The 72,089-nt window shown below is 40.0% G+C and overlaps 1 protein-coding gene across 1 annotated transcript; it reads right to left on the reverse strand.

Annotated features, from left to right (window-relative positions):
- Positions 1 to 3,972: 3,972 nt before the first annotated feature.
- Positions 3,973 to 30,659, reverse strand: LOC124123273 (pancreas/duodenum homeobox protein 1-like). Its single transcript, XM_046486590.2, has 2 exons — positions 29,311 to 30,659; positions 3,973 to 5,203 (listed from the first exon to the last, which is right to left on the reverse strand). The coding sequence occupies exons 1-2, from the start codon at positions 29,762 to 29,764 to the stop codon at positions 4,788 to 4,790; spliced, it is 870 nt and encodes a 289-aa protein (XP_046342546.1). The 5' UTR covers positions 29,765 to 30,659; the 3' UTR covers positions 3,973 to 4,787.
- Positions 30,660 to 72,089: the final 41,430 nt, after the last annotated feature.

Here is a 72,089-nt window from a genome sequence, read left to right on the forward strand (position 1 = left end):
GGTTGCGTATAGTCGTAATTAAAGTAAACTATTCAGTTGGTTTTATTTCATTAGGGTATTACTTTTAATTTAGCTTCATGAACATCACAGCCCACGTAGGTTTGTGAACAAACACTAACAAAATTATTACTTTTCATGTATTCATAAAGGTATTTTCGATACGGAAAATATATATTCGATACATTCGGCTGAATTAGATATACAGCCTCGCAGTATGGTGTACCGGATGCTCTCCGTACCTCATACACAGTTTTGTATTTGAATGTAGGACATAAACACAATATATCAGTTGGATTAATGTTGTCACAATAGCCAAGTTTCCTCGAACTGAGCGTTGATAATGTTCCCAGCAACAAGCACACGGCAATTTGACAGAAACCAGTACGCATTGTATACGTTTATAATGCGTCTATGCGCGACAATAATGTCCAATATCCATTGTACGATTCCAAACATATCATAAGAGTATTTTAATCAGTCACTATTAAATTACAAGAAGTTCAACAAATGTAGCTATATTCCCGTTTTATAACACCTCAGCGAATTATAATTTTTCATAAAAACAAAATTAGTGTACATTTCATTATTAAAATCCCAAGAACCATCTTCTGCCACATTGATTTCATATCATCATCACCTTCTATGGAATATCAATAATAATACTCACATATATCTTTTGTAAATCAGGGTGTTCATTCCAGGCCCAACTATAACTCTATCATGTCAACGTTTATCCTGATATTAATTTTTTTATTTTTTTTTATTCTTGATACGAGATTTGATTTCTTGGGTAAATGTGACAACTAACAAATTAATGATAATAAAAGCAACATCCATAATCATAAGAAACCTCTTCCCAAAACAGTCGATTGTACGATTCCGACTTTATGACGAGCATTTGTTTATGAATCACTATCATCTATAAATCATTTATGTCAACAGTAGTTTCTGTTTTTTGTTTATTGTTTTTAGACACCGAGGACCTAAAAGTGTATCACGTCACTACGATGTGTATGAAGACGCCAGTATTGATATCATAGTAGCCAAAACTCTGGTTGTAGTAGACATGGGAAAGACAGTGGAAGGAAAGAATCAATGGAATATTTACGCGACAAAAAAACAATTCCACACAGTTCACCGGGACACAAGACATATGATACAAGTCAAAAAGAAATTGCATAGGACATCATTTTCGTCACTGATGTATTAAATTTGGAAATGTCCACCACATGTCCACCACAAAACATTTTAAAAGCTTTATGAGGCCTTGAATGTGGCAACCCTGATCATACAACTTTTAAGCAAGAGTTTTTTGACGCTCTTTAAAATCTTCTTAGAAAGAGCTTGCTCGATTGTACCTCAAAAGTGTTCAAATGTAGACACCTCGGACTGGAGCTGCTAGAAAGATGCTAGACATAAAGGGAAAGTTGACGACTTGACAGTAGAAGTGAGCCCTGTTGTCATACAGTCTTGTGGAGTGTGTTTGTCAGAATCTTTATGAATAGATCTGAATAAGAAAAAGATGAGGTGGTTTCACTGGTCTCTGTTACTTCTGGTTCTGGTGGGTAAATCACGGGAAGGGAACTGAGCAGAAATTCCGTTTCCGGAGTAATGTTAGCAGTGGAATAAGGAGTAGTGGTAATAGTAGTAGAGGTAGTAGTGGGCGAGGTAGTAGTAGCAGCAGCGGAGTACGTCATAGTAGTAGTAGTTGGATTAGTAGCGGTGGTACTTGTAGTTGTAGTAGTACTCGGATTAGTAGCGGACAGTGGCAGTGGTATTATTATTATTATTATTATTAGTAGTAGTAGTAGTAGTAGTAGTAGTAGTAGTAGTAGTAGTAGTTGGATCAGTAATTGTGGTTGTTGTAGTTGTGGTAGTATTAGCAGCAGCAGTAGTGGTAGCAGTAGTGGTCGTAGTGGTAGCAGTAGTGGTTGTAGTTGTAGCAGTAGTGGTCGCAGTGGTAGCAGTAGTGGTTGTAGAAGTATATGTAGTTGAATTAGTAGTGGTGGTACTTGGAGTTGTAGTAGTAGTCGGATTAGTAGCAGACAGTGGCAGTGGTAGTAGTAGTAGTTGGATTAGTAATTGTGGATGTTGTAGTTGTGGTAGTATTAGTAGCAGCAGTAATGGTAGCAGTAGTGGTTGTAGTGGTAGCAGTAGTGGTTGTAGAAGTACATGTAGTTGGATTAGTAACAGGCAGTGGCAGTGGTATTATTATTATTATTATTATTATTATTAGTAGTAGTAGTAGTAGTAGTAGTAGTAGTAGTAGTAGTAGTAGTAGTAATTGTGGTGGTTGTAGTTGTGGTAGTCGGATTAGCAGTAGCAGTAATGGTAGCGGTCGTAGTAGTAGCGATGGTGGTGGTGGTGGTTGTAGATAGATTACTGAAGTACTTTATACTGGGTGGGTTGGTGGGTGGGTTGGTAGAAGTGGACGGCGAGGTTTAAAGAGGATACACGAATAAGCAGAAACAACCCGAAAGGTGTTTTGGTCAAATACATTTGTAACACAAAACGCATCCTTGGTATCGTTCTACATTTTCGGTTCATCAATGACGGTTATAGCATATATCCTACTCTGCCAAAGATGCTGCTTATAGAGATGTTTTCAACTCTGCCATGCATCCCTCGAAGAACAAAGGATTAGGCCCACGGAGAGTGTCAACTGAGTCTACAATGCGGGAGACACATCCATGCCTCCAAGCCGTTAGCCTTACAACACTGATTGTATCAAGCCATATGTCCGGAATATTGTAAGTCTACATTTTTCAGGCAAATCAAACTCTTCTTCAGTATACTCTTCTTCGGTCCATCGTTTGGTCTAAATAGGGGAGCGGACATATGCTTTGAACAGCCTAAGTTATGTCTAAGTAAATGTCCGTTCTTGAGTTATACATTGTAGCTTACGGGATAAGAGTTGCTAGATGGCCTTTTACAACTTATTCAAATTATGATGTTGGAGATATTAACTGGGATTTAATTGTGCGAACTATCCCATTCCAAGCTGGTTTTGGACATGTCTGGATTTACGAAGATGTCGGAAATAAAGATCGATTCTTGTGTCTATTTAAACCGAGATCTAAAGACATTTACCAACAATAGTGGTACGACGATATCAAAGAGTCGACTTCCGTAACTTACTATTCACATTTCAAATTTCACATTACGTCTTAGAGATATCTGGTAGCTATAAAAGCATTAAAAATGCGCCGTGTATTAATTTTTTTAGATGTAATTGTTATGATTTGCATATCAGAGCCCCCAGATGTTCCAAAACTCCTGAAACGCCAAATACTACATGTTTTCTACTGCTACCATGGTACTGAAGATTGATATCACGTGGTAATGATTTGCCCGGAATACTATAACATAAGAATGACATATTTACCCAGTATTTTGTAATAAGGCCCTCTTATACTAATACAGACTAATGATGATAATCTCCTATTTAAGCGATCTCTATTATTTTATCATATATTTCGAAAGAGAACAGTCCGCTTGTGAACTAATGTCTTTTGTGACTTGTAAAGCCTATATTAAGGTGCGCTCATTGTAACATTTAAGCCTTCATTTAAACATGATGTACTATTGGTCTTTTGGACACATATACCAATAAACTGCCTGTCTGTCTGTCTGTCTGTCTGTCTGTCTGTCTGCCTGCCTGCCTGCCTGTCTGTCTGTCTGTCTGTTATGTCACGGCGTGTCAGCGTAGCACACATTGTTTAGATAGAGACGTTTACAACTTTGGTGAAACCCACGAACACAGGGGCTAATTTGAACTAATGAAATGCGAAATATATTGATTTGACGTTTGTAGTGAGGATTTAGAAACAACAGAAATAATATTTGCCCATCTTTGCACCTGCCAACATTCAACAGACCAATGCTCAACACCAACTCGTCCCCTTAGCCGTTCCATAATTGATTCCTAAATCATACTGAGATACTATGTGTAATTATGACGACACAACTGTAGGTATTGTATCTAGTTTACTCAATAATTGTTTATTATGAAACACAACAAGGTAGAAATCATACGTCTATGCCTAAACTCAGCCTTGCCCGCCAGATGCATGTCCTGGTGGTGAGAACCGCCATGTGTAAATGTCCACCATACAAAGTATCTCAGCTGACTTGGTTTCAGTCTACGTTGCTGTATAGAAACCCACAATGAATCAGTTTGCTGCACCACGGTACACACATTTATATGTCAAACTATCAGTGTTTATATCGTCCATTGAATCGAAAGAGCAATTCTCAGCTTTACGATGGCCTTCCTGCTAGTGGTGAGCGTGTTCAAATGCTCGTCTCCTGACCATCTGAGATTTGCATAGCTTTCACCTTTCATGTTCCACAGTTGGGCAGTTTGACTAGAGGCTGCCACCGTAACTGCACCCACACCAGAGTGTGTGACAACAACAGACACACGACGGGCTGTACCACGCAGGGTGGGAGAAGACATCTACAGTCGAATGTCCCGCCCCAGAACCTGGCAAACCAAAACACAAATTGAAATTCGATATTAATAATAGTTTTATCTAATATTCCTTCTCGTGGATATCAATGCCACTCCTTCGTAAACGAAGTCAGTTTGGGCAGGTAGTTTCCGTGGATAATATAGTTCGTCTCAAGAAGATATCACGAACGATATCCAACACACAATCTGTTAACGTTTTCTTCTCCAAACGGTAGGTTTATCTCCAACCCTCTGAACACAGCACTTTTCGATTCACTAGTCTGACTGGTGACGTAGTCTTAAGTCAATCTCTAGATCACAACTACACTGATCATCAAGTGGCTGAATGGTAATCCTTGCTCGTTTCGCCATCACCATTCATATGTTCTTTTTGTATTACTTTGGTTTCAGGGGAGAACTCATCGGGCAGGTGACCCTCGGGGGAGTCCGTCATGTCCCCCGGGCTACCCTCCCCGCTGTCGAGGGTGGGGGACATGGGACTGGAGGGTTTCCCCGTGGAGCGGGGCGCCGGGCGTCGCTTTGCTTCATCCTTCTTCCATTTCATCCTTCTATTCTGGAACCATATTTTTATATGTCTCTCTGTAAGGTTCAACATGGCGGCTAGCTCTATCCGGCGTGGTCGGGAAATGTATTTATTGAAATGGAATTCTTTCTCCAGCTCTAACAACTGGCCTCGAGTGTAGGCGGTACGCGTTCGCTTGTTCTCGTCTTCAATTGGGTACTGGGCCCCTGCAAAAATAAACACAATTGCCATCAATGAAGACAAACAAAAAAATGGTCAATTGTTACAGAACAGACATCGATAACATCATCATCATCATCATCATCATCATCATCATCATTTTCATCGATAACATTATCATCATCACCATCATCATCATCATCATCATCATCATCATCATTCGGAGGCGAAATCTATTACCAGCTTTATAGATTAAAGCATACGTTTATTGATAAAGTCAGCAGGATTGGACACAAATTAATCACTTACACGGTTCTCTCCTGAGTTTTAAGTTCAACAATATCGGTAAATACCGTATCCTGTCATAGGATTTTCTGGTCCATCATCTGGTTTGTTTACAGACGGCCGTCCCATAGTAGGAGTATTACTGTGTGGCGTTGGGCAACACACATTTCCATTTTTTGTGAGAGGCGGAGAGGCTACCGTTATGGAAGGATAAGCTTACACATTTCTCGAAAATGGTGTCATCGCTGATTTTCAGTGATTCATTCATTATGATATAATTTTCAACACTATTTTGACTTTTAAGCCCAATGGAATCTGTTTCAGTGGATAATCGTGTCCGTGATAATTGTGTTGAGGTTTTGTATTTACAATCATACTCATGGTTACAGGGTAAATTTCATGTTGATGTTATACAGGGAAAGGGTGTATATGTACAAGACATTTAACATGTCGTATTAAACCGACCTAAACCGTTTCGATGTCATTACGAATGTATATCCATGATCAAATATTTCCCGAAATATTTTTCTCTTAATTCAGAATAGTTTTCAAGTTAGAATGCAACAACTAGCTATTTTCATTTCATAATATACCTACAATTTCGGTTCAAGCCAATTTATTACCAATAATGTGTATAATTATATAACAGTATAACTATCTCATTATCGCTATGGTTGAGCGGGTATCCTCCTGAACCCTTAAATCTCATTACCTCTGCAGTTGATAACAACATAGTTTACAGTTGAGTGTCCCGTGAAAGTGTCCGCGAAAATACATGTTGACATTTGCAAAAATATGTTTCGTGTGATTGACAGTATCTGTCATGTACAATATTATAGGGAGAATATGCAGTTATGGTGATGTCGTGCTTCCATAATGTACAGGATATAAACTAATAACAATAATTAAAATAACCACACATATTAGAACGCAGGAGACTAAACGTTAACATGATAACAAGAGGTGGTGACTTTTTCAAAACAATTTAGCTGATCACGTATACGCTTAACACGTGGGATCTTATAAATATCATTTTTCTAAAATTATGTATGCATTTAATTCTAAAGGTTTACTAAATGAAGCAACTCCCGTTGAATTACAAAGCCGAATTGCCAAATTTCAGCAACATAATCTATTGAACTAAATGATATTTTTTGCCTGATTTCAGGAAATAAATAATTTCACCGTGAGTGACTAGCATGTATGTGTTTTTGCTAAAAAACGTTGACAAAGGTAGTGTTGAATTGTTCATAGTTGTAAGGGAATTATGCCTGAATTTATGAATTTCTGAGTCCCATGTACTGCATTTATTTATTATTTGGGATAAGAATTTATCTTTATAATATACCAGTATATCAGCTAGATATCTGTCAAGTAGACCCACTTTAGCTAGATAACAGAGTATTATTTGTTGACTAGAACTCAAAACATATTCTTCTCAAGCACAATGACATTCGGGATATAAAACACCTTTTCAAAGATTTATCTCTTATCACTTTGCATTTCTTTGGCATGGAATTTAATCAATTATTTGCATATATTTAAATTCGAACGTTTCAGATAAAGAACTATCATGAATATGATTACAATTTGACGGCCTCTCGTTTTCCCTTCTTCCATGGGACACCAAACGGAATCTGCAGGAACGTATTTCTTAGCACCCTTTGGTGGCGAGATCGTTGGTTGTTCGCAGAATAGAAGGGAAAACGTGAATACTTAAGGTAGGTTATGAGAACTATTTAGATAAATATCCACAGTTGTCAAAGTGTCTCTTGAAATGAAAACAAGTATATTCTTCTATATGTTTTCAAATCTACGAAAATATTTCAAACTATTTAGAAAGACGAGCAAAGATGTTTTGTTGGATTTTTTTAGTTGATAAGTAAATATGCATTTTTTTCTATCTAGCAGAATGTGGTTGGGTAGTTTTGAGTTTTAGTGTCAAAGCCTCAGAGTGGAGTACTGACACATATTTCAAAATAAGTCTCATGTAAATGAACAAAGAAATCCGTTTCGATAATCATAAGAAATCTCATAAGAAAAATTATATATATCGAAGGCTAATTTTGGCTCTCTGGATCATAGGAAATTCAAAATTGGGGAGATTCAACACCTATTTCATTTAAACTAGGCTTTTCTTTCTTTCTATCAGTCACACGTTTTTACAACATGCGTTTTTATAACATAGCTACAACAGTTTGTGAAATACTTGCTCATACTGAAAAAATGGAAAACAAAACATTACCATTGACCTTTTTCGCATATGTTTACAATTACTCCATATAAATGTTTATATGCGTTCTTACGCAGGAAATAGATTCTCCAGTTCTCAGTCAAGCCACCACTTCCAAAAAGCTTCAAATATTATTTCAAAATCCCCCACATTTCTTAGTTATGGAAATTGTAACAGTCTACGTGTGTCATTTCTGTACCTTCTTTAGGCTCTCGATTACAACATTGTTGCTCAAGCCTAATCCTGTTTAGACTTGAAACAAAAAAATCATACTTAAAAAGATAAATTTGATCACACCACAGGGGGGCAAGTGAAGGATAGTTTTATCAAACATCAGTGAGTAGCTAAAGTTGACAGACATAAAAAAACAACCGTATCGTTTAAAAATGAAAAATAAAATAATAATATTCCATAATAAATATAATATGCGATCGTGTTCATACAAATTAGTCTATTTCACACAACATTACCTATGTTAAACTATGTTCAGTAAATGTTTTCGATCTTAGGTTGAAAATATTCTTTTATCAACCATATGCCTTCTTGTTACTCATTGTCACTGTATGTTCGGTTTCCCTACAAGGTATTTCATGAAGTGTCAGTCCCGACCTCTGTCAGGTTGAGAGCGCCCCTGGCGGCCGTCGCAGCACGTGTTTCCTAGTAGCAATGGTGGCGGCCGTGTCCGAGTGAGTCCTCGTGATTACAGTGTATTCGCTCAGCCAATCAAAGGCGGATCAATCAAACCAAGCTATTGTTGCTTATCTTACAGTCTGTCAGATGACCGAGTTAGGTTTAGTGCTTGCCTCCTTGGAAGAAATATTTGGTTAAATATTTGGATACCGAATTAATATTAGAAATTGTAGTGGTATGAATATCTCTTAGTGAGTGGAATGACCAGGGTTTTACACTCCTTTGAGCAAAATCCTTGCTATATTCATGACTGTATAATAGTTTATAATTATATAATTACATGTATAATTATATTTTGCTGTTATCTTTTTAAAAGTTTTCAAAATTTATTATAGCTGAAAGCATATTTATTAAAAACAACAAATAAGGAATATCTTTCTGTAACGGTAATGTATCTATTTTGAATAATGCTTTCGATAAATTCAAATGTTTTAATTCAAAATGGGTTATATACCTTTGTTTCTTTAACATAAAGAGAACAGCTTATTACGATAATTATGAAATATCTGTATATCCAATAGACAGGGTAATATAGTGCCATTGTATACAAGCATTCGGATTCCAAGGTTTATTGGTGTATCTTGAGTCGTATGACCTGATGTTAATTGTCATACACAATACCATTATCCAACCACGCAATACTTAACACACCGCCGTGCACAGTAAATACAATCTCTCGCGTCTAAACGTTTAAGGAATGATAGCGATTTAAATGCACTGGGTTGGCAGTTGTTTTTAACTCAGAAATATAACAGTACGTCTTTTCACTCTGCAACACGTTATATAAGTCGGGCAATGGACGACGTTGAAAAATACTTACAGGTCACAGGTCGTATTTAATATTATCCTCGCATATACAAAAAACGTAAGATGTCATCAAAATAGGTTCACAATCATAGCTTGAAAGGGGCACGGGTGGTATAAAGCGACGACATTCGGTGTATAGAGTTGCGTCCCTTTTCTGTTTGAGGATCCATAGTCGTCAGTTCGAATCCCAAATCCGCCCTCATTATGATAAGTAATCGACCAGCACAATATCCGTGCTCATGTGTGTCACAAAAGTGGTACACGCGTATGACCTGCATCACTACAGACATTCCTTCAATATAAAGCTGACACGCAGTGATATAACTTGAATACTGGGGTTTAACGTCACGTTCAAGATTAGTGTACGTATAATGTTTTGGGCTGCTTGTCCTAGTCCTAGTCAATTTTATGCTGTTAGCCAACTGAGATACCATGCTGACAACCCACGCAAAAAACGATCCGACCTCGTTTAAGCCCTTTAACGCCGAGCGCAGCCAGAGTAACAACAAGTACCATCTTTTAACCTCTTTTGGTACGGGGATTGAACCACCGACCATTCCAATCTCCGGGCAGACGATCCATCCACTAGATCATGGAGGCGGTCTATAAAACTTTTCAAAGCTGCCATAAACCCTTATCAGTCACTCACTCACTCACTCACTCTCTCTTAACTCGAACTGAGATTATCTATGGAACAGGATTGAAAACTCCTAATGTTTCATTTGCACAAGTCTCTTTCTGTGAGTGAGCATTGTTAGGCATATATGATTGCATGACTTCAGATTGTCGTAAGAGGCGACTAACGGTATATGGTGGTCAGGCTCGATGTCTTGGTTGACGCATGTCATCGTATCCCAATTGCGTGGATCGATGCTCATGATATCCATCATTGGATTGTCTGGTCCAGACTCGATTATTTACAAACCGCCGCCATATACCTGGAATATTAGAGTGCGGCGTTAAATAACAAAGAAAAAAAGAAAGATTGCGTGAATGGGAAATGACATTAAAAGCCTCCATGTGTTTCTGCATATAACTTGACGAAACGCTTGTGGACTGGTTAACAAACATATTATTTTTTTCAACTTTATCGCCTTGATATCAGATTATTATCCTCATAAGATTCTGGGAAATCTCACGTGAAAAACATCACACAGTTATATGACTCTCTGAACTCATCAACCCAGCCATTTAAATCTATTTAATTTGACAGCCATTTAAATCTATTTAATTTGATAATATAATATTACACCCATGGTAACGCTATTTTTTAAAAGAAAAAGATCCCTCAAAAGTCTGTTTACTATTAGAGGAAGCCTCGTAGACCTTTGGCATTTTCTGCTAATGCCACTGGTTTACGTGCACGCATCAGCTATTCTACACCTGGACAGGTAATCTTACTGAATATTCTACAAGCATTATGCAAACACCACCATTATTGATTATTGGCGATACGATTGCGAAAAACATTTTTTATTTATTTCATTTTTATTTTTTTGGCACAGTGACTTTAAGTCCCAGCGGTGATGGCGACAGGGTGACACCTGTGAAGGAGAGTGAGTCAGGGCCAGTAATCAGAACCCAGTACGACATGGGCAGTTTGGGAGCCCTCGAATCACGGGCGTCGATAGATGTGATTTTGTTTGCAGGGCCTGCCTTTGATTCTGGCGACCGTCACATGCCGGTGTCGTTGATTCCCAGCAACCCCGTGCGGGGAGACGCTGTTATGGACAGGCCTCAAGTCCGACAGTTATAATACCACTAAGACAGACACTAGCGGGGATAAGGCAAGGCTTTACAATACGTCCTTTGCTGTCAGTTATGAAATGCTCGGTTTCAGTCTGCACCTGTTTAATATCTGCGAACTTCAGACAGGTTCAGTCAGATTATCCTACAAACAATTACAAATACACCAGGAAAGCTGGTATATTCAGATCTCAGAGTGTTATTGCAGTTGATATTACTTTGTAAACTGCTTAAATCATGAAATATAAACTTGGTTGAGGTTTGTAAGGAGCGAAACAAGAATTACAGTTTGTACAGTGTTAACGCTGCAGAATGATTATCCATCCAAGCCAGTGTGTATAGTAACTCACCGACAGTTGAAGCATGCACTGGGGAACTTGTACAAGTATCCATTCATTGAACAATGTCAACCCTATCGCTTATGTACCATGCTACACATGCAAACAAGTGACACATTTGCATGCTGTAAATTTATCACCACCCACATTTATCCAATGTAAAATCTAAAAGTGATTTTCGGTAACAAGCACACAATGTCGTATTATGACAAATGCTAAACATATTGAAATATTTATATTTCATACAATTTAAGATAGTTCAATTTAATAAATATCATGATGAGAAGAATTGATCGTTACGGATAACATATTTTTATGATTTCTAAGGACGATTCGAGACTATTTCTAGCTCCTATCGTTAGTCACTAGATAAAAAGAGGGAGCCCCTGCAGCGTTTAAAAAATGAAAAAGAAATTGTCCTTAAAGTTTCACATATCCCCTTTTCACCTTCTTCTCCAAACCGCTCAAAGGCTTTAATATCAAGGTTATTTATAGTTGCACGGGACCGGTGGGTTAGCCTAGAGGTTAAACCGTTCGCTCGTCACGCCGAAGACCCGGGTTCCATTCCCCACATGGGTATAATGTGTAAAGCCGATTTCTGGTGTCCCCCGCCGTGATATTGCTTTAATATTGTTTACAACAGCGTAAACCCATACTTACACACAATGTTTTAATCTATCATAATGATGTCATCACATATAAAGTTCACCAATGAGTTAACAAGATAACAATAACCCATTGAACGCCTTGAAGTTGTACAGTGTCTGCATCTCCTAAGAGTAACAGACCAGCATACACAGAGGATCCGTCATGTTCCACATTGAAGCACATGCGTGAAGCATTTGGCAAGTGGTGAATCAGCCAACAGTTGAATCAGACAATCGAATTCATTTGCGGTTCTCGCATGTAATAACAATAACCATCCAAATAATATAATGATTATCTGAAGTTTTGAGATAGTGTATAGTGTTGCATGTCCGATATCTCCTTACAAGAACAAACTTTATCCAGTGAACTAATATATCTGCCTGTACCTCGTATCTACTGCATTTACATGTTATCCACTACTCTTTCACAAAACATAATATTTAAGTAAAGTATATGTAAGATAGTCAGTGGTACAAAGCTATTCAATCTCGCATCTGTAACAACTGTATGGGTTTACTATCTGGCCACCGGTGGGGCAGCTTACGCTTGACTTTTAGCGAACACCTGGTGTCATCACTATGTGGGTTTGGTCGTTTTATATATATCTCAGATTCGCCCTGATTGTGATTTTTGGTTTGGCAGCACAATACCCGTACTAAATTGGTGTTTTCGAAAAGGGAGAGTATGTCAGACATATTTATGAGCACCATATATCACCATTTCTCACAAGACCAGCATCAGCAAACTATTATGCCAGGAAAATGCCCTCATTTCTCATCCAGAATATTGTGCATGTTACTGTCAAGCCTGACCAGTTTGTTTAGATGTATGCTCAAATCAGAAGTTGGTTTATCATAATTGTATCAAAACAATAAAACAAGTTTCCCTGCCTTGGGAAGGAATATATAAAACTAGTGAATATAAAACATCAGAGATAAACCAGTCTCTTTTATTTGCCGAAACAGATTCCATTGAGCGTCAAAGGCAAACGAGTGGGTATAATGGATCACAAGAAATCAGTGATGACACCAGGTGTTCACGACAAGGGTAAACGTGTCCTGCTCTCTGCCTACCTCATTTCTGTTAGCAAGCGGTGGGAAACATGAATTGTTTCTGAGGCATTGCGTGAAACTTTCACCAGACATCTTTGCTTCCTTACTGTTATGTGCAATATGTTATGTGCATGAAATGGGAAAATGCCCGAATGAGCCAAAATGCAATAATCTTGAACGCGACGTTAAATCATCTCGCTCTGTCTCACAAACACCATCAGTTGCTTCAGTATAGATCTAAATATGATAAAGACCTCAAATCAACTGGAATATTGATATTGGAATATAAGTGGTCAGATAACAGTGGTTGTCCGAAATACATTCATGAAAGTCATTTAGGATACGATAGGTATAGTTCTTTGACTTCCTTCTGCGAAAGAAAACATTGAATTTGTAAAGCACCTTTTTTTCTTCTTATTTTTTGTAAAGCACCTGTGTCATTTGAAACAAGGAACCTACAGACTTCACGTCGCTTGTTTCCGACTCGTCTAGATCCATAAACAAATATTTTGTCATTCATTTTCTCTTTCCGCCACACGGAACACCCGACTTTATAAAAAATAGCGTAAAAATACTCAAAAATGTATCTTAAAGATAATTATGTTCTGAATGGCTCATCAGTATCAAACGCCACTTTTTACATTAAAAAATCAAAATGTGCTAGGAAAGGGCGTGTTATTTGTTGGTGTATGCAGTCAACCGAATGAATTGTGTGGAAAGTTGTTTTCGTTATAAGGGAACAAATTCATAGCTTTAATCTGTCTTAGAGACACGTTTGAAATTTCGCCATTCACACAATACTTTATGACTTTACTTCTACAGAATGAAGATCTGATGTATGAGATATGAGAAGTATGCGTACCTCACAGGCGATGTGATGTATGAGATATGAGAAGTATGCGTCCTTCACAGGCGATGTATGTATGAGATATGAGAAGTGTGCGTCCTTCACAGGCGATGTGATGTATGAGATATGAGAAGTGTGCGTCCTTAACAGGCGATGTGGTATATGAGATATGAGAAGTATGCGTCCCTCACAGGCGATGTGATATATGGGATATGAGAAGTATGCGTACCTCACAGGCGATGTGATGTATGGGATATGAGAAGTATGCGTACCTCACAGGCGATGTGATGTATGAGATATGAGAAGTATGCGTCCCTCACAGGCGATGTGATATATGAGATATGAGAAGTGTGCGTCCTTCACAGGCGATGTGATGTATGGGATATGAGAAGTGTGCGTCCCTCACAGGCGATGTGATGTATGGGATATGAGAAGTATGCGTCCCTCACAGGCGATGTGATGTATGGGATATGAGAAGTATGCGTCCCTCACAGGCGATGTGATGTATGGGATATGAGAAGTATGCGTCCCTCACAGGCGATGTGATGTATGGGATATGAGAAGTATGCGTCCCTCACAGGCGATGTGATGTATGGGATATGAGAAGTGTGCGTCCTTCACAGGCGATGTGATGTATGAGATATGAGAAGCATGCGTCCTTCACAGACCATGTTTTGTACGATTCCGACTATATAATATTCATTTGTTAATGAAATAGTGATGATACTAGGTGCTTGCGAAAAGGTTATTGTATCCTGTCCCATCGGTGGAAACCATCACAAGCACATGCAAAGGAAAGTCAATTGTTCACCTGGGACATATTGTACAAGTGATGCCTACCATAAAACGTTTTGAAAGTTCAACGTTTTGGCAAGAGTCGTATAACACTCTTTGAAAACTTCGTAGATAGAATATGCTCGATTGTAGCTCAGAAGTTGTAGATACCAAATGTTGGAACTGCTGGAATATTGTTCAACATAAAGTGGAAAGTTGAAATTAGACGAAATTAACGTGTCGTGTATTTTGGTAATTATAATATTTGTACCCAGAATATGAACCTGATTTACAACTTGCAACACGAAGTAAACTTTACATGTTTTCAATTTACGATAGTGAGTCAACTGTGAAACGTTTTTGTTATCAAGAAAATGATTTTTTCTTTGTTCCTCGGTTGTTGACTTTAAAATGAAAAAACGAAATAGATATCATATATTTATATTTGGAGTTCGTATGAAATATGACAGTCTAGACCAAATACAAAATAGAATAATTCGCGGCATACCTATTCAAACTAAAGCATCATCTATTTCATATATCATAGTGTCATTCATCGTGTATGTACTTAAATGAATTTTATAAGATAATACTGACTCGATTATGGAAATTTGAATATTATTTTATTGTATCTTCAGGAAATCATCGGGTGTGAATTAAGAATATCTTTCTTGGCAAAGATGAAAAATATAACAAAGTTGAAGATCATTGTTATGTAGCTGTGAAACTGTAACAACTTCATATGGGACAACACATCACAGTCGACGAGATACACGTATACGTGTTTTTCTCTTGGCGCATTTAGCCAGCCAGAGATTCGTAGTTTTTTATGAGTTTCCTGTTTGCCATAACTGTGTATAGTTGATGTTAACTGATCATATCATTACCAAAACTCAACTTCGATTGTGTAACAATGTGCGTATTTGAACACCCCTCCAATGTGACAACAGTGGAGAACTCGTGTTAGCTGTAACTGCAGATCAAAGTCGAGCGACGACCATGGTGGGGTGTTCGCGACATACAAGTAGGTGTGTTGGCGGAGGGTCGAGGGGGACACATATACACGTCATACACAAACACAACATCAAACGCGGGATCCTCTCCTCTAAGCATACCTCCACACAGTGTCAGATAACAGGCTACCTTCTATCTATTCATTACCAGCCTGTTCACAGCATGATCCGTGCAGTATAGTCTCGCGGCAGTCATAACATGACACTGGTTCAGTTATTCAAAATTAAGGACCATATCACCTATGAAAATCTAGAAGGGATTTTGATTGCGGAAAACGTTTTGTCGCTTATATTTTTAACTTTTGAATTGAGGGAATGAATATAGTTTTGATGTTAAAACAGGCGACAAAACGGTTTTAAAATTCAAACGCCATAATTTACAATACTTCGCTTGTCTTAACAAGTATTTATTTATTCATTCTCCTAATGCAGATGGTATTATATGCAATTGCTCGTCCTAGCTAGTATTCTATTTATTCTCCATATTCAAGTTGCACGGTGTATAATTGCTCGCCCTGAAAAGAATGATTCTATTCATTCTCCTAATCCAGATCTTATGATATACAATTGCTCGTCCTAGCTAGTATTGTTCTATTCATTCTCCTAATCCAGATCTTATGACATACAATTTCCCGTCCTAGCTAGTATTGTTCTATTCATTCTCCTAATCCAGATCTTATGATATACAATTTCCCGTCCTAACTAGTATTGTTCTATTCATTCTCCTAATCCAGATCTTATGACATACAATTTCCCGTCCTAGCTAGTATTGTTCTATTCATTCTCCTAATCCAGATCTTATGATATACAATTGCCCGTCCTAGCTAGTATTGTTCTATTCATTCTCCTAATCCAGATCTTATGACATACAATTTCCCGTCCTAGCTAGTATTGTTCTATTCATTCTCCTAATCCAGATCTTATGATATACAATTGCCCGTCCTAGCTAGTATTGTTCTATTCGTTCTCCTAATCCAAATCTTATGACATACAATTGCTCGTCCTAGCTAGTATTGTTCTATTCATTGTCCTAATCCAGATCTTATGATATACAATTTCCCGTCCTAGCTAGTATTGTTCTATTCATTCTCCTAATCCAGATCCTATGACATACAATTGCTCGTCCTAGCTAGTATTGTTCTATTCATTCTCCTAATCCAGATCTTATGATATACAATTGCCCGTCTTAGCTAGTATTATTCTATTCTATATGTCTCATTCCCTTATTCAAATGTTATGATATATATATATATATATATGTTTGCTTGTCCTAACTAGTATTATGACATTCAAATGTTATGATATACACTTACTAGTGTCCTAGTTAGTGTTATTCTATTCACTCTCTCCATTCACTTGTTATGATGTGTATGGACGAAGCTGTGAACGACCACCCTAGTTACACAAACACACAGTCCCAATTAGTATGAACGGAACGCCTAGACCTTCACTGAACAACTGACCGGACCACAGCCCCTTGTTAAGAACAGTCGGCCCTGTTGTCCAAGCAATCGTCCTCAATGATCATGATTAGCGTACCCATAGACATTTATTAAATGTGGGAGAGATCCCTATATTCATGTACATCCTCAACCGTACACCTGGCATCATCACTATTTGATATTGATTCAGCAACACATGCTAATGGTATAGTCGGAATTGTACAACGGTCTCAGCTCTTAACAGAGATTTTTAAGGATTATGGAAAGGGTTTTGCTTCTATTTAAGTGTGTCTCAAAGCTGCGTATGCGTTATGGTAAGAGGTACTGATGTATTTTAGATAGGCATGTATATGATGCTGGAGGCATGAGCAAGGGGGGCTTTGTGGTGATCCACCAATACATTAAGCTCCAGTGGGAGGCATAAGTTTGATAACAATACATAATATTTCAGGTAGAATGGAAAATGGAAAACAGAACTGGATACCTCACTTTAAGTATATCCTCTATTTCACTGGACTGGTAATTAGATACTCTAGTCAACACTCTATTCAAAATTAATATGGAATAAGTCTCATTCAAGCATTAAATAATGTTCATATAAACAGGACTGGCATGTATTTCGAAAATGTACACATACTTTATGTTAATGACATTAGTTGGATCAGAGTATGACCTGAGGTACTTTGTGAAATAAACAAATTAAAGAACGCTTTCGCTTAATGGGTTTCCAAAGACTAATGCTATTAATTTCGACAAATTCAATTGCCACACACACTTCATTCATTGTTATTTTGTTCATTATCTACACGTTGTTTTAAATTGAGAATATATGTTGGTACACCATGGTGTTAATAAAAGGGTGATTGTATATAGAATATGAATAATGTCTATCATTATACCTATTAATCTATACCTATTACCTATTAATACCTATTAATCTCTTTCACCTTTGTAAATTAAACCCTTGAGATATATGTTTTAAACTCCAATGTAAGTTTTGAGTTGGCATGTAGAGACAAAGGCAAATTCAGCAAAGACGCCATGGTAATAAGGAGCGGCAGAACTTCTGTCAGCCGTGTAGAAACACCAGGCTTGTTTTCAGTGATCCATTCATATTATTGTCAACGCTATTTTGCCTTTTATGCCCAATGTTACCCGTTTCTCTGGTGTTGACGTTTTATGATTAAACAATCTGGCAAATAACTAATACATAATTGAGTTTGTATGTTACACCAATGTCACGGCGGGGGGCACCTGCAATGGGCATACTCAGTGTATCAATTTACAATGTGAACGCTTTAACCACTAGGCTGTCCTACCATTCCGTACATCTAGTACGTGTGACTATATAACTAACACTGTGCTTCACAGGACAGTGAACCGCCTCCATAGCCTAGTGGACAGAGAGTCTGCCCGAAAAACAGGAGGTCGGTGGTTCGAACCCCGGTAGTATTATACCAAATGGTGTTAAAAGATGGTACTTGTTGTTTTTTCCCGGCATTCGGCATTATGGGGATAAAACAAGCACTGGTCGGCTCGGAGTTAATATACTTTGTTAAAAATGGTTAGCAGTATAAACCGGTATTTGTACGTACTAGTACAAGCAGCCACACACACACACACACACACACACACACACACACACACACACACACACACACACAGAGTCATGCAGACACAATAATATTGAACGCGATGTTAAATCACATTTCATTTCATTTCACCTCACCTCACCTCACCTCACCTCACCTCACCTCACCTCACCTCACCTCACCTCACCTCGGCTCACCTCACCTCACCTCACCCCATAGGACAATAGGCGTATCCGTGTCATGCACACCCTCAACCACAACCCGCCTTTACTTGATCATAATTGCATCATAATTGTAGATACGTGTCTCTGTCTGAGATATCTACCCTCCACCTAGAACGCCCACAACTCAACCATGTCTGTATCCAACACTGACGCCTCCAGCTTTCTGCATGCTACATTCGCACTTCAACAGCCCCCCATCACCCGATCCACCCCAATATCCCATTAACGTATTAACGTATGTGTTTCTTGTCAACCCCGAGAACACCCCGAGAACACACTCCTACCCTGAACCAACACCATTCCCTACCCTACACAAAACAGCTTATATGTTCTGGATGAGAAATCCCCTCCCTAATTATAAACCGCACCCACTTAGAATATTCAAACATCCCCCATCCCACCCTCACCCAAGCGAATCCTCTACCCACACCTAATAGTCCCTGTATACGATGCAACCCCCACTATTGCAGGGGGAGCCGAGCAGCCGTGAGCTTCCCCCACCCCCTGCTGGATCGCGTCTCCCCTATCCCTGCCCTCATCAATGTAGCGGTGACACTGTAGTCAATACATCGTCACGGCCGCTGTTCACTGTAATGGCGTTGCCTGGGAGAATTATCTGCCCCTTGATCGCTCTTCAACAACCTGTCTACAAGGCCTGTAACACGGGCCTGACTTTAATTAAATCTGCGAAATTAGTCAAGGCAGGGCTCAATTTGTCAGCAGCGACTCGTCTGACTTGACATACAGGTTATTGTTAACATCCCATGACGGAAACTGGCGGGACAGAATAGAGGCCGACTGTAGTGCAAATGTTGAACACACTATGCGCTGAGAAATAGTGCGTACATGACGGGAAACACGGCCGTGTATTGACCAAACTACAGTAAAGTTTGCTTATTTGTTAATGCGCTAAACATGCAATCATTTAACAGATAACGTTAAAGAAAGAGATGATGAGAGAGAAATATCGTACAACACTGAGAATACAATATTATTGTATAATATTTATCATTGTATATCAGTATATTAATATATATGACAGCATATCCTAATGAATATATATAGCGTCCACGCCAGAGAACACCCTATTACCCGATAAACCTATTCCAATGGACGTAAAAGGCAAAATAGCGGTGACAAATTTATGAATGGATCACTGAAAATCAGTGATGGCAAGGATGTACAGCATGGTATATAATACTGGTATAATTATACCACAGTGCTGTATTATTGTATATCAGACCGCCTCCGTGGTCTAGTGGTAGAGCGTCCGCCCGGAGAGCGGAAGGTCCAGGGTTCGATCTCCGCCCGCGTCATATCAAAAGACGTTAAAAGATGGTACTTGTTGTTACCCTGTCTAGCGCTCGGCATTAAGGGGCTAAAACAAGGACTGGTCAGTCAGTCAGTATACTGTGTCTGAGTGAGGTATTCATGTTAAACTGCAGCATGGTATCTCAGTGTGCTAGCACTATAAATCGGCATCAGTCCGGACTAGTACAAGCAGCCACACACACACACGTGCATGCACGTCGCTATGTAAGTGCAATAATCTTGGACGCGACGTTAAACCCCATTTCACCTCACCTCACCTCATTGTATATCACAGTCTATGTATCGCATATATCATGCCATGTCATAGTGTGGATATAATTCTATATGATAATGTTAATACCATAAAGTATTGCGTTCATGACATCACACGAGATTATAGTAAAGTTATAGTTACCAGTGTATGACTTTATAGTCACAGAAACATTTATTAGGACCGAGAACAGGAACACTTATCATGACCGAGAGCCCACATCAATATGCACAGAGCGTAACCTATTGTTACATGAATTAACCAGTATGTATTTCGGAAGCTGACGCTTGATAAAACAGGGAGAAACCCTATTTCCATAAACACAATTCATAATTGACAATTTACTCGTCTCTATTTAGGAAGCTCATTTCATTTGAAAAAATGCTACGCCAACTAAAGCTGAATAGAATGTGATATCAAAAGAAGAACACAGTAGTTAAAACACCCACGAATAATTCATGACTTGGGGTGCGTGCAGGAGAATTGATGACATGCGAGGGTCGAGTGTCTTAACGTGTCATCGCCACTAGATCCAGGGATTAGCTAGTTGAAAACAAACACACATAAACACCGAATCTAGTCTGCAAAACCCGGAAACCGCTAAAAAGAGATACATTAGATCTTAGTTACGCACTGAGACATTGGTATTCTTTCGACTGCAAAGTCTGAAAGTCCAATCCAACATTGTACACATAAAAACCATTTATAAGTTTACAAAAATCTTACTTTATATCGTTATAAAAAAGTCGGTAGGCATTTCTTCGTGTTCCAAATTCTGGTATTTAAAACCTTTTACTTGGAAATGCATAGGGATGCAGCAGTGGCATAAACATTATATATTGTATAGCAAAGAGAGACACAGTTTTAAGATTGACTGATTTATTAATGAAAGGTTAGAGATTGTTAACAGGATGTATAGTTACTGTAGATCCGTTATCAGATTGAAGGTCACTGTAAACACTGAAATCTATATTAAACTCAACACCTTAGTTTTATTTATACTTGATACACATTTTGTTGGAAAGACTATGAAAGTATTAATAATTAAAAAAGTCAGCCTCCACTCACTGATCATTGTAATATAACACTAATGACACCAAGCACTCGTTAAATGCTATGCGTGTAAGTAAACCTCAGCAAAACGGGAAGCAGAACAGTCAAAATGCGTGAATGATTGAATGATGCTAGAGACACTGAGTGAATGTTGAGACCGGTGTTAAATGTTTGAGTCTGCCCTTGTAATATACTGATAAGTGCAAAATTCAATGATTGTAGTGCCGCAATGAATATGGGATAAGTACTTATTGGAGAGTTGACACCAAGCATTTAATGTTCATATGATAAACAGGACAAGGATAAGTATTTGGTTACATTTCGAATATGTTCAAATGCTATTAATATATTAAAGTTTTCAGTTGGGTCTAAGTACGATCTTAGGACATTGTGCATTGAACACTTACGCTTCATGGGTTTCTAAGATTAAGTGTCATTTCTAATTTATTGCATAATGCCCATCACAGAATGTGTTCTTTGTCTTAATGACGTAGTATATACCGATAATGCTTTAAGTGCAAAATTAAACGCTTATGGCGCAAGAATCAACGCTGAAAGTGCAAGAATCAACGCTTAAAGAATCGACGCATATTGTGCCAGAATCAACGCTTATTGTGCCAGAATCAACTCTCAGAGTGCCAGAATCAACGCTTAGAGTGCAAGAAGCAACGCTTAGAGCGCAAGAATCTACGCTCAGAGCGCAAGAATCATTTTGCGAACACCCGATGTTAGTACTGATTTTCATTGATCTATTCATTTATTTTCACCGCTTTATTGCCTTTTATGTCCACTGGAATTTGTTTCGGTTAATCGACACTGGTTAGTCTCTAGTGTAGACGTTTTATAATATATTGAATAAAGTTCAACTTAAAAGATTTAACGAGAAACTCGTTGCTGGCGAAATTTCTTCTTTGGTGAAAAGTTCCGATTTGCAAGAGCGACCTAATGAGATACAATTACACCCCAGTAGCAATTGCCCGCCCCTTCGTTTTGATAGTGAGGCTACACTAAGTAAACACAATATATCTTGACTTTCAAGTGAAAGGTAAATAGGGCTGCCGGGTTGACACCGAGGGAATGTAGATACCGTGTGCGGCAAGAGGCAATTGTCAGCTTATGTAGACAGATTATGTTGCCCAGATGAAGGAAGACAGCAGTCTAGCAGATGTCTCTCAGATAGAAGAATAATTTATATATTTACTGTGTATTATGTAGGATTACAAGATATAAACACTCATTAAACTCTAAACGTCTAAATACATTTGATTGTTTATAAATAGTCAAACGATCTAAATTATGATATTTATAAATATAAATTGCGCGTAGGCTTTGTGCAATTCCCTATTTTCATTTTACCATATGCTTCCATTTTTTCAGGTGGACAATTCAGGTGGACAATAATAATACATGACAATGTCTTGTGTGCATTCAGGATGGTATCTCCGGCACAAGGAAATAAGTAAGTCCGAAACAAATGGAAGCGAAATATGTATGAATCCACACTCGCGAAACATTGGGAATCAAGGTATAATCATAGCCACGAGCTTCAAATGAAAATATAAGCAAAAATAATATTTTATTTGATAGGCATTTCTTAGAAGTTGGCGGATGACAAGATAGACACAATTTTATGGATAACAACTTCTTTAATATTATTCTTAAAAATAATATTCCAAGTATAGAAAGTGGAAACCACTGTGACAATGGTGGCCATGCGTCTCTTACACGATAATATTTAATCATCGGCTCCGTTTTGAAAATGTATTTTAATTAAAGTAAGTTTTATGCTCAGGGTATCTTCTTATTGCTTGGATACAAATCCTTTTCTTACTCTGCAGCAGTACTTTGGAACAAACTGCCACTGGATCTCAAGACGTCACTTTCTCTGATTGTTTTCAAACCTGAACTAAAGACACTCCTTTTCAAACATCTTACACCACAGATGTGTATTGTTTGTATGTATATTTCTTGAGTTTTAATATTATCTTTCCTGTATAATGTAGGACTATTGGCAACCACGTGGTGATGCAACTTCGAGCTTGATAAATGGACTTAATATTATTATCATTAGCACTATTGTATTGTCGGGAACTGAACATCTCCAACATGAGAACGTGTGATATAAGTTCATATCAGAGATGCCATATGAGAATATGTGATATAGGTTCATATTAGAGATGCCATATGAGAACATGCGATATAAGTTCATATCAGAAATGCCATATGAGAACATGTGATATAAGTTCTAGTAGAGATGCCATATAAGAACATGTGATATAAGCTCATATTAGAGATGCCATATGAAAACATGTGATATAAGTTCATAATAGAGATTCCAAATGAGAACACGTGATATAGGTTCTAGTAGAGATGCCATATGAGAACATGTGACATAAGTTCATATCAGAGATGCCATATGAGAACATGTGATATAAGTTCTAGTAGAGATGCCATATGAGAACATGTGATATAAGCTCATATAAGAAATGCCATATGAGAACACGTAATATAGGTTCATATAAGAGATGCCATATGAAAACATGTGATATAATTTCATATGAGAGATGCCTTATGAGAACATGTGATATAGGTTCATATTAGAGATTCCATATGAGAACATGTGATATAAGTTCATAATAGAGATTCCATATGAGAACACGTGATATAGGTTCTAGTAGAGATGCCATATGAGAACATGTGATATAAGCTCATATTAGAGATGCCATATGAGAACATGTGATATAAGTTCATAATAGAGATTCCATATGAGAACATGTGATATAAGTTCATATCAGAGATGCCATATGAGAACATGTGATATAAGCTCATATCAGAAATGCCATATGAGAACACGTGATATAGGTTCATATAAGAGATGCCATATGAAAACATGTGATATAAGCTCATATCAGAAATGCCATATGAGAACACGTGATATAGGTTCATATAAGAGATGCCATATGAAAACATGTGATATAAGTTCATATGAGAGATGCCTTATGAGAACATGTGATATAAGTTCATATTAGAGATTCCATATGAGAACATGTGATATAAGTTCATATCAGAAATGCCATATGAGAACATGTGATATAAGTTTATATCAGAAGTGTCATATGAGAACATGTGATATAAGTTTATATCAGAAGTGTCATATGAGAACATGTGATATAAGTTTATATCAGAAATGCCATATGAGAACATGTGATATAAGTTTATATCAGAAGTGTCATATGAGAACATATGATAAGTTCATATTAGAGATGTAACATGATGTAAGGAATTAATGTCTGATATTTGATATACGAGTTAGTGAGTGAGCTGTTGGCAACATTCCAGCTATGCCACGACGGGGGACACCAGAACAGGACGTCACATATTGCAACCATGACGGAATCAAACCCGGACTTTCATCGTGATGAGCGAACAGTGCAACCACTTGACTACCCACAGCCGTCCATCATGTGAAGATGTGAGAAGTTTATGTCAGATATATCATATATTTAAACAGAAGAAGTTAATATCAGAGATGAAATGTGAGAAGATGCAGGTTTTACAACACCTCACTCAGCAATATCTTAAATACATGACGACGGCCTGTCTGGACCAGACAATCCCGTGTTTGATTTAGTTGTGAGCCTAATCACCTAATCACATCGCCATAGTGCATCAAATATGGCGGTGATCCTCCCTTACTATGGAATATTCTTTGATGTAGCAACTACTTGATAAAACATTCAATTGTACAGTAACACGAAGACCATAAACTGGCGCATTAACTGTGACAGAAACAGTCACACCACATAAACACTACCATTGTGGTTATCATTATTATCATTATTATATATACCTGTTTGTAAAGTCATGACCAGAGGACAATGAGACCCCTGGTATTATCAAACCACATTTAACAGCGTTAAATGGTCATGACAATACAAATAAGTATTGATTAGCAAACGAACAAAATACAACGTGTGACTTATTTACTAACATAGACAAAGTTTGAATGACTATCCCACAGTATCAATAGACGCCCCATATTTCTAGCAATACGTACATTAGTATATCTGTATGACATCTGCCACCGAGAGACGCCCCATATACCTAGCAGTACGTGTATTAGTATATCTGTATGACATCTACCACCGATAGACGCCCCATATACCCAGCAATACGTACATTAGTATATTTGTATGCCATCTGTCACCGATAGACGCCCCATATATCTAGCAATACGTGTATTAGTATATTTGTATTACATCTGCCACCGATAGACGCCCCATATATCTAGCATTACGTACATTAGTATATTTGTATGACATCTCCCACCGATAGACGCCCCATATACCCAGCAATACGTACATTAGAATATCTGTATGACATCTGCCACCGATAGACGCCCCATATATCTAGCATTACGTACATTAGTATATTTGTATGACATCTGCCACCGATAGACGCCCCATATATCTAGCAATACGTACATTAATGTATCAGTATGTAGTGTTTGACTTTTCAACTATTGCCAATCAAACACACAACCCAGGTAAGTAACATGTTTTATATCTTATCTTCCGACTGAACAAAAGAACATGAGTGTATAGGCATGCATGTGAAGGCAGATCAGAAATTAAACAGTTTCCTCGCGACACTTAACAAGAAATAGACTAAAGTCTTATTTAGTTTCAGGTGAGAGAAACCGATTATTTCAATTTTCACTATCGCATTGGCGTTATTTATGCGTAAAGTGGATTATGCAACTGTAAATACTCAACATATAAATCTGCTACAATGTTCACTGTTTGTTTATCCTTTAGCCGTCACCCGCGACAGTCTGTGGACACTAGGTGACACTGAGTAGAGTGGGTATTGATGTATACACCCACAGATAGTACAGCAAGTAGTGTATTGATCACCCCGGGTATTAATCAATCACTCACCTGTACAGGTGAACATTATTTACAATACTCTGGAGGTGTTTCTCTGTCGTAAAGTTTACCATAATGGGTGAATAATGTCAAGTATCATACAACACTTATCTGGATATTGACCCAGTATTATACGTATTTGATATATGCATCTATCAAGGAATAGGTATCAGAAATGTTCTCATTATTGATGAAGTTGTTTTGTTTGCTGTTTAACGCAGCACTACAATATTCTTATGGCTTCGGCCTGTATATCGTGGTGCCTGGACAAGAACGAATGGTTGAAACCATGAGTAACGTACCACGATGATACGCAATCAAACAAATCACGCATAGATCGCTAGATCCATTTAGTCGCCTTTTACAAGCATAGGTTGCGCGAAACCTACTTTTACTTAGAATGTCCAAGAGGGGAATTCTTGGTAAAATCCACACCTCCTTAAGAGCAAATTACAACAATTTGTACTTCAGGGTAATTAAATATATTCATTTTTAATCCGTGTTCGCATTTCCATCAACAAATACCATCATCGCTGCTGTTGCTGCTACAGATGACGAGTATTAACCCTGAAAATAGTACTCATATCTTAAGCTGATTTTTGCATTTACGTAAATTAAATTTTCAGAATTTCATAAACGGTGCATTGACAATATCATTTTTAAAAACTGCTAGAGTGGGACTACCTGGGTATGTGTGCATTAATGAAGTTAATAAGACTATTTAGATATAGTAATTGACATTCATTTCCACAAACACCACCACCTTTAGACCGTCAACAGGCCGTCATTATCATTCACTGCTGTTTACGTGCCGCTTGTTTTTAAATTATTACTATGAGTTGTGATTATTATTATTTTTCGCATGTAGCATCAAATCATGTAGAGTTTGTGTAATCCTTCTGGAGTGCATTTCTCATCAGTTATTTTAACTTATCCTTCAGTGAAAATAAAAGGAAACTTTTAATATGAAATAGGCAAATCGTATTCTTTGGTATCAATTTAAATATGAATTTAACCCTCTTATCTGGTATCTTAAACTATATTGATAAAGTCACATGAGGAAAGTGTAAAACTACCAGAAAACACTACAATTGATTTCTATATTTACGTTGCGTTCTGAAACACTGTATAAGGACGTAAGGACATGATTTTAAAACATTTCCCCATTCACTTGCCGTCGACTGACATGCTTTCTTCTAGTGCGAACATCTGGCGTTATCACTCATTTCCAGTTATTCATTAATATATTTTTCACCGCTATTTTGCCTTTTGGGACCAATGGAATCTGTTTCGGCAGATAATCAAGACTGATTATTACCCGGTGCTTGACGTTTTATGTTTAGCTATATATATATATTCTGTATTTAAGTTTCGTAAAATAAATCGCGTGAAAAAAAAACATCCTAGAAAATAGACATACAAACTGAATAATCTGTGACTTATGCTGCTAGAAGTCGAAATGAAATTTCATTATTAAGTAAAGTTTTGATAAGCTTATTCAGTATAATTGCTGTTAATAAAATCATACATTTCCTCTAAAAAAATATATATATTTTCTGGATCATAAAACAAAATGTTGGCTATTAGTACCGAAGGCGTCAAGTCTCTATAATTGACTGCGTAAGACTCAGTGTGGCACAATGATATTCATAACCATACCAACATTTATATTTTACGGTAAACGAAATAATTGGCGCGAAAACAGCGAATAAAGGGATGACACCTTCAATTCACACGAGCTGATGGAGAACATTCAATTGGAAAATAGCACCACTTTTACCTCATAATTCCATGGTCTTGTTAGGAACCAGCGGCTCATCACATTTCGCAATAAACCATAACATCAACAAATGTTCATATTAGATATGATGTCCTTGTCACTGATTTCCCCCCACCCCCGTGTCCGCTCCCCTGACAACGCTAGCCGCTCTCTCCCAAGCCCCCCTTCGCCAGAGTGAACATTGCATGGCGACTCCCCTCACTTAGTTCGCACAACGCTCCCGCTAATCATTTTTTAATCAAGATGAGTGAGAGACCAAAGATAAATTGTTTCTGCGCGGGTTTACACTGCGAATAACGGTAATTACAAATATTCACATTTATCACGGGGCTATATAAAATGGAAAGTTGCCCGTTCAGTCGTCAGTAGAAGCTTTCGTGACCACAACCATGTTATGGAGAACAGTTTTGTCTTCTTAAGTAGGATATATGTTTTTACTCAAGTTAAAACGGCCTTGGGGTAAAGTTTTGTCGTTCATCACTCCGTGTTAACTGCATCGACGTGTTATTCTGAAGGAATTGCAGAATAACGGTATTTGTGTGTGTCAGCACCAGGATCAGACGTCAGTGACATGTGCCAGTAACAGATGAGTTGTTTGCATAAACCTATCCCACGTCACACTGCTGGGATTGGTAAAATGGACTTATGGAACTTAAAACAGGCATGGAATGTATAGAAACATGGACCATATACCGTGAATTCATATTTAAGCCAAGGTAGGTCAGAATCGGATGTATGGCACCGACATGGTAACTCCACGTTCTTAAAACAATAGGCATTTATAATTTTTCTATTAGTTATAGATATATGTCAAACTAGCAACTGAAATAATGCGTTTCTTCATTAACTAAATCTACATCCGACACATATACATCTTGTTACAAATACGTCTTAGAAAGGCAAATAGATTGGCAGTAAAACATTCGTCAAGTCCTCGTGTAATTCCACTATCATGTTATTCCATATACATCGCTGTGGGTCAACATACTTGCTGATCATACACTTCTTACATTAATCAAGTGTATAATCCCGTGTTTATAGAAGCCTAGCTATGCTCAATGAGTACGACATGATATATTAGTGTAAATAAATGTCCATTGTGAGAGAAGAGTTGTCCTACCTGCCCATTGAGCCTTCCATTGGTGAGCGTGAGATTTGGTAGTCTTCATCCACGGAAACTGTAAGCTGTTTTGTCCCCCGCCGGAGGGTGCGGATTGGGGGGTGGGGCCCTGTGCTTGGGAGTGGGCAGGGGGTGGCTGGGTGGGTTGGGAGACGGGGGAGCTAGGTATGCTGCTGTTCGGCATGTGGGCAGGGACGGGGTTATTCATCGGAGCCTGGATCCCTTGAGATTGAAGTTGGTGTGGAAGACCCGTGGGGGAGTCATTCTGAAGGTGGGACTGCTCTACCACAGCCATAGCCTGACCCCCATATCCTCCCTGGGGGGAGTTCCGGGCGTATATACAAGCAGGAGGGGCATGGCCAGTGTTTGGGTATGTCCCTACGGCCGTTGGAACTGTGTTGTAGCTGTCCCGGGAGTAGAGGGATTGGGTGTAGAACGTACTATGCCCTTCCATCGTAATGAGTGTTCAAGTGTGACCACAAGTTGAAGACGTTTGCTTCCAGGAATCAATTCTCACCGTCTGGCGGTCACATGGTGGTCCGGGCGGGCAGTCCGACGGTCAGGCAGCGTGGTATACCGGGGTGGGGGCTGAGGGTGAGCGTTGGTCGACGACTGGATCACCCCGACTGATTACATGGGAGGAAGTAAGGGCTGATAAACAACACGGGATGACATTGTTTCGTCGTCAGGACAGACATTCCGATATTGGCTACATGTGTGGTTACAAGCTCAGGTGCAGCTGATAGCGTCTCGGCACTTTCTGTTTCTCTGGAATGCAGAGGCCTTGTTCTTCGTGTTAGTGGATGACCCCAGCACACATCACCGCCTGTACCACAATACAGACTGAGATATCCTCAAAACTTTCACCCCTGGCTCGTCATAGTAACAAAATGTCTGTGTTCTGCTTCCAGTCCCGTCACTATTTCTGCGACGTGACTGTGACACCGTGTACTTGGAGACTGTGATGTGGCCTGGAACTTGAGCGTGACGTTCTTTCTCATTCAGTCCCACTCAGATAACGCCCTGCGTCCACTTGCTTTAATGACGTGGCGTTTTCTTCACAAGCATTATTTTGGCCCAAGACAAAATTATCTCAAATGACTGCAATGACCACCCTGCCGACATACATCACAGGTTGTTATGCTTGCAACAGTGTGTGCAATGATCCAAGTGATTCACACGGACCTCCCTAGTTATGTACCAGGCGGAATCCTGCAGTTCACACAGGAAGGATGCCACTATATCATGACTGAATATCAATGTCTAAAACGCACCTAAACCGTTGAGTCCCAACAGTCCCTCTCGACTTTCCCCCCGATATGTGTTGCCTCGTCAACCATTACAGTCGATAGGTAGCTTATCTAGACTAAGAGAGGGGTGATAGCACACGGTGTCGGTGTAATACCAACAACACACTGGCCGGCCCTTTATGTCATACTACACGTTAACTGTTTGCTTTTTGAAATGAGACGATAAACTGCAGATCGTCACAAGAAATAAAACACAAAAATAAGTCACAGATTATCCTTAGAAAAAAAACCAGGAAAAAGTCACAACTGTTTTGAATAGAAGCGCTTATTGTTGATCTTAAGAACGTCCATGTGGGTGGTGTCATGGTTAAAAAAAGAAAGGTCCACATACCATTACACAGTGAAGCCAAGGTGCAATTATCAGAAAACATAACATCATCTCAGTTAAGTGACCAAACTGTGGCCCAACTATCAACAATTATGTAATTAATAAAAAAAAGTCCACAGGGACATAGCGTTTTCATAGCATGTGAAAGTCCGTGAACTCAGTCAATTAACAACCCGATGATCAGACACCATATACGTTCCTAATTAATTAAATGAACAAAGTTCTTGCAGTAAGTAATATAAGCATTGTACATTTTCCACAAATGTCTATTAATTAGCTAATAAATATTTGTAATTTATTGTTTGTGACCATTTTTCCTGTGACTTTTTTTCTGTGACTTTGTTCCTGTGTTTTATTTCCTGTAACTTTCTTTCCTTCATTTGATAAACTTCCCTTGTCAATACGGTAATCAGTATTCATTGACAATGTTGTGTGGCGTTTCCTTTCACTGACTTCATGTTATGAAACTGTCCATGACCGGAAGCTGTCTTGCAATGAATATGTTAACCATAGTTCGTGTTTATACTCACACACAGTTTCAGTTTTGCTTTGGTTTGGGCTGTTTGGTGAAACGCGAGGCGAATGATAATTGAATACTTTGCCAATCAGCAGGAATTTTGGAACGCTCTTAACAACAACAATTAAACATGTGTTTTTTTCTACTTTCAAGGTTTTTCAGGCGGGGAAAGATCAAATAAAATGGCATTTTAATGAAGCGCAATTATTGAGGACATTAATATTTAATAACTTTTGTGATGACATTATCATTGTGAAACAAACCAAATTAATGTATTCCGTCTGAGTTGATGGCCGTCGAATATTTAGGGGATATTGTGTTTTCAAAAAATTTCTTCGGAACAAAATGAATTTAATTATATTAATTCAAAATTGTCATTTAGCCCTTTTAAAGTTATTTCTTAATCAATAGAAAACTTACAATAACTTTAATGTTGGAAAATGTAGAAATTGTTCCAGATCTGTTTATGGTCATAGACCCCACCTTATCATAAACTCCAAAAGAAAGTATTGACTTGAAAAGCGTTACTAGGCTGAAAACATATGCCGAAACACCGCAAAGGTCCAAAAGAACCATGACACCGTATCAAATACATCGCAATCGAAGAACCATTTCTTGTTTGTTTCATTTTAGCCATCAAAAATGGGTGTATCTTTTCTTTAGCTCACTCACTCCCATTCACCGAGGTGGGATACATGCGTATGGACAGATAGTAACCATAGAAAATATCAATACGAATTAACTGTATCCTGCGCGGACGCATGCTGTTGTGTTTAAGACACATCACCAGTTTACCTGCCATATTTGAGGTTCTCCGTATTAGCTGTTTACGCGTATTGGGCCCATCACCTCACCCCACCCCTGTACCTCTCCCGCCCCGGAACCCCCTCCCCACAACCGTGTTTTAACAAAATTACGTTCTCGTGCATTCGTCATCATTATAATAATGAGTGAGTGAATCATATGGTTTTAACGCCGCTTTTAACAGTATTACAGTTATTTCGCGGCGTGTCAGCTTAATGTGGGAGGAAAGCCCGAAGCGATGCAGGTCTCAGACGTTTACCACTTCGGTGAAACCCACGAGCACGGGTATGAAGCTGACAAACCTAGAAACATAATTGGGGCGAACCGGGATTCGAACCCACAATCATAGGTTTCTGGCGCACCAAAGGGACGCAACTCTGCACAGCGCCTTAGACGACTGGCCCTAGCCCGTGGCCCCTAATAATAAAAACGACAAAACTCTTAGCCACAAGAAATCTCTACTGAAAGCAGAGTCAACTGTATATTTCCGACTGCATCGAAAGCATGTGTCTGTGAATCGCTATCAAATAGTGATGATACCAGGTGTAAGCGAAAAGATGAGCGTATCCTGCCCAACCGGTGGAACATATGGTACGAGTCAAAATAAGGAATTTCTTTGGACATGAGGACCGCCACCGTGGTCTAGTGGATAGAGCGTCTGCCCGGAGAGATGAAGGTTCGAACCCAATGCGCGTCGTACCAAAAGTCGTTAAAAGAACTTGTTGTTACTCTCCCTGGCGCTCGGTAGTAAAGGGATAAAACAGGGAATGGTCGGCTTGGAGTCTGTATATTGTGTCTGAGAGGGGTATCAATGTTAAATGCGGCATGCTCAGTGGACTAGCACTATAAAATCGTTATTAGTCCGGATTAGTAAAGCAGCTACACACTCACATACGCGAATGCACGTGCAATAATGTTGAACACGACGTTAGACCCTATTTCATCTCCAGTTATATCAGCTTTATGTTGAAGGAACGTCCGTAGTGATGCAGGTCGTACACGTTTTGTGAAACACATATGGTGCTTGTCGATTAATAATCATAATGAGGGCCTCACCTCATCTCACCTCACCTCACCTCACCTCACCTCACCATAAAACAGGAACACGTGTGTCCTTGGGAAGTGATTGTTTCCTGGTGGTATATATCTTGAACAATATAACAATGATATCCAGATTATAAAACCTTTCGCTAATCGCTAATCGTTGTGGACACGCAGAGCCCAATTTCTAGGATAGTAGTGGATACGTACACCACAACAGTCTAAATCAAACACGGATAGTTTAAACCGTCATTTCTCTTGCGTTATCAGAGAGTCAACCGCCTATACACCTTAAACAAGTCAGTCGTTGTGCTCCCATGAGGTGATGGACGTGTGGCTCACGAGCCGTTTTCCCCGACCCCCTGGCCGCCATAACTGACCCTCTGGCCGCTGTGCCTGACCCCCTAGGCGCTGTACCCGAACCCCGGGCCGATATACCTGACCACCTGACCGCTATACCTGACCCCCTAGCCGCTGTACCCGAACCCCGAGCCGATATACCTGACCACCTTACCGTTATGCCTGACCCCCGAGCCGCTGTACCCGAACCCCGGGCCGGTATACCTAACCACCTGACCGCTATGCTTGACCCCCGAGCCACTGTACCCGAACCCCGGGTCGCCATACCTGACCACCTGACCGCTATGCCTGACCCCCGAGCCGCTGTACCCGAACCCCGGGCCGGTATACCTGACCACCTGACCGCTATGCCTGACTCCCGAGCCGCTGTACCCGAACCCCGGGCCGGTATACCTGACCACCTGACCGCTATGCCTGACTCCCGAGCCGCTGTACCCGAACCCCGGGCCGGGATACCTGACCCACGGGCTGGTGCATTTGAAGCTGCAGGACTTCACTGCCCAGTGGAGGGTGTACCCACCCCAACCCCAAACAAAGATCATTGACTAGTTATACCCACAGGACGTGGCCCCACGAGGCTTCCCTGCACCCCGCTATTCGGTCTGACACGTGGATTAGCACAAAGCCCCCGACAATAGTAGGATCGAGTGAGCTCTCCTCCCAGAGGCACTGATTAATCCAGGGCCAATTTGTCACCGTCAGGTGGAAGTGTACTCGTCGCTTCTACACTCACTCACCCTGCCAAAATACCAATGCATCACTGTTATCATGCTTATGTGTCGGCCTGTTACAATACCATTGTGTCACTGGTATGATAACAAACTGTCACTTTGCCGCAATACCCATGCATCACTGTTATCACGCTAATGTATCGGCCTGTTACAATACCAACGTACCAACATTTTTTTACCATACCAGTGTCACATTCTGCTACAATACCCACATGTCACTGTCAAGATTCTGATATCATAATCACGTGTCACTGCGAACATTCTGTTACAATATCCACGTGTCACTGGCAACATTCTGCGACAATATCCACGTGTCACTGCCAAAATTCGGCTACAATAATCAAATGTCACTGCCAACATTCTGAGACAATACCATTGTGTCAATGCCAACAATCTGCTTTAATACCATTGTGTCACTGTCAACATTCTGCTACAATATCCAAGTGTCAATGCCACCTTTCTGCGACAAAATCCAAATGTCACTGCCAACATTCTGTGACAATACCATTGTGTCACTGTCAACATTTTGCTGCAATACCCATGCGTCACTGCCAACATCCTGCTACAATATCCACGTGTCACTATTGTCATCTATCACGATGCAGTGTGTTATTCTTATACAATTACAGAGATGCCAGTGTCTTGGTGTATCACTCTGCTACAATGCAAAGTGTCCCGACTAACTTACTGGTGTGTTACTCTGTTACAACACCAAGTGTCACTATTAACATCACATTGTGTCACTCACCTTGTGTTAACATCCTAGTGTGTTACTCTGCGAAAACGGCATATGTCACTATTTTTATCCTGGTGTGTCACTCAATCACAACACTGTGTGTCACTATTATTATCCTAGTTTGTCACACAGCTACAACACTATGTGTCACTATTTTTATCCTGGTGTTTTACTCAATTACAACACTATATTTCACTTTCATTATCCTGGTGTGTCAATCTGCTACAACATGATGTGTCACTATTTTTACCCTGGTGTGTCACCCAATTACAACACTATGTGTCACTATTATTATCCTGGCGTGTCACTCAATCACAACACTGTGTGTCACTATTTTTATCCTGGTGTGTCACTCTGCTACAACACTGTGTGTCTCTATTATTATCCTGGCGTGTCACTCAATCACAACACTGTGTGTCTCTATTATTATCCTAGTGTGTCACTTTGTTACTATTAAATGTGTCACTATTATTACCCTGGTGTGTCACTCAATCACAACACTATGTGTGGCTATTATTATCCTAGTTTGTCACTCTGCTACAACACTATGTGTCACTATTTTTATCCTGGTATGTCACTCAATTACAACACTATGTGTCACTATTTTTATCCTGGTGTTTCACACTGCTACAACACGATGTGTCACTATTTTTCAACTGATGTGTCACCCAATTACAACACTATGTGTCACTATTATTATCCTGGCGTGTCACTTTGTTACTATTAAATGTGTCACTATTATTACCCTGGTGTGTCACTCAATCACAACACTATGTGTGGCTATTATTATCCTAGTTTGTCACTCTGCTACAACACAATGTGTCACTATTTTTATCCTGGTGTGTCTCTCAATTACAACACTATGTGTCACTATTTTTACCCCGGTGTGTCACTCAATTACAACACTATGTGTTGCTATTATTATCCTAGTTTGTCACTCTGCTACAACACTGTGTGTCTCTGTTATCATCCTGGCGTGTCACTCAATCACAACACTGTGTGTCACTATTATTATCCTGGTGTGTCACTTTCTTACTATTCAGTGTGTCACTATTATAACCCTGGTGTGCCACTCAATCACAACACTATGTGTCACTATTATTATCCTGGTGTGTCACTTTCTTACTATTCAGTGTGTCACTATTATAACCCTGGTGTGCCACTCAATCACAACACTTTGTGTCACTATTATTACCCTGGTGTGTCACTTTGTTACTATTCAGTGTGTCACTATTATTATCCTGGTGTGTCACTCAATCACAACACCATGTGTCGCTATTATTATCCTAGTTTATCACTCTGCTACAACACTGTGTGTCTCTATTATTATCCTGGTGTGTCACTCAATAACAACACTATGTGTCACTATTATTATCCTAGTTTGTCACACTGCTACAGCACTATGTGTCACTATTTTTATCCTGGTATGTCACCCAATTACAACACTATGTGTCACTATTATTACCCTGGTGTGTCACTCAATCACAACACTGTGTGTCACTATTATTATCATAGTTTGTCACTCTGCTACAATACTATATATGTGTCACTATTTTCATCCTGGTGTGTCACCCAATTACAACACTATGTGTTGCTATCATTATCTTAGTTTGTCACTCTGCTACAACACTGTGTGTCTCTGTTATTATCCTGGCGTGTCAGTCAATCACAACACTGTGTGTCGCTATTATTATCCTGGTGTGTCAATTTCTTACTATTCAGTGTGTCACTAGTATTACCCTGGTGTGCCACTCAATCACAACACTGTGTGTCACTATTATTACCCTGGTGTGTCACTTTGTTACTATTCAGTGTGTCACTATTATTACCCTGGTGTGTCACTCAATCACAACACTATGTGTCGCTATTATTATCCTTGAGTGTCATGCTGCTACAACACCGTGTATCACGATTATTATCCTCTCGTGTCACCCAATTACACCTCTATGTGTCACTATTATTATCCTTGTGTGTCACTTTCTTACTATTCAGTGTGTCACTATTATTATCCCGGTGTGTCACTTTCTTACTATTCAGTGTGTCACTATTCTTATCCCGGTGTGTCACCAGGCTACAACACTATGTGTCACTATTATCATCCTGGTGTGTCACTCAATTACAACACTATGTGTCACTTTTTTATACTGGTGTGTCACTCAATTACAAAACTGTGTGCCACTATTATTATCCTGGTGTGTCACTTTCTTACTATTCAGTGTGTCGCTATTATTATCCTGGTGTGTCACTTAATTACAACACTGTGTGTCACTGTTATTATTCTGGTTTGTCACTCAATGATACCACTCTGTGTCACTATTATCATCCGTGTGTCACTCTGCTACAACGCTGTGTGTCACTATTATTATCCTGGTGTGTCACTTTCTTACTTTTCAGTGTGTTGCTATTATTATTCTGGTGTGTCACTCAATTACAAATCTGTGTGTCGCTATTATTATCCTGGTGTGTCACTTTCTTACTTTTCAGTGTGTCGCTATTATTATTCTGGTGTGTCACTCAATTACAAAAACTGTGTGTCACTATTATTATCCTGGTGTATCACTTCATTACAACACTATGTGTCACTATTTTTATACTGGTGTGTCACTCAATTACAAAACTGTGTGTCGCTATTATTATCCTGGTGTGTCACTTAATAACAACACTGTGTGTCACTGTTATTATTCTGATTTGTCACTCAATGATACCACTGTGTGTCACTATTATCATCCGTGTGTGTCACTCTGCTACAACACTATGTGTTACTATTATTATCCTGGAGTGTCATGCTGCTACAACACTGTGTGTCACTATTATTATCCTCGTTTGTCACTCAATTACAACACTATGTGTCACTATTTTTATCCTGGTGTGTCATTCATTACAACACTATGTGTCACTTTTATTATCCTGGCGTTTCAATCAGCTACAACACTGTGTGTCACTTTTATTATCCATGGTGTGTCACTCCGTTACTGGGGGCACGAGTGGCCCAGTCGTCTGAGGCGCCGCGATTCGCTGTGCAGAGCTGCGTCCCTTGGGCTCGCCAGAAACCTATGTTTGTGGGTTCGAATCCCGGTTCGACCCAATTATGTTTCTAGGTTTGTCAGCACCATGCCCGTGCTCGTGGGTTTCACCGAAGTGGTAAACGTCTGAGACCTGCATCGCTTCGGGCTTTCCTCCCACATTCAGCTGACACGCCGTGATATAACTGGAATACTGTTAAAAGCGACTCACTCACAATGCGTTACTATTCAGTCTGTCATTCACTCACTCATTATAGTTTTTCTGTAATGGGCTTGTACTTTTAGTTCAAGTGCTACGTCAAAGCATTAGTGGTTTTTTTGTTTTATCAGTGTATTCCTGTTCACCATTTGTGAACATACAACATCTTGTTATGGCTCGATATTACTGATTTTCTGTTAGATTTAATACCTTGTTCAAGGATAAGTATTCGGTTATTTTTTTTAATGGATACCCTCCTAAAGTTTGTTGTTTTAGCTGTGTTAATGTTTTTACAGTTTTGTTGTTGCTGCTGTTGTAGCGATACTAGTGCATTACACGATACTGTGTTACAGTACAGGCAATTTACTTGTTAGATCTTTGAAAGGCATTTAGAAGTGATACACATAAGGAATGATTCACCCGATGAAGGAGTAAGCATCTCCTCCGAAAGGTTGTGTTCCTCATAATAAAGAAGTTGACATCCATAAATTCTCTTTCTTTATTTACTTGTTATTTTGAAGCAGTATAAGTCTTTTATTTGTTCGTTATTGTAGCGTAGTTTTCATGTTGCGGTGTTTGTGTTATTTTTTGTTATTTTGTAACGAAAAAAAGTCATAGGATTTGTGTATTTGTTACATTGTGTGTGTTTTGACTGTTACAGTGTGATGCGATCTCAAGTGAGTTATTATTGTGTCATCTTAGTGTAGTTATACTCGGTACTTCATTGTAGTAATTGTGCTCTGTTCATGACAGTGATGTTTTACCTGTTACTTTTAAAAGTTTAATGTTTACCCGTTACTGCCTATAAGCTTTATATGTACCTGTTACAGTGCTACATATTTAATACTTACCTGTTACAGTGCTGCATCTTTAATACTTACCTGTTACAGTGCTGCATCTTTGATGTTTACCTGTTACTGCATTACCTCTGTGACGTTTTCCTGTTACAGTGTTAACTCTTTGATTTTTTACTTGTTACAGTGTTACAGTTTTGATGTTTACCTATTACAGCGTTTTATCTTTGACGTGCACCTGTTACTACGTCACATTTTAATGTCTACCTGTTATTGCATTACATCTCTGATGTTTACCTGTTGTAGTGTTAAATCTTTGATGTTTACCTGTTAATGCATTACATCTGTAATATTTACCTGTTACAGTGTTAACTCTTTAATATTTTACTTGTTAAAGTGTTACAGTTTTGATGTTTACCTATTACAGCGTTTCATCTTTGACGTGCACCTGTTACTGCGTTACATTTTAATGTCTACCTGTTATTGCATTACATCTCTGATGTTTACCTGTTGTAGTGTTAAATCTTTGATGTTTACCTGTTAATGCATTACATCTGTAATATTTACCTGTTACAGTGTTAACTCTTTAATATTTTACTTGTTAAAGTGTTACAGTTTTGATGTTTACCTATTACAGCGTTTTATCTTTGACGTGCACCTGTTACTACGTCACATTTTAATGTCTACCTGTTATTGCATTACATCTCTGATGTTTACCTGTTGTAGTGTTAAATCTTTGATGTTTACCTGTTAATGCATTACATCTGTAATATTTACCTGTTACAGTGTTAACTCTTTAATATTTTACTTGTTAAAGTGTTACAGTTTTGATGTTTACCTATTACAGCGTTTCATCTTTGACGTGCACCTGTTACTGCGTTACATTTTAATGTCTACCTGTTATTGCATTACATCTCTGATGTTTACCTGTTGTAGTGTTAAATCTTTGATGTTTACCTGTTAATGCATTACATCTGTAATATTTACCTGTTACAGTGTTAACTCTTTAATATTTTACTTGTTAAAGTGTTACAGTTTTGATGTTTACCTATTACAGCGTTTCATCTTTGACGTGCACCTGTTACTGCGTTACATTTTAATGTCTACCTGTTATTACATCTCTGATGTTTACCTGTTGTAGTCCTAAATCTTTGGTGTTTCAGTGTTACTTCATTACATCTTTGATGTCTACCTGTTTCAGTGTTACCCTTTTCGTAATTACTTATCACAGTTTGTTATCTTGTTACAGTGTTGTATCTTTCACGTTTACCTGTCACAGTGCTACATATTTTATATTTACCCGTAATATTGATACAGCTTGGATGTTTATCCGTTACAGTGTTACATGTTTGGGCTCTACCTGTTATAGCGTTATATATTGTGATCCACCGGGAGAAAAGTGACCTTATGGGTGCAAGGATACAATTGTGCTCTGACGTCATAAAGACGTTTGACGTCAACTTACTTCAGCAAAAATCACCATGTATGCGGACTGCTCAAATCTTATATCACTCTTAGTTCTTAATGCAGTAAAAATATTATTTAAAAATAAACTTTTCAGCAAACAAGTCTACTTTCAATTATCACACATTATATCTAGAAACAGCAATTATTACATAAACAGTTATAAGTTGGAAAATGAGCCGAAATGTTTGTTGTGAAGTACCTTTGTAAGATATATGAATTGAAGCCTGTGAATGGTATTATTGTGTTCCTAAGATACTATAGTTTTAAAGTATAATGGAAAGTAAAACTGTGATTTTTTCACCCGTAGGGTCCCTCATGGTTGGTCACATTTCATGTTTATTTGTTACGATGATACAGTGTTTCAACTTCTACGTTGGATGTATGTATGCTAAACGTAACCTCATTGATACATTACCAATTAAATCAATATTATACCTAAATACAAGTGACTGAACCCTTCCTATATTCATAAGAAACCTCTTCTATAAGCAGAATCGGGTGTACGGTTTCGACTATATCATTAGCCTGTGTCTATGAATCACTATCAAATAGTGATGATACCAGGTGTTGGCGAAAATGTGAGCGTTTCATCTGATAAAAACAGGTTCTGTCTATTCATTTCTCTGTAACACAATTCCCATTCTTGCATACGCTCATTTTCCGACATTTTTCACGCCTGAAGTTCGCATTCACCTAGAATATCAATGTACTTTCAACTTTATTACACAATTAATAAACAATTAAAATACGTTCATTTTGCTAAGTGGTGTTTTGGTAAATAGATGTATCGTTTTACATATCGTAAGATGGATAGATTCAAGTCATCAATAGATAACTCTCCTAACAGGACTGATTTTATGCGAAATTTAAGCGACAAAAATTTCCATAATCATAAGAAATCTCTTCTAAGAAGAGACCCTTGCACTATTCCAACTATATAAAAAAATATGCATGTGTTTACAAATCACTATCAAATAGTGATGATACCAGGGACCGATGAGAATCAAGATCATATTTCTCTAAAAATGTCTCCTGGGTGTACAGAAACTGTTAACGCTCTATTGAGTGAGCACGTTCTAACCAATCTATATTTGGACCTTCCCATAACCTCATACGGTGAAGGCGGTGCTTTTCTCAAAATGACGACATAACGTGTTCTAGCAATGGTGAAGATACGGATTATTATTGAACGTAATTTAAGCTTTACTGTTGTCTTTTGTTGCCCAATGTTTCGGCAGATAATCGAGAATGATTATTCTCTGGTGTTGACGTTTTGTATTCAGCAGACAGTTTACTTTAGCTTCCAATATTGTTTCACCGCCTCCGTGGTCTAGTGGTAGAGCGTCCGCCCGGAGAGCGGAAGGTCCTGGGTTCGATCCCCGGCCGCGTCATACCAAAAGACGTTTAAAGATGGTACTTGTTGTTACCCTGTCTGGCGCGCGGCATGTTAAACTGCGGCATGGTATCTCAGTGAGCTAGCTCTATAAATCGGCATCAGTCCGGACTAGTACAAGCAGCCACACAAACACACACACACACGTACATGCACATTGTTTCAAGCATCTGTTGGCAATTATGTGACTATAGGTAATACGTTCATAAAATCACTACAGTCAAATAGATATTTTCCCAACAAAACAAACAAACATACCGTGAACCAGTGGGTAAATAGGAACGAGATACACTTCTTTACCAAAGCCATTATTAAGAACTCTTTAATAATATTATGCTCCTCGTGCCTTTCCAGACAAGCCTCAATGGTGTGTTTGTAACAGTGAAAACATGGTAATTCACTAGCGACAAATCACCAAAATGGACATACATGCTCCGGTTTCCCAGCTGATCAATAGTCAGCAGGCGCTGCTCATCCACAGGATCATCCCGACAGATATAATTAACGACAGTCTCACATTTGTCAAGTGTTACAACGAATACAGGCAATTGAACAAACACAGTGATTGATATTGTCCGACCAAATTTATTTGTTTTCCAATAAAGTGGCAGTAATCACTTTGTCGAGCGTTTAGACCGATGCGGGTGTTAATAACGCCACCAGTTTAAGATCAAGGGGACGTTTGGTGGCCATCACATCGCATCCTCCTCGTCAGGGGTAACAGAGGGAGCGGCGGTAATCAGATGGGGGTATTAGATATTTTAGACAAATTTGTTACCGCCACTTCTATGTATTGGTTGATGACAGGGCAAGAAGGGAGAGGTGGTGTTTATTGTCCACAGTTCGTGCGGTCGGCGGCGGCATGATCAATTGTAATTTAATTCCTTGGATGATTTATTGTTTTGAAATAAAATCGGAATTTCAAACGATGGATTCCAGTTTGCTTGCTTGTAAAAGATATGTCTCACAAACACTTATTTTTTTATACAAATTGTGTGTGTTGCGGTGCTGCTGGTGGTCAGGAGGACATGCTTACCCTTCTCACGAACACCCGGTGACATCACTAATTTGATCCATTCATTGCCGTTTTCACCGCTATTTTACACCCAACGGAATCTGTGCAGGGTGTGTGTGGGGGTGGGGGTGGGGGTTGGGGTGGGTGGGTGGGGGGGTGGGTGGGTGGGGGGGGTAATCAGGGATGGTTATTGTCTGACGTTGATGTTTTGTAGATTGATATAGATCCAGTCGGTTTTGGTGAGTGAGTGAGGTATGTTTACGTCGCGTTTTGCCATTTTCTAACATATCACGATAAAGGTGTCCATTAATTGTCTTCACGCGGTGTACCCATGAGGGAATAACTAGGATAACCACATGTCTCCTTGTCTGTTGAAATTTATCTTGTAAATAAAAGCGACAACACCCTTTCCATATTCAGTCGATGTACGATTCCGACTAAATCATGAGCATCTTTTTATGAATCACTGTCAAATAGTGATGACACCAGGTGTTCGCTAAAAGATGAGCACAACACATGCAAAGGCAAGTCAATTGTTCACCTGAAAAAAACTCGGGAACATATGGTATAAGTAAAACAGTTTTAGCTTGATTCATCTCAGATCTCATTAAAACTCTTGTGCTACAGCACACGCTATGTGTTTCTATCACACATACTACTCAAAAGACGTTAAAGAGCACTCTACTCTTTTATCTTTCTATGAAGATTTACTATAGTAATCTGAAAGAATCGGGTACCCTGTTACTGAAATATGCTTCCCGAGAAACTGGTTAGAATCCACTTGCCGAAAGAAGAAAGTATTGCAAGATTTGCTTGGTTTATAAAATTAACAACTATGTAACTCTTTCTTACTTGTGTAACTTTTACCAAATACTGTTGATGCAATATCTGTATACGCGTTACGAGATGCACGAAATATATAAATACCCTTCTGTAGAACACAAATATTTAGTCAGTCATTTTTCCGTCTACATTTAAACTATGGAATGATTTCCCCCTATCAGTTAGAGAGTCCAGTACTCTGAGCTCTTTCAAAAACCGAAACCAAAATACAAACTAAACGTGCGCCTTCATATTTTCCTGTTGTTTATGGAAGTACAATAATTTGCTTACAAAATGACGCTACTCATGCTCTCGGTCAATAATGATTTATTTAGAGTTGGTTTAAAAGACAGCCCTAATTTCCTTTGTAGTTCTACGTGTGAAAACGTTTATCAAATGTCCATTTTATCAAACCGAAGAAATATTATGTTTAATAGCATAATTAAAATTGGTAAAAATAAGCTAGTACCTGATATGTTTTAATAATTATTGTTAAACGGTGGCTCCCTTTGCAAATGAACAGTTTTTTCACTCTGACCATATCAACTGCACTAAAATATTTAGAAAAATACAAAACCTCTGCAGCTATATTCTTATATATCGCTAATCGTGTAAATAGTTTGGGAGAGAGCTACTAAGTACCCAATCCTTTTCCTTGTGGATATATTATGTTTAAATAGAAAATCGGGTGTTCTTTAACTAGGTTTGGTTCGATCATGTGAGTTGACATGTATTAATGTATAAACACGATGATAAGTACACAAACAGGACAGTGTGTACTACTTCACCGACAACTTCCTTTCCAACATTTGCATATTGACACCACAACGAGTGATGCATCCACTACACCATCTGCAGTAACAACTGCTTCACGACAACTCCTGCATGACAGATACATCAACTATATAATCTGGTTTTCAAAAAGCGTTGGCAGTCATAATACAACACGAAGAGCAAATGGTTATCTACTGTTACTTATTTTCTACCTTAACATAAGACATGGGCTGGACAGGTTAGCCAGATATTGTCCAATACCGACAGGTGTCAGACCAGGTGAGAGAGGCAAGTCACCAGGAAATAATGATCTACTTTATTGTCCACAGATGGGGCTTCCTAGTTAATAAATTCAAACCAACTGAAAATATGTGATATTATTTTTATTCCTAAAAAAAAGCAATTCAAATATGTCAGAACACTCATGCAACAACAGTAATTGTCGTGTTTTCCATAGACATATTTGATGAATCTTTTTAACAAACAAAAAATAATTTTAGTTGAACATATCTTTAATGGTATACATCTGATACTTTGTTTACATATTTTGTCGATTAAGATCCCATGATGAAAAGAAGTCTCGTAAAAAAACACGGATATTGACTATACATCGCAAAGTTTCCATAATATTAGCTGAACATTTTCCTCTATGTCCAATGCTACTACAAACCCCCACTACTGTGTATACTATTAGTAGTACTAGCACACGCCGGGTTCAGTTCCCATGCTTGGTACTATGTTCTATGCCTAATATTAAGTTTTGGACAAGCATGATTATCTTGACCTCCAGCTAAACTTTTACAATTGGAGAATATTTTGTGAAAATAATACCACCTATAGAAAATAACTTACAATAAGAATTGGATAACTATAATAAAGCTTGTCAAGACTCGTAAAGAAAACAAGACATTCCACAGTTTTCTTAACGAGCCAAGGATAATCTGAATGTCAATGTTGATTTTGTTGATGGTTCTGTACTGCGATGTGGTACAGAAATACGGGTCAACCAAGCGAAGTGCCATATCACATCGGCACAGGTTCGGTTATTCAAGGGACGGCTCTCTAACCGACCACTGTATAGAGTAAATGCACAGCGTGTTGAGAAGAAGCGCTGCTCTGCAGAGTCCTTCTCTTGGATGAAGTCGGCTGGCATGAAACGTGAAACAGAAGGCTGTCTGTTTGCTGCTCAGGATCAATCGAAAGCGCCAATGTGTAATTTTGCATGAAAATGTAAATATTAAATGTAGATTATGCACTGAATTTATAAGACTGTCCAACACTTTGTCTGTGGATGCCCAGCTTTGGCACAAACACAGTATCTAAAGCGACATGATGGAGTGGCTCGATCGTTTTATTACCGTTTGCGCCATGCTTGCGGTTTAGATACAGAGGTCATGGTACGACTCAGGATATGTAGAAGGCGACATGGAAAATGATAAATACAAACTTATTTGGAATAGGCCCGTTTACATCCTCAGACGTATCTAAGCCAACAAACCCGATCCTCTCCTTTTTCATAAATCCAATGAAATCAATTATATCATTGAATTTTCTGTCCCTTTTGACACTAATGTGATTGACAAGATTCAGAGAAACATGGCAAACATGGGGACCTCGCTTACGAAATGTCTCGTTTGCATTCGAAGTACCAAGTTGTCCGACTCCCCATTGTTCTCGGTTCCTTAGGTTTTCTGTTGACTGACACTGCGAGAGTACCCGGGTTTGCTACCAGGTTTAAGGCTCTTCTGATCTGGGTAACGCAGAAGGCTGCAGTATAGGAGAGACTTCACATTCTGCGAAAAGTTCTGTGTGGGTTCGAGTAGGCAGCGCTTCCTGGGAGAAGTCCCATTCGCTGTCTGGGCTCCGTGTAGATGGGGCAAAGGCACTGAGCTGATGATGAGCCTAACCAGCCTGACTGTGCCAAGATCACCCAAACCCTCTTTATTTATTTATTTTAATCTGTATATAATGATTATTACCAATGACACATCGCTTTCATTGTATCTTTGGCTGATTTATTCTTAAAGAACAAAGAATGAGAGAACCAACAGAAATAGATCCCAATGGTTCATTATTGCACATAAAGTCTGGCTTGGCGAGTGTATACCGTCGATATCTCCCTATCTTAACGTTACTTTAGCTGACAATTACAAACTTTACTCTGTGACGGGTCGCAATAAACATGGTGGGGATTTATCACCAGTCTCTCGGCCGGGACTGTCACACACAGGGGATGGCTTGATAAATTAGCCAGCCTTTTGTAGACGCTGCCTTGATTAATCCCAGGGCGTCACTGCACGGCAACGGGCTGTTTGTTCCGCCGTCAGGAGAGACAAGTCGGCCGCCTAGAAACCAACTCATTCCCGCCATATACATACTGTTCCATGGCCTGCCTCAGTTTTTAGTAGCATGGCGATTTTGTTTTAAATGATGAGTCCTTTTTTTATTTTTGAAAAAAACCGCGAAACTGTCAGTTAGAAAAGCGTACGTGACCTAAACGTAATTGTATCAGGTGTTTCATTGGTTTATGATTGTGAGAAGGCGACGTGTGTTTCCGCTTTCCTCGCACCAACTTTTCCATCTACGTTTAAAGTATGTTCAACAAAGCTCAGCCATCCTCCCCAACACACACGCTTTGTGATATATGCAGATGCTGTTAACAGACTGGGTGGATGTGTTACGTCACTATACAGATAAAAGAAGGATAGTTTTTCCCCAGCCTTCTGTCTTACAGCGTTAGGAATAGGTGGTAGGGCAGTCCAGTGGGTACACGTTGGTGCGTCGCACCGCAGTCTCGGGTTCAAATCCCCACATGGGTACAGTGTTTGAAACAATGGTTGCTGTTCGCGGATGGATAACTAACTGAGTGTATCGACTTCATGTGGTGACTTTGTGTTTTTGCTTAGTGTGCCTATTGTTGAGAGGATGAACACGCGGTGAAGTCGTTTGTCAGAGTTGACTGCACTATCGGATTCGCATGGCCAAGTTCAACAAATATTGAATCCAATTTAGATTTTTAAAATTATCCTTTTGTTCTTCTACACAACTGATCCTTAAACGAGTTTCAAAAAATCTCAAAAGAGACTCATTCAAGCCGATGGTTTCCTGCATGTTCCACCTACCCCTATACTCCCCAGAAACCACAACACGATAAATATTATTATCTGATAGGATTTTTAGTTATGTATCATTTAGACCATATGTTTAAATGCCCCATATTCAAAGTTTAAGACCAGCGTACTTAAAACAAATTGTCTTCTACTTTTGACAATACAAAAAACATCATATTTTAAAGCATGTATAACGACTGAAGTAAGACAATAAAAGCGACAAAACCCTTCCCATATTCATGAAAATCATCTGCCAAAAGCAGAGTCCATTGTACAATTCCGACCATTTCATGAACATGCGGCAATGAATCACCATCAAATGGTGATGATACCAGGTGTTCGCGAAAAGGCGGGGTTATCCTGCCCCACTGATGGCACCGTCACACACACATGCTAAAGCAAGTCACAATAGGGAATTGCATCAGATTTCAATTTTGTCGCTGATGCGCCTTATTTGGAAATGGGGGCACGGGTGGCCCAGTCGTTTAAGGCGCCGCGATTCGCTGTGCGTCCCTTGGGCACACCAGAAACCTATGATTGTGGGTTCGAATCCCAGTTCGTCCCAATTATGTTTCTAGGTTTGTCAGCGCCATACCCGTGCTCGTGGGTTTCACCGAAGTGGTAAACGTCTGAGACCTGCATCACTTCGGGCTTTCCTCCCACATTAGCTGACACGCCGCGATATAACTGTAATACTGTTAAAAGCGACGTTAAAGCCAACTGACTCACTCACTATTTGGAAATGTCCTGCACATGTGTACCGTAAGACGCACGCACGCACACACACATACACACACCGATGATGGCACCACATGGGAATTCCAAGTTTTAGTAAATCTTCTTTTTCTTTTACAAGGAGATCTATTCTTGTAGCCTTCAACATACAGACACCCGTGGATGTTTGGTTCACTTGCTTAATACAGCATACATATACTTCAAGTTGTTATTTGATTATTTGTTACAGCTTACACTGAGCTGAATCCAACGCCACTCAATCATGAGCTGTGAAGTGATTAGAACACTGGGATGAGCATAATAGGGATTTTATGAGCGCTTGAAATCTTCCCAATCTTAGAGTCTTGTTATCTCTAGGATAACGCTCCTAAGAGAGGGTTGGGTTTTCAAATGTTTTGGAATAAGTCCGTTCGCTCGCGTGTAATGTATGAAATAACTCTCAGAAATATATTCTTCCTAAGCTGAGTGGCAGTTAGTGAAGCGGCTGTAAAAGGTTAAACTTCAGCCCCCGTCAATGCCGGCCTAGTTTCAAGGGAGGTCATCAGTAAATGAAAGATTATGAAAAACGAAAAAAGGGATATAGATTTATCTAAGGTATGATTTCCATGACTTATATATTTACTTCTTAAACAGCAACATCAATAACACTAACATGATATTGGTATTCATTCTTAATTGCAACACAGGTGAATTTATCACAAATGCTTATTTCTCTATGAATGTCCTTGTCTCCCAAGTTCAAGCAAAAATCTGTGTGTTACACCGAAACTGTGCTTCAGAACTATCCTACACTTATCTGTGATATTGTAAGATTTGAAGAGCTTATAATAATTTCATGTATTTGGGCAGAGTACAAATGAAACCCATTTCGGTAAATAAATAAGTATGAAACCTTTTATATAATCATATGAAATATCCATTGAACGATTCCGACTATGTCATGCGTGTGTGCTATCGCTACCAAATAGTCAATTGGCTTTGACGTGTAAGGGACCCCAAACTCCTGATCCAAATAACAGAATTTGGGAATTTTTCATGAAATTTTGACTGAGAGGTTACTTACTCCAAATATCGTCTTCGTTGCCTGGGTTGCTGCATCCCCAGCATGCCACACAGCTTATAACTAAATGTTACTCCAAGGTATGTGACAGTTCACATCCTCTGCTTCTTAACCATTGCTCATTCTGCGGAATTTTATGTCCTTTAATAAACACAATTACTTTAGTCTTTTCAAAGTTCGAATGCGTCACAATATAGCTTTAAATGACAGACTAAATTTTGCAAACCATTCATAGTATTTGAAAATATGACAACATGAAAGAGCTGAATAGATAACTGAACCGTAATTTCAAACCGACATCACAGTTGCGTCTGAATTGTGCAGCCAGTACATTTTAGAAAAAAAATCCAGAACAGCAAAGAACTCAGAATACTACTTTGTCGCACTCCTGCAATGCATATGAATGCATAAAATAATTATTCCTGATACTGCATTACCTTCAACATCTTCTTACAGCAGCAACGGAAATGAAATAAAACACATAGTTCACTTCTGCAAACGGTATCAAATGCCTTAAATATATCTAAAACTCAATTGCCTATCACTTTCCACGTTCGTATTGATGATATCTGATATATATATATATATATATATATATATATATATATATATATATATATATATATATATATATATATATAAAGGAGTAATCTTGCTATAAGTATCTACCTCTTTGAAATATCCCCCTTTGTGTAAAGACTCCAAGGGTCCAATCTTTGGAGAAATAGGCATTTTAAATATTTGTATTAAACAATAACTGAAGACACATTGTTAGATTATCCTCTGTGTGCTTAAAAAGTTCAGACACGAAACCACCCATTTCTGGACATTTATTGGTTTTCAGTTCGTAGATTTGCAGTTTTTAATGTTATTCCTTGTTAGTGGCACAAAGAGCATTTCGGTTATTAAATTACTTTCGTCATCACATATACTTAAGGGTTTTGATGTACCCCCACTGATCCTCCCCTGAGTCATACACCGCCTCAGAATGTAGTTTAAAATATTGAAACAATTCTTCCATTTCTATCTTATTTTGGAATATTTTGGAAAGCTTTCTTTGAGTTTATCTTAACCGACATTCTTTTGTGGACTTAAGTTTGTCTAATCTTATGTAGTTCTATAACGTTTTCTAGCTTCATTATACAGTGGAACTCCACTCATCGCCAACGGGACGATATTTACGTGCAACGAAACACATACTACATACAATGCTTCATTTATCAGGAAATCCGATTTCCGGATCCGGATCCTGATAGTGAATTTCAGTTACCAACAGTGCAAAATACCCATTACTGTGTTCTGTAAGAGGGTGTAGATCTTTATCTTTCCTGAATCTATTTAAACAAGAGTATCTTTCTTTCTTAAGTAAAGGACATTAATATAGTTTAACCATTTTGGATAACTTTACCCGGTAGTAACTCTATTTTCATACTTGTTACTACCTACGTGTACCTGCTGTACAGGAGAATGATGGTGATAGTTGTTACAACGATGATACATGTACTACCCACGTGTACCAGCTGTTCAGGAGAATCAGGATAACCATTGTTACTACCCACGTGTATCAGATACGAATAAAGAAGTTGACTTGAGGATGGCCAGCTGTACAGAGGAATGATGATGATACTTGTTACTACCTACGTGAACCAGCTGTACAGAGGAATGATGATGATACTTGTTACTACCCACGTGTACCAGCTGTTCAGGAGAATCAGGATAACCATTGTTACTACCCACGTGTATCAGATACGAATAAAGAAGTTGACTTGAGGATGGCCAGCTGTACAGAGGAATGATGATGATACTTGTTACTACCCACGTGTACCAGCTGTACAGGAGAATGATGATGATACTTGTTACTACCCACGTGTATCAGCTGTACAGGAGAAGGATGATGATACTTGTTACTACCCACGTGTACCAGCTGTACAGAGGAATGATGATGATATTTGTTACTACCCACGTGTACCAGCTGTACAGGAGAATGATGATGATACTTGTTACTACCCACGTGAACCAGCTGTACAGAGGAATGATGATGATACTTGTTACTACCCACGTGTACCAGCTGTACAGGAGAATGATGATGATATTTGTTACTACCCACGTGTACCAGCTGTACAGAGGAATGATGATGATACTTGTTACTACCCACGTGTACCAGCTGTACAGAGGAATGATGATGATACTTGTTACTACCCACGTATACCAGCTGTACAGGAGAATGATGATGATACTTGTTACTACCAACGTGTACCAGCTGTACAGGAGAATGATGATGATACTTGTTACTATCCACGTGTACCAGCTGTACAGGAGAATGGTGATGATACTTGTTACTACCCACGTGTACCAGCTGTACAGGAGAATGATGATGATACTTGTTACTACCCACGTGTACCAGCAGTACAGAGGAATGATGATGATACTTGTTACTACCCACGTGTACCAGCTGTACAGGAGAATGATGATGATACTTGTTACTACCCACATGTACCAGCTGTACAGGAGAATGATGATGATACTTGTTACTACCCACATGTACCAGCTGTACAGGAGAATGATGATGATACTTGTTACTACCCACATGTACCAGCTGTACAGGAGAATGATGATGATACTTGTTACTACCAACGTGTACCTGAAGTACAGGAGAATGATGATGATACTTGTTTCTACCCACGTGTACCAGCTGTACAGGAGAATGATGATGATACTTGTTACTACCCACGTGCATCTGATGTACAGGAGAATGATGATGATACTTGTTACTACCCACGTGTACCAGCTGTACAGGAGAATGATGATGATACTTGTTACTACCCACGTGCATCTGATGTACAGGAGAATGATGATGATACTTGTTACTACCCACGTGTACCAGCTGTACAGAGGAATGATGATGATACTTGTTACTACCCACGTGTACCAGCTGTACAGAGGAATGATGATGATACTTGTTACTACCCACGTGTGCCAGCTGTACAGAGGAATGATGATGATACTTGTAACTAAACGTGTACCAGCTGTACAGGAGAATGATGATGATACTTGTTACTACCCACGTGTACCAGCTGTACAGGAGAATGATGATGATATTTGTTACTACCCACGTGTACCAGCTGTACAGAGGAATGATGATGATACTTGTTACTACCCACGTGTACCAGCTGTACAGAGGAATGATGATGATACTTGTTACTACCCACGTGTACCAGCTGTACAGGAGAATAATGATGATACTTGTTACTACCCACGTGTACCAGCTGTACAGGAGAATGATGATGATACCTGTTACTATCCACGTGTACCAGCTGTACAGGAGAATGAGGATGATACTTGTTACTACCCACGTGTACCAGCTGTACAGGAGAATGAGGATGATACTTGTTACTACCCACGTGTACCAGCTGTACAGGTGAATGATGATCATACTTGTTACTACCCACGTGTACCAGCTGTACAGGAGAATGCTGACGATGATGCTACTTGTTACTACACACGTGTACCAGCTGTACAGGTGAATGATGATCATACTTGTTACTACCCACATGTACCAGCTGTACAGGAGAATGCTTACGATGATGCTACTTGTTACTACACACGTGTACCAGCTGTACAGGAGACTGATGATGATACTTTTTACTACCCACGTGTACCAGCTGTACAGGGGAATGATGATTATACGTGTTACTACCCACATGTACCAGCTGTACAGGAGAATGCTGACGATGAGGCTACTTGTTACTATACACGTGTACCAGCTGTACAGGAGAATCAGGATAACCATTGTTTCTACCCACGTGTATCAGATACGAATAAAGTACTTGACTTGAGTTGTACATGTTGAGGGGAATCAGGATAGCCCTTTATTCATATTTAATTGTGTCTCTCATATCTCTCTGCCACATGTGATATTGTCTGCCTGCAATATAACACGAGACAATATGACACGCTACACAGAGATATATTAATTTTGTGTGTTTAATGTATTAGGCCTTTAGTTTGCTTCATGATTGGTGTGTTCAGACCGACACATTGCTCAACAGACAAATATAATAACTACGTTGTTTTAAGCATGTAATGACTGCAGCATGGTCAGTATCATATTCATCATAGAGGTACGGGTGGCCCAGTCGTCTAACAGCTAATCAAAAAGAAATAAAACTGGTGGACAGGAGACAGATGTTGCACACCTTCACGCAACATGGGGATCACGGGTGGCCCAGTCGTCTAATGGCGCCGCAATTCAATGTGCAGAGGTGCATCCCATGGACACGCCAAAAACCTATGATTGTGGGTTCAAATCCCGGTTCGCCCCGATTATGTTTCTAGGTTTGTCAGCACCATACCCGTGCTCTTGGGCTTCACCAAAGGGGTAAACGTCTGAGACCTGCATCATTTCGGGCTGTCCTCCCACATCAAGCTGACGTGCCGTGATATAACTGGAATGCTGTTCAAAGCGGCGTTAAACCCTTTTCATTTGCTGTTTACAGTTCAGAGTGAAGCGAATTTTTCTTAGGTAATCTACGTGACGGTACTTTGAAGCAGGGTCGTTATGTTACGTCAGACTATGCATGGTTTTAGTATTATTTCCAATCGACATAGTACGCCAGTTTATATTCTGTGCAGGGATGTACCTAAATATGCGAACACCGGTTGCCATCACTGATTTTCAGTGGTCCATTCATATATATTTTCCAGATATTTTGCTCTCAGCACCAAATTGAATCAGCTCCGGCGGATAATCCAGACAGCTTGTTCTCTTGCATTGAAAATTCCTATTAATTTATTATATTGTAAAGAAGGTTACATTTTTATTTTTTTAAAGTAACTTTGCATCACGGATGAAGTGTGTGCAAAGGTTATCAAGGCTATCATACAAGTAACATTATTACTACACGGAGGGTTTGAAGGTGCAAAAACAATAATTGAATTTAGAAAACGCGATCTGAACACAGCACAGCTGACTGCAATTTGTATTTTCCTCCCCTGATGTATAAGAATATTCCTTCTGTGCATTACAACTGTTTGCAGTTTGGTTAATTATTCAAGCATGTGCTGTTGTAACGAAGATTACAGAACAATCGAGCTACGGGTTTAATATCACATGATCTTAATTAGAGATATGGCTGTTACACTTGATACTATCACATATGGCAGTTGATGCATTCAAATGTGAGCTGCATCCAATATTTGCTGCAATCATTTAAATGAACATTTTGTTGCCAGTAATCACCAAGATTACAAACAGCTCAATTCCTTCTTGTATTCCAGGTCAGGCAGCAAGGAAGACAGAGCTGAAATTCAGAGGGATCACGAAACAAATAGGTTGAAAAAGACAAATCTATGCAGAAAGGAGAAAGGAGAAAACGCTATGTACTTCTTGCCCAAAATATCAACATTTGGATCATTTTATTATTATCGGTAGTAGTAGTAGTAGTAGTAGTAGTAGTAGTAGTAGTAGTAGTAGTAGTAGTAGTAGTAGTAGTGGTAGTGGTGATGGTGGTGGTGGTGGTGGTGGTGGTATTGTTATTATACATCCTAGCTTATAACTAGTCTATACTAGGCTGGGCGGTATTCACAGTCCAAATCAAACACGAACTTAGGGTCGGCAATGATATGGTCTGACGGTCATGGGACATTAATATTTTTTGGCATCATGTCTGTAAAATTATCTTCATCGAAGTGCGAGGACACATGGAGACAATAAAACAAGCGACGTATCCAGACATCATAATACATACAGACAGGCAGGTGGACGTGACCATATCTCCCTCCCAGACCCCCCGTGAAAATCACGTGGCTGCCATTTAGCGGATTTCGTCAACCATACTTCAGATTTTACAGGTTATCAGCCCAGGTCGACCTCTTGCTAATCTACCGTAGCCAACACTGAATGTAAAAATGTAATACCTTAGCTTTCGTTACAATACTTTTATTCTATTTTTACTTTATTTTTATTTATCTATTATTTTTTAACGTTATTATAATTATTATTATTTTATTATTTTTCATTATTTTTATATATATTATTATTATTATTATCATTATTATTATTATTACTATTATTATTATTACTATTATTATTATTATTTTATTTATTTTTTATTTATTTTATTTTTTTGGGTGGGAGGAGGGGGTGGGGGGTTGTATTCTTTATTTTTTCTATTACTTTTATAAGTTCTTTTTCTTCTACTTGTACCAGGGGGCGTTCGGGTAGCCTACTGGTTGAAGCGTTCGCTTGTCACGCCGAAGACCCGGGTTCCATTCCCCACATGGGTACAAATGTGCAAAGCCCATTTCTGGTGTCCCTCGCCATGATATTGCTGGAATATTGCTTAAAGCTTCGTAAAACCATACTCACTCACTCTACTTGTACCATCGGCGATTTCAAGAGACACACAAATAAAATTATAAGCTACGGAAACTGTATAATAGCACGTAGTGTATGACATCAACATGTATCCTACCAAGATAAGGCACACCAAACTGACGTAGGGCTCTTGTAGAGTGGCGTGATGGTCGTTATGCGAGGGACGGGTAACTGGTCAACTTTATGCCTCACAGAGCTAAAACACAAACTCAACATCGCCGCTTTATTTGAATCCTACTATATGATACTTCAGGAATCAACCATTTGATATTCGTTCGGGGGTGGGGGTATCTGGGTTTCGAAAGAAAATATATAGCCCCAGAAATGCTTGAAATAGAAACTTATGCCACAGTTGCTGAAAAAGGGAAACTGACTGCCACATTGTTGTCATTAAAAAATATCACACACATACACACACACACTCACACGCGCACACACACGAACACACATACATACACACACACACGCGCATACATACATGCACATGCACACGGACACACATACACACATGCATTCACACACACTCACACGCACACACATACACACGCGCACACACTCACACGCACACATACATACACACACACACACAGACATACATACATGCACACGCACACGGACACACATAGACACACGCATTCACACACACTCACATGCACACACATACAAACACGCACACGCCCACACATACATGGACACGCACACACATAAACACACGCGCACGCACACACTCACGCACACACATACACACGCGCGCACACACACACGCACACACATAAATACACGCACACGCACACACATGCATACATGCACACGCACACGGACACACATACACACACGCATTCACACACACTCACACGTACACACATATACGCACACGCACACGTACACACATACATGCACGCACACACATACACACGCACACACTCACACATACACGCACGCACGCACGCACGCACGCACGCACGCACACACACACGCGCGCGCGAACACACATTACTCACGCGCGCACACACACACGCACACACCACCATCGCCCTAGAATGGTCAGTCCCTTACCTCTGGATTCCCACTCTGGACCATTGTTCGCGTCTGTCAAAAGATTTAAGTGTGTGGTCGAGTCTGATTTAATGCCCCCTGTGTTGTTTTTGGTTCAACGGTAGGATCAAATGGTAGTGTAACTGATAACCGTCTAGCGCCACAGTACAGTTGCGCTTTGAGCATGCCCCTGTGTAGTGTGGAAATACAGCACAATATAAATGGCTTTTGTTGACAAATTCCTTGTCCTTAAAGTGTTAATCAAAAAGGAAAAGGCCAAAGCCTAATTGGCATCCCCACTCACTTCTGAACCGACCAATGGGAATTAGGTAGTTACAATTTGGGATCTGGTCACTTTTACTGAGAGACTGCTACTGCAGTTTATGATTTTTGTAAGTGATTTCGAATCTGAAATGGGGTTTATTTGCTTGCATCTTATGTACCCGTGTTTGTTCATGCCTTTGCACCCGTGACGATGCGAGTTAGAATTGTCTTCAGCAACCCATGCTTGACGTTGGAGGCGACTAACGGGACCTAGTTTTCGGGCTTGGTTGATGCATGGTATCCCAGGTGCGTGGATCGATGCTCATGATGTCAATCTCTTGATTGTCTGGTCCAGATTTAATTATTTACAGGTCGTCGTCATATAGCTGAAATATTCTTGAGTATGGCCTTCAACAACAAACATGTTTTTGCGTGTGTCTGTGGCCCGTGAAGATCCCGGTAGGAAATACGCCTTCAACAACCCATGATTGCCGTAAGAGGCGACAATGCTTGGCCTAGGAGGCTACTAACGGGATCTGGTGGTCACTCTCGCTGACATTCTTGATGCAAGTCATTGTATCTCAATTGGTTAGATCGATGCTCATAATGTTATTCACTTGATTGTCTGGTCCAGACTCGATTATGTACAGACCGCCGTCTTATAGTAAGTGAGTTAGTGAGTATGTCGCTTGGGAAATTATATAGCTTTCAATATATCATTTGTTAGGCTTTCATATGATATGTTACATGACCATGTTGAAGAGCAATATTAGATCTTGATTTTGAAAACAGGTCAAAATGACAGCCATCTTGAAATTCAAGCCTATAACATGTATTATAAGGATAGAGTGAGTGAGTATGGTTTTACGCCGCTTTTAGCAATATTCCAGCAATATCACGACGGGGGACACCAGAAATGGGCTTCACACAATGTACCAATGTCGGGAATCGAACCCCGGTCTTCGGCGTGACAAGCGATCGCGTTAACCACAAGGCTACCCGACCGCCCCTCTTATAGTTAGAATATTGCTAAGTGCGGCGTTAACCAACAAACAAACAAAGCATGTGTTTGTGAAAGTGAGGATGAGGATACGCGCACCTTTCCGTGAACACCTGGTACCATCATGAATTGATGGGAATTCATAAACACATGCTTTTGCTTTTGTCGGAATCGTACAATGGACTCTGCTTGTAGTTGAGATTTCTTATGATTATGAAAGGGTGATGTGTTGTATACATTAAAGAGTGGAGGGTTTCAACCTTTGTCGAAAGTTGTTTTGAAGATGCCAAATGTTCAAAGTGAAGCAAGTGATGAGGTTGAATTGGCTAGTGTATCCTCGGTCCATCTTGATCAGGAAGTAGACCAGTAGGTATGTTGTGTTACTCGTGCATCGTACAAGGTGAGTGAGTTGGATACAGCATTTGTGTTATATCACGGCTTGTTGGTTTAATGTTTGAGGAGTGACGCGAGCCGTTGACGTTAACCGGGTAAAAACACCGGAGCAAGGGTATGATGCTGACAAGCCTAGGAAAAGTCGAATTGTAATTTGAACGCCTGATCATTTTATAGTAGTACGACCAATAGCGACTGGTAAGTGTGTGTGTGTGTGTGTGTGTGTGTGTGTGTGTGTGTGTGTGTGTGTGTGTGTGTGTGTGTGTGTGTGTGTGTGTGTGTGTGTGTGTGTGTGTGGGTGTGTGTGTGTGTGTGTGTGCACAGGTGCGCATACTTAACATTTGTAAGTATAAGTGTCTTGTATTATTATTTTTACCGCTTTGTGTTACTGTGTATCTAAATTTTCTTGATATATACCAATTTAGGTACCACTCTGTTTTACTTAATACCCATCTTGTTTTCTGTGTGACCACTTTGTCTTTTTTTATACCCGACTTCTTTTCTGCGTTACCAACTTGTTTTTTTCTTTTATCCATCCTGTTTTCTGTATAACCACCTTCTCTTGCTTTATAACCATCCTGTTTTCAACATACTGTGTAACAATCGTAAAATACTCAATATTTAGCCTGTTTATTGTGTTAATATTTTGTATTTCATAGTCATCTTATCGTACTATAACACAGTCTTGATTTGCTGCACAGCCGTCGACGATCTCTCCGAAAAGAATACTTTATTACTGAAAAACGTCCAATTCATAATACCAAGGTGAAGATAACGAAGGCATGATGTCTGTAGCGTGTATAGTCTCACATGACCAATGATGGGTGATGAACACACAGGAAGCAATCATAAATTCAACAAGTCTACATCACATATCACTTATCTCTTTCATTTTTCCTCATTCCCCCTTCCCGAGTTGCAGTTGTGTATTTATCAGTTGCTAAGCCCTATCTCTCCAACCAGTGATCCATCCCACTTGCAGAGTTACGTGTGCATCAACGATATACAACAGGCAGTTAAATCTGCATTTTTTTTTTCCTGTGTATATATGATATACAGCAAATCAACTTCTGTCCCTGGGTTACCTGTGTATATATGATATACAGCAAATCAACTTTTGTCCCTGGGTTACCTGTGTATATATCATTCTTCATCTCCCCGGTTTACCTATGTACATATTATTCTTCATCTCCCCGAGTTACCTGTGTATATATCATTCTTCATCTTCCCGGTTTACCTGTGTATAAATCATTCTTCATCTCCCCGGTTTACCTGTGTATATATCATACTTCATCTCCCCGGTTTACCTGTGTGTATATCATACTTCATCTCCCCGGTTTACCTGTGTATATATCATTCTTCATCTCCCCGCTTTACCTGTGTATATATCATTCTTCATCTCCCCGCTTTACCTGTGTATATATCATTCTTCATCTCGCCGGTTTACCTGTGTATATATCATACTTCATCTCCGCGGTTTACCTGTGTATATATCATTCTTCATCTCGCCGGTTTACCTGTGTATATATCATACTTCATCTCCCCGGTTTACCTGTGTATATATCATTCTTCATCTCGCCGATTTACCTGTGTATATATCATACTTCATCTCCCTGCTTTACCTGTGTATATATCATTCTTCATCTCCCCGCTTTACCTGTGTATATATCATTCTTCATCTCCCCGGTTTACCTGTGTATATATCATTCTTCATCTCCCCGGTTTACCTGTGTATATATCATTCTTCATCTCCACGGGTTACCTGTGTGTATATCATTCTTCATCTCGCCAGTTTACCTGTGTGTATATCATTCTTCATCTCCCCGCTTTACCTGTGTATATATCATTCTTCATCTCCCCCCTTCACCTGTGTATATATCATTCTTCATCTCCACGGGTTACCTGTGTGTATATCATTCTTCATCTCGCCGGTTTACCTGTGTGTATATCATTCTTCATCTCCCCGGTTTACCTGTGTATATATCATTCTTCATCTCCCCGCTTTACCTGTGTATATATCATTCTTCATCTCCCCAGGGGTACCTGTGTATATATCATTCTTCATCTCCCGGTTTACCTGTGTATATATCATTCTTCATCTCCCTGGTTTACCTGTGTATATATCATTCTTCATCTCCCCGGTTTACTGAGTTCCTGGTGAATCTATCATTCTTCCACTCGCCAATTTACCTGTGCATATATGCTACAAACAAAATCTACTTCTGTTCCCTACATCGTTTACATCTTCTAATAATTCTGCCCTCTCATCCAGTTATCTGTACATCTATGTACATCAATGATACAATAATTCTACTTCTCCTTTCATTCTGCAACTTCATCGAGTAACCTGTGTATTTATTAAATACAACAATTCTACTTCTACTAACATTCCGTCCTGTCATCGAGTAACCTGTGTATTCATTAAATACAACAATTCTACTTCTACTAACATTCTGTCCTATCATCGAGTTACCTGTTCATCTGTGACATACAACAATTCTACTTCTACTATCACCTATCTGCCTACCTCTGATTCTCCCTCTGACCGAGTTACCTGTGCTTCTAGGATATATAACAAGTCTACTTCTAACACCTATCTGCCTACCTCTCATTCTCCCTCTGACCGAGTTACCTGTGCTTCTAGGATATATAACAAGTCTACTTCTATCACCAATCTGCCTACCTCTCATTCTCCCTCTGACCGAGTTACCTGTGCTTCTAGGATATATAACAAGTCTACTTCTAACACCTATCTGCCTACCTCTCATTCTCCCTCTGACCGAGTTACCCGTGCTTCTAGGATATATAACAAGTCTACTTCTATTACCTATCTGCCTACCTCTCATCCTCCCTCTCGCCGAGTTACCTGTGCTTCTAGGATATATAACCAATCTACTTCTATCACCTATCTGCCTACCTCTCATTCTCCCTCTCACCGAGTTACTCGTGCTTCTAGGATATATAAAAGTCTACTTCTATCACCTATCTGCCTACCTCTCATTCTCCCTCTGACCGAGTTACCTGTGCTTCTAGGATATATAACAAGTCTACTTCTATCACCTATCTGCCTACCTTTCATTCTCCCTCTGACCGAGTTACCTGTGCTTCTAGGATATATAACAAGTCTACTTCTATCACCTATCTGCCTACCTCTCATTCTCCCTCTGACCGAGTTACCTGTGCTTCTAGGATATATAACAAGTCTACTTCTAACACCTATCTGCCTACCTCTCATTCTCCCTCTCACCGAGTTACCTGTGCTTCTAGGATATATAAAAAGTCTATTTCTATTACCTATCTGCCTACCTCTCATTCTCCCTCTCGCCGAGTTACCTGTGCTTCTAGGATATATAACCAATCTACTTCTATCACCTATCTGCCTACCTCTCATTCTCCCTCTCACCGAGTTACTAGTGCTTCTAGGATATATAAAAGTCTACTTCTATCACCTATCTGCCTACCTCTCATTCTCCCTCTCGCCGAGTTACCTGTGCTTCTAGGATATATAAAAGTCTACTTCTATCACCTATCTGCCTACCTCTCATTCTCCCTCTCGCCGAGTTACCTGTGCTTCTAGGATATATAACCAATCTACTTCTATCACCTATCTGCCTACCTCTCATTCTCCCTCTCACCGAGTTACTCGTGCTTCTAGGATATATAAAAGTCTACTTCTATCACCTATCTGCCTACCTCTCATTCTCCCTCTCGCCGAGTTACCTGTGCTTCTAGGATATATAACCAATCTACTTCTATCACCTATCTGCCTACCTCTCATTCTCCCTCTGACCGAGTTACTCGTGCTTCTAGGATATATAAAAGTCTACTTCTATCACCTATCTGCCTACCTCTCATTCTCCCTCTCGCCGAGTTACCTGTGCTTCTAGGATATATAACCAATCTACTTCTATCACCTATCTGCCTACCTCTCATTCTCCCTCTGATCGAGTTACCTGTGCTTCTAGGATATATAACAAGTCTACTTCTATTACCTATCTGCCTACCTCTCATTCTCCCTCTGACCGAGTTACCTGTGCTTCTAGGATATATAACAAGTCTACTTCTAACACCTATCTGCCTACCTCTCATTCTCCCTCTGACCGAGTTACCCGTGCTTCTAGGATATATAAAAGTCTACTTCTATCACCTATCTGCCTACCTCTCATTCTCCCTCTCGCCGAGTTACCTGTGCTTCTAGGATATATAACAAATCTACTTCTATCACCTATCTGCCTACCTCTCATTCTCCCTCTCACCGAGTTACTCGTGCTTCTAGGATATATAAAAGTCTACTTCTATCACCTATCTGCCTACCTCTCATTCTCCCTCTCGCCGAGTTACCTGTGCTTCTAGGATATATAACAAATCTACTTCTATCACCTATCTGCCTACCTCTCATTCTCCCTCTCACCGAGTTACTCGTGCTTCTAGGATATATAAAAGTCTACTTCTATCACCTATCTGCCTACCTCTCATTCTCCCTCTCGCCGAGTTACCTGTGCTTCTAGGATATATAACAAATCTACTTCTATCACCTATCTGCCTACCTCTCATTCTCCCTCTGATCGAGTTACCTGTGCTTCTAGGATATATAACAAGTCTACTTCTATTACCTATCTGCCTACCTCTCATTCTCCCTCTGATCGAGTTACCTGTGCTTCTAGGATATATAACAAGTTTACTTCTAACACCTATCTGCCTACCTCTCATTCTCCCTCTGACCGAGTTACCCGTGCTTCTAGGATATATAACAAGTCTACTTCTATTACCTATCTGCCTACCTCTCATTCTCCCTCTGACCGAGTTACCTGTGCTTCTAGGATATATAACAAGTCTACTTCTAACACCTATCTGCCTACCTCTCATTCTCCCTCTGATCGAGTTACCCGTGCTTCTAGGATATATAACAAATCTACTTCTATCACCTATCTGCCTACCTCTCATTCTCCCTCTCGCCGAGTTACCTGTGCTTCTAGGATATATAACAAATCTACTTCTATCACCTATCTGCCTACCCCTCATTCTTCCTCTCGCCGAGTTACCTGTGCTTCTAGGATATATAACAAGGATACTTCTATCACCTATCTGCCTACCTCTCATTCTTCCTCTGATCAAGCTCCCTGTGCTTCTAGGATATATAACAAAGATACTTCTATCACCTATCTGCCTACCTCTCATTCTCCCTCTCGCCGAGTTACCTGTGCTTCTAGGATATATAACCAATCTACTTCTATCACCAATCTGCCTACCTCTCATTCTCCCTCTGACCGAGTTACTCGTGCTTCCTCTGATCAAGCTCCCTGTGCTTCTAGGATATATAACAAGGATACTTCTATCACCTATCTGCCTACCTCTCATTCTCCCTCTCGCCGAGTTACCTGTGCTTCTAGGATATATAACAAGTCTACTTCTATCACCTATCTGCCTACCTCTCGCCGAGTTACCTGTGCTTCTAGGATATATAACAAGTCTACTTCTAACACCTATCTGCCTACCTCTCATTCTCCCTCTGACCGAGTTACCTGTGCTTCTAGGATATATAAAAAGTCTTCTTCTATTACCTATCTGCCTACCTCTCATTCTCCCTCTCGCCGAGTTACCTGTGCTTCTAGGATATATAACCAATCTACTTCTATCACCTATCTGCCTACCTCTCATTCTCCCTCTCACCGAGTTACTCGTGCTTCTAGGATATATAAAAGTCTACTTCTATCACCTATCTGCCTACCTCTCATTCTCCCTCTCGCCGAGTTACCTGTGCTTCTAGGATATATAACCAATCTACTTCTATCACCTATCTGCCTACCTCTCATTCTCCCTCTGACCGAGTTACTCGTGCTTCTAGGATATATAAAAGTCTACTTCTATCACCTATCTGCCTACCTCTCATTCTCCCTCTCGCCGAGTTACCTGTGCTTCTAGGATATATAACAAGTCTACTTCTATCACCTATCTGCCTACCTCTCATTCTCCCTCTGATCGAGTTACCTGTGCTTCTAGGATATATAACAAGTCTACTTCTATCACCTATCTGCCTACCTCTCATTCTCCCTCTCACCGAGTTACCTGTGCTTCTAGAATATATAATAAGTCTACTTCTAACACCTATCTGTCTACCTCTCATTCTCCCTCTGACCGAGTTACCCGTGCTTCTAGGATATATAACAAGTCTACTTCTATCACCTATCTGCCTACCTCTCAATTTCCTCTCACCGAGTTACCTGTGCTTCTAGGACATATAACAAATCTACTTCTATCACCTATCTGCCTACCTCTCAATTTCCTCTCACCGAGTTACCTGTGCTTCTAGGATCTATAACAAGTCTACTCCTATCACCTACCTGCCTACCTCTGATTCTCCCTCTGACCGAGTTACCTGTGCTTCTAGGATATATAACAAGTCTACTTCTATCACCTATCTGCCTACCTCTCAATTTCTTCTCACCGAGTTACCTGTGCTTCTAGGATATATAACAAGTCTACTTCTATCACCTATCTGCCTACCTCTCATTCTCCCTCTGACCGAGTTACCTGTGCTTCTAGGATATATAACAAGTCTACTTCTATCACCTATCTGCCTACCTCTCAATTTACTCTCACCGAGTTACCTGTGCTTCTAGGATATATAACAAGTCTACTTCTATCACCTATCTGCCTACCTCTCATTCTCCCTCTCGCCGAGTTACCTGTGCTTCTAGGATATATAACCAATCTACTTCTATCACCTATCTGCCTACCTCTCATTCTCCCTCTGATCGAGTTACCTGTGCTTCTAGGATATATAACAAGTCTACTTATATCACCTATCTGCCTACCTCTCATTCTCCCTCTCGCCGAGTTACCTGTGCTTCTAGGATATATAACAAATCTACTTCTATCACCTATCTGCCTACCTCTCATTCTCCCTCTCGCCGAGTCACCTGTGCTTCTAGGATATATAACAAGTCTACTTCTATTACCTATCTGCCTACCTCTCATTCTCCCTCTGATCGAGTCACCTGTGCTTCTAGGATATATAACAAGTCTACTTGTAACACCTATCTGCCTACCTCTCATTCTCCCTCTGACCGATTTACCCGTGCTTCTAGGATATATAACAAGTCTACTTCTATTACCTATCTGCCTACCTCTCATTCTCCCTCTGACCGAGTTACCTGTGCTTCTAGGATATATAACAAGTCTACTTCTAACACCTATCTGCCTACCTCTCATTCTCCCTCTGATCGAGTTACCCGTGCTTCTAGGATATATAACAAATCTACTTCTATCACCTATCTGCCTACCTCTCATTCTCCCTCTCGCCGAGTTACCTGTGCTTCTAGGATATATAACAAATCTACTTCTATCACCTATCTGCCTACCTCTCATTCTTCCTCTCGCCGAGTTACCTGTGCTTCTAGGATATATAACAAGGATACTTCTATCACCTATCTGCCTACCTCTCATTCTTCCTCTGATCAAGCTCCCTGTGCTTCTAGGATATATAACAAAGATACTTCTATCACCTATCTGCCTACCTCTCATTCTCCCTCTCGCCGAGTTACCTGTGCTTCTAGGATATATAACAAGGATACTTCTATCACCTATCTGCCTACCTCTCATTCTTCCTCTGATCAAGCTCCCTGTGCTTCTAGGATATATAACAAGTCTACTTCTATCACCTATCTGCCTACCTCTCATTCTCCCTCTGATCAAGCTCCCTGTGCTTCTAGGATATATAACAAGGATACTTCTATCACCTATCTGCCTACCTCTCATTCTCCCTCTCACCGAGTTACCTGTGCTTCTAGGATATACAACAAGTCTACTTCTATTACCTATCTGCCTACCTCTCATTCTCCCTCTGACCGAGTTACCTGTGCTTCTAGGATATATAACAAGTCTACTTCTACCACCTACCTGCCTACCTCTCATTCTTCCTCTGATCAAGCTCCCTGTGCATCTGCCATTCTCCTCTTACCGAGATGCATGTCTATTTATGATAAACAAGTCTATCCCCTCCTGCCCTACCTATCATTCTACCCTCACCTCGAGTTACCTGTGCATCTGTCATTCTCCCTCTTACCAACTTACATGTGAACCTATGACGTACTTCTATTGCCTAAATCCATTTGTATTATATGCAATTGTATTGTTCCTGTCACTCTCCTTCTCAACGAGTTTCCTGTGCCCCTACCGTTCTCTCTCACATCGAGTTACCTTGGCAACTATGAAACACATCATGTCTACTTCTCCTATCATTCTCCCTCTCACCGAGTTTCCTGTGCATCTAGGATGTACAAGTCTCGTATTCCCCTCCTGTCCTATCTATTGTTCTCCCCATCACCGAGATACTTTTGCATCTGTGATATACAAGTCTGCTTCTATCCTCTACCTGTCATACCCATCATTCTTCCTCCCATCCTGTTACTTTTGCAGCTGTGACACACAAGTCTACTTCTATCATTTTCCCTCTCACCTGTGTATCTAGGATGTACAAATCTACGACTTGTTTTCCCTAACTGACCTACCTATTGTTCTCCCCTTAGTTACCTGTGCATCTAGGATGTACAAATCTACGACTTGTTTTCCCTAACTGTCCTACCTATTGTTCTCCGCTTAGTTACCGTTGCATCTTTGGTGTACACATCTGCTTCTATGCCCTACCTGCCTCACCTGCCTCACCTGCCCTACCCGCCTATCATTCTTCCTCTCATCCAGTAACGTTTGCAGCTACGACATACAAGAAGTGTACTTCTCCTATCATGGCCCCCTCACCGAGTTATCTGTGCATCTGTCCGTCTCCCTCTATCCAAGTTACCTTTCCATATAATATATACAAAAAGTCTACGTCTACCTTCCCTAACTTCTTCTAAATATCTCTGACCTACGACGAAACACTACTGAGACGATCTCGCCCCTCACACTCACCCCCGGATGCCCCCAAAATGGAGCGGATCTCCCTCCCGTGGCTGCCGCCCCGACACCCGAGTCAGACACCTCTACGTGAGCCGCCCGTGTACCTATGCCACCCGACCCTTCGTTATGTTCACCTGAAAGCCTAGCCTGGCAGCCCTCGTGTGCGTGGCGGGCAGAGTACTCTAAATGCAATACCAGTGGCAGTGTAGACATAATCCATTAGCCTTCATTTGCCGACTGTAACATCCCTATAGGTCGCGGCACGTCCGTCGCTCTATTGTGCATGTCTCGGTGCTCTTTGTGTCCCCTGTTCCGACTCCTTGCCTGAGCGTGCGAAGCCCAGAATTGTGCCTCGTGAGTCTGACTGCCTGCACACACAACAAGTGCACTACCGCAACAAGCCCAAACAACAAGCGCAACAAAGCGTTCATTTCCAAGTGATTTTTTTCTCGGGTAACCCAACCACCCGGCAACGTTGATACTCTCTGGGGCAACGATGCCGGGTAGATTCTGTTTGATGTAGTTGTTTGTCGCCGACGTCGTAGCGCTCCAGCAGAGTTGTCTTTACTGACGAACGCTACTTCACCCCCCTCATCCATCCACTCATCCCCCCTCGTTTGCACCTAAAACCAGGTGTACGCGCTTATTGCACATTAGTAGATTAAACCAGTGGCCGATACAGAGGGTATTTATAGGCAGAGATATGTACGTGGGGGTGCCTGGGGCTGATTGTCAGCGTTAACGGGGCTCGGGTACTTTCCAGCTCCCAAGCAGATCTAGATACCTGGAAGCGTGACAGGAATAAAACGAATCGACGCTGGTCGAGAAAATTGAGTTGCGGAATGGGGGAGAGGAGTGTGGAATGGGGGAGGGTAGGGTGGAGTGGAGGAAGGGTATCATGGGGTAGGGTGGGGTGGGGGATGGGTATCACGGGGTAGGGTAGGGTGGGCGAGCTGTCGGAAGTGTTGCCGGTGCGTGTGGAGGACAGGCTAAGAGACTGTAGAGCATTCAACAATTCGGATGGGAGACGGCATGAAAGGATTTGAATAATTGCTCAACGTCCTGCCCGGACTAAAGAAATGAGAAAGACGTTTTTGACGTTCTTGCAAAAAATAATCCTCATTATTAAATGTGTGTCAGGTTTTAAAAAATATAAGTCTGATTAATCGTTTTTTATTGTGTTCCAAACTTTTATATTCTAAAGTAGGTAAATACCTTTAGTGTAATTACATGTCGTCATCTAAATGCGAACAATACTAACAATAAATGCAAATGTAGGCGGACTTCAAAAATATTCAAATGATAAACATTAATTGTGAAATTCGAGGGTAAGCAATTATACTACAGAGTCCAAGAGCGATGGCTATTAACCCAGCTTAAGATTGGGGTAGAGAAATCTTGATTAATTTATATAATGCTCCATAATATTAGTAGAAAAATAAAAGAAATGTAAATTTCTCGCCCCAAGGGATAGAAAACCAGAAGGGGGTTATTCTTCTTATTGCGGGACTCAAATCAGCTGCTAAATTCAGTGTGACTCGTCAAGTGAATTGTTTGTGACAAGAGTATTAGAGGGTCGAAAAGGGCGGCCCCATCAAGCACAAGGGTGCATAGGGGCACCTTGGCAGACACACACACCCTGCTAAAATGAGGGACTTTCCCAGTGTCAGCTGACCGACAATACTGCCGTTGCCATGGAGTTACTAAATAGATTTTGAAAAGAAGATTCAAATGAAATCTGTATATTTTTGGAATTTTAAATAATGCGTACGTAGAGCAAGCATATCTCTAAATGTGACCACTCGGTTTAATCAGGAGTATGAAAAGTAGAATAAGCTTGTCTTGCCGACTATATAAGAAAATCAATAAATGAAAAGACATTTCCCATGCGCATGCGCAGAATTCGGCTATGAAAGAAGACATTTGATTGGCTGTTAACAAAGCTGAGGGATGTCTCAGTCACAATCGGCTTAAATCCCGTTATGCGGCTCTGGTGTGTAGAGTGCTTCTAACTGCTGAAATGTTTAGTCTTTAAAGCACAGCAAAATGGAAAAGAATTTTAACAAACTTTCGAAATGGATTTAATGAGAATTAGAATAGTATTTTCAGTCAATTATGCATAAAGAGGAATAAACAAACAAGGTAATTAGGAGTTTAGGAGAAGCAGAATGAGGTGTAAGGTGGAATTTGAAGGTAAGAATTCGAGTGCCACTCAAGTAAACTGCCGCTGCGAAGAGTTTACATGACATAAGTCCCTTTGTTCTCCACATAGTTTACATTCAGCACCATTTCAATAAGAAAACTTTTGTATAGAATAGTGGCTTATCAGGAAATATAATTTAATTTTCAAACTGTAAAATATTAATCAGATATTTACCTCGTGGAAATATATTACAAAAGAAGTTAAAATGCATGGGTTGTGTGCATGCGAGGTATTATATTACCTAAAAAACCCATCACGTCGCCTAATCCAGGTAAGCTCTGTGTCATAGGGAAGGGCATGGGGAGTTACATCAGGTTTATGTCACGAATGTATCTGATAATCTTCAAAGCAATACTTGCTCAGCAGCAATTCACATTATCGACAATAAATCGCGCATTTTATGAATGAAATTGGTGTTCGTCTGCTTTGATAAAGTTTCTGTTTTTTTCTGACCGCCCGCTCTGTAAGTTCCTGGCCAAGAGAAACTTCTACAGGCTGTTTAGTTAAACGCTCGCATAAAATCTGTATACGTCATACTGGGGCGCCTTTCTCATGTTCACAAAAATTGCCTAGTTTTATTGTTGTCATTTTTTCTCCAAGGCATTGTTCATTTGTGAAAAAATCTTTTGTTTAAAATTCTAAGCTCATATAATATCGTATTTGTTCGCTTGTTTGAATACAAAATCAGGTAGAGATGTTTAAAAACTGCTAAACGTGAAGAAGGTAATTCCGCGGTGATATAACAATTGCCTTCCGTACACTACTTCACACCGCCATCTTATGTTAACAAAAGAATTTACTTGCTAGCAAAAAGATTATAATAATCTGCTTTATTCATGTTAATACTGTCCCTTTTATGTCTAAACTGAACAAAATAGTCCCTCTAAGAAACACCCCTGTCGGCCACATTTCTCTAGCTAGCGTATTAATACATTAGCGAGCGAGCGCATTGATCGCTTACCGACGCACAATGGCCTATTTTAATGATAATAGCCCCTGCTCGAGCGGATGTGGCGTCAAACAACGCGCACAGTATGTCGGGAAGAAAAAGTTTTTGAAGTTTTTAGCGCGAAATCTGTGTGCAGCACCCTGCGCGTGTATTTCTTATCATGTAACGAGTATGTGGTGGAAATCTTAGCCGGAATTAGTGGTAAGACAAAGAGAGAAGGTGCTTGTTTGGAGGACGTGTGCATGGACAGGCGCAAGTCCGTATTACGTGAACTGACTGCGGTTTCCAGTCAACATCTGCTTCCTTCGATCATCATGACGAAGTTGCCAAGTGATTTACACTCGGACGAGCGATAATTATGTCTATATTTTAATGTGATTGGCTAATAACACAGGGAGTGTACAAGGAGGGGAGTGCGGGGAGCAGGGAAACAGTACATGTCACATGAGTGGGGCCCGTAGGGGCGCGACTCCTCACTTCCCTACACACAACAAAGTAGCAAATTTGCAATCTTCCACTACACGGTTGTAATTACCCCGACAGGGGCTTTCTCTCAGACATTAAAGAGACAAGCTGAGAGACAGAGAACTTTGGAAAGTTCACACCCCTTCTAGGCTGAGACAAAACCCAGATCTGCCTCCCAGTAGGCGAGCGTGGGTACACGGGGAGGGCCTACCCCCCTCGTGTGTCTGGGACCCCAACTAGCATCTGGTCTGGAGCAGTACTGCCGCCGTGGACCTCCTCTCACAACATGAGAACCCGTGATTACTCGTTGCCAACCCAGGGTCTGTCTCTCTGTACCCCTCATGTAATCAGTCACTTGTTCTTGCACTATGAATAATTCATTGGTCCATGCCAAGTCGTGGGGACAGGGGTCTGCAGGGGGGCCGAATAACGGTACTTTCCCCTCTTGTCAAATTAGGGATTCAGTAAAGAGCATGCTTTGTTTTTGCCGGCTTTCAGTTCCCTGGTAGGGGGTCGGGGTGGGTATTTTCTTGTTTAGACTCCATTTCCTTCGCCTCCTCTCTATCTTTAATTTGTCCCCTACTAATGAATATTGCATCTGCTTGCGAGTGAGCAGGTGATACAAGAGGGTCTGCTTCAAAGCATATCCTCGTGCAGTCGCCCGCCAACCCGCCACTGCGCGTGTATGCGCCGAGATAGAGCCCTGTTTCCTCGCCGCCTGGATTGCTATTACGTACAACTTATTAAGCATACTGAGCCATTGGCACTGGGACAAAAGCCAGCTTTTTCTCAACAAAAGTTGCCCTTACTCAGTGCTGAAGCTGTGAGCGACGCGCACACACCCGCTATTAAACTAACGGTTCCCCAGCCCACGTGGCTTGTATTAGACCATCGTGCCCCTGTCGGATTACGTACCTCCCCCACCCTTCGCCCCCCACCCTGACAAACTTCTATGCCTCGATAGGCACCATTTCTAC

The sequence above is a fragment of the Haliotis rufescens genome, unplaced genomic scaffold (assembly GCF_023055435.1).
Source record: "Haliotis rufescens isolate VD_foot unplaced genomic scaffold, xgHalRufe1.0.p SCAF_7, whole genome shotgun sequence".
Lineage (NCBI taxonomy): Eukaryota > Metazoa > Mollusca > Gastropoda > Lepetellida > Haliotidae > Haliotis > Haliotis rufescens.

Coding starts and splice junctions, on each gene's coding strand:
- LOC124123273 (XM_046486590.2), bottom strand. CDS start 29,764: ATGGAAGGGCATAGTACGTTCTACACCCAATCCCTCTACTCCCGGGAC. Junction 5,204..29,310: donor ATGGAAGGCTCAATGGGCAG/GTAGGACAACTC, acceptor TTATTTTTGCAG/GGGCCCAGTACCCAATTGAA.